Below are 72,089 nucleotides of genomic sequence, written 5' to 3' on the forward strand. Positions count from 1 at the left end.
AGTGAACATAAAAGCAGTATCCTGGTAGCTTTAACATCTTTCAAGAGTGAAATTCCTGCATTCCCCTTTTTAGACCAATACAGATTACGTTTCTGTAAAACTGTGATCATGATTTGGTACACAGTGCAACAGTAAATGCAACACTATGTAAAAAAAGAAAAAAAAAGTGGCCAAATATTTAAATATCCCAATGCCTGAACATTCAACTTAATAAAAGTCAAAATTTCAAGTTAAACTCAAGAAGCTGAAATACAAAAAAGGCTTTTATACACTGTTTTGTGTGGCCCTCTGTTTTATATAGCTTGTTACCACTAGGAAGGATTGATGGTTAATTTTAAGTATGTAACTGTAAGAAGTTAAATTACAAAAGTGTATTTTAAAAGTCAAACAGAAAAACATCTGTAAAATAATTTATTCATCAAAGATGAAAACAGAAAAACCTGAAATAAGAAAACAATCCTACGACCAGACTAGATCCAAAAATGTTATCAGATGAATACTTAATCAAATACTAACTCAATCACATACCATCAGTTCTTATATTAGAAACAGAAGTAGGCTTTTAAGATTAATTGGCCCAGATCAATCATTTCTGCTAAAATATGCAAAAAATGGGAGGGTGGCAATCAGGGTTCTTATAGTACCCAAACATAAAGCATCATTTTATGTCCACTAATTCATAAGAACACAAACTGGCATCCAGACAAAAATGAAGTACAACAGGTAAGTGTCAATCTTTACCAATTTATTTTATACAAAACAGTAGCAATGTAGAATATGGAATATCTTCCGCTGCCACACACATAAGTTGTGAACATTCCAAGCCAATGTATACAGTTGGAGGGGAAGGCTAACGATAGCATCAACCATGCTACTGAACATAGGAATTTTTTTTATTTAAAAAGATTAAAAATTAGATAGCAATGTCTTCTTAATATTGCTCTCATCATTGAAGACCGAAGAAAAATAAAAAGTGACTTTTTAAGATTAAAAAAAGAGGGAAAGGGAGAAACAAAGAGGCTGCTACAACACTGCCATACTGTCAAACCATCATACTTCAATATTTGCATACTTGATAGCAGCATTATTTTTACTGAACCGTGTGCAACTACATTTAGAAACACATCAAAGCAAAATATCATGGCAGTCATCAATCAAGATCCAAAAGAAAACAAACAAAAAATAACTCTAGGATGAACACACTATAAGTAGATGAACATTTATGGAGAATGAATCAATATCTACATTCTTGGACTGTTCCATTCTGCTCCTTTAATAAAAGTGTCAACTCAAATTGTCAACTGTGCATTTTTGGAGGATTTGAGTTTTTCCAGTTCGTATTATACTGCATGCTTGGAACATAAAGGGATATAATAAACCCTTCTACACAATGAACTTTAAGTAGACCGCTGAAAATAAATTTACTACTTGTAAACACACACAAAAAAAAAAAAAAAAAAAAAAAAAAAAAAATACAAGATTTTCTTTATCTTTAAACAATCAGTGCTTCCAAAAGCGCATTATCTTCTATATCGACCTCTCTCCCCTCGGTCTCTGTCCCGGTCACACAATCGCTCTCTTTCTCTCTCTCTATCACGTCCTCTATCTCGTTCTCTGTCTCTTCTGTTATCTCTAGGGCGGTCTCGCTCCCGCTCCCGATCTCTTTCACGGGGTCTACTTCTCCGACCACTGACAACAGCTTGTGTGCGACGAAGGAAATCATCCACTCTCATGTCATAATCATGCTAGAAAATAAGAAATGGATTAGGTATGTCAAAAATCAAATGGAACTTATGAGTCCCCATACTGTAATTACTGTATAGTATGGAGAAACAATCTACAGAAATGTACTAATGCATTAATTCACAGAATGTAATTTTGACACTGCTTAGAAAAAGATTGTGACACCTAACTAGTCACCCACAACAGTTGATTATTCAAACCTCGTTGCAACAACTCACTTCAGGAAGTTTCTTATACAACTCTAATGACTTTTCTAGCCAATTCTTTTTACTAAGATTTAAGCCAAAATAATCACCTAGTGATGACGATCAACTATCATGGATGCAAGCTGATGCCAACTATGCTAAATATCATCCATGTTTTTCTCCAACAGGTGAACCCTACTTTTTTTCCTCCTTTGACTCTACAACCTGAACCAAGTCTGCCCTCTTAAGGTAAAACTAGGAGTTGTTACATTCCAGATTTTCTTTCAAACTAAACCATTGTTAATGACAAGCAAGTTTCGAAATTTGATAGACTTTTAAGAAAAGAGGGACATCTGTGTGGCTCAGTTGGCTAAGCATCCGACTCCTGATTTCAGCTCAGGTCATGATCTCACTGTTGTGGGATCGAGTCCCACATCGGGCTCCATGCTGGGTATGGAGTCCTCTGCCCCTCCCCAGCTCGCTCTCTCTCAAAAAATACAAAAAAAATTTTATTTAAAAAAATTAGAATTTTAAGAAAATATGTACTTTAGTAAGATTGTGAGGTCTACTCCACATAGATCTAAATATACATGAAAGGCTGGGGAGAACAAGAGAGGGTAAGATGAGCAACTGTCTAAGTGAGGTGCAAGGTGTCATTGTGACTACTTCTAAGCTTAATCCCTGCTCTAGCTTTCTACTCTTAGTTCTCAACTCACCTTTCCTTACTGAACTTGGTCTTTTTCCAAAAGTCAGCTTAAATATTCAGATTATTAATTGTGTTCAAAAACACAATTCCACCCTCACATACCTTGAATACATTAATATTATACTAACATAAAATATATACACTAACCAAAAAATTACATACAGATGCTTAAAACTTAAAAGGACAATAATACCTTTTAGTAAAAGAATCTTAGAAAGAACTCCTAGTTTGAAAATTATGTAATCATTTATAAAAAGTACCACAACCCATCTAGCCAACTAAGTTTTCATCATACATAAGCCGTACATTTCTTCCTGTATGACTGAAAAAAAAAAAACTATTAACATCTATTAGTCAGTTAGGATTCTCAGATTGTTTCACTGAATATTAAAGATCCTAATAGGATTTGATTTTGAAAAGTTACTGTCTTTATGAGAATAAGAAAATAAATAACAGACAAAAAGTTATCTCAAAAACGGGCTAGGCCACTACTGCTCTGACTGGCCCTCTCAAATATGCATGCTCTTCATCTAAGTGGGAAGATAATGTTTATTTGGCTCAGCCAAAAGACTCATCACCTCAAATTGGTTGGGGGGGGGGGGGGGGGGGCGCGACAGAGGGTTGAAGAAGGTGTCCAAACTGTACATCCTACTTTAACAACCTAACTACGTAAGACTACCAAACTTATATACAAAGGAATTATGCTAACAAGCGCCAGGAGACAATTTCAGTTTAAAAGATGAAAGTATTATTAGGGAAAGGGAAAAAATAAAAAAGGAATATCAACCATTTAATAAACAAACTCAACCCAACTAGTATAATGGAAAAAAAACACCCATAAATCTCAAACTAGAGACTGTCTTTCATTCACTCTGTTTTGAAGAGATCAAAAAATGCTTTTCATATCAACCATATCAAATTATTAGAACCAGTAATTACTAAAGGAAAATTATCCATCTGCCTTTCTTAACATCTGTTTATTTGTTAACATTCTCTTAAGAGTCAGATAGAGGAGGTGAATTGACAAAATTTGTCACAGAAACAAGTAACTAAATAAGACCAGAGACGATTGGTTAACTAACTTAATACATACCATCCAATCTATGAAAATTGAGTCAGAATATACAGAAAGCTTAAAAATACCTATTTACAATAAAAATTACACAATTATTTATAACTGAAGACCCCAGTACAGAAAGAAAATCTAATTCACCATATCCCTAGGACAGTATTACCTAAGAGTTATATGTAGAAGTTGCCTCCACTTGAGCAGTTTGTTTGATCGGTGAAAGAAATAAGTCTATTTAAATAATCCAAAGGAATTAGCCATTCTTAATAAAAACAAGTTGTGAATTACTCCAAAACAGTATGGAGTAAGAATATCCCCACATTTAAATTATCTACAGAATTCAAGGTAGTTCCTTCACACTTTTGCCTTCTTGTGCACTTACTACTCGTTTATCTCTGTATCTTGCTTCATGTGGTACTGGGTGATGTCCTGAGTAAGGGGGATGAGCTTGAGGAGGTGGAGCATGGTGCTGATAGTAAGGATGGTGTGGAGGTTGTTCCATTCCAGGATAAGGAGCCTAAGAAAAGAAACCACTTCCATAAGCATCTACCAAATATCCGTGTAAATAAACCATTTTTAGAATTCCACTATCCGAACAAATAATTTAATAATCTGTCCTACCCATTTACTTCCACAGAATTAGGGTTTGTCAGAATACTCTCTTGTTGTGCTTGTTGGAAATATGTGCATAACAAACTAATTACACATCCTTGAAGATTTAACACGTTTGGGGCTCCTGGATGGCTCAGTCGGTTAATCATCTGACTCTTCATTTCCACTCAGGTCATGATCTCCCGGTTCGTGAGTGCAAGCCCTGCCTCAGGGTTCCATGCTCACAGTGTGGAGCCTGCTTGGGATTCTCTCTCCCCCTCCCCTGCTGGTGCACACACCATGCACCCACCGTGCACTCTTCTCCCCCTCTCTCTCTCAAAATAAATACACCAACTTAAAAAAACAAGATTTAATATGTTTACACTTTCATGTCGTGTCATTTAAATACTAACAGAACACAGTAAACCCTTAATCAGTGCTTACAATGAGCCAGGCACTGTCCTAAGCACTGAGGGAGGCACCAACAACTGGTTAAGTAACTTAAGATCACACTGCTAGTAAAAAGGTGGAGCTGGACACCATAATCAGGCATCCTGGATCTAAAATCAATCATCTTAATCTTAACATCTACCCTAAAAAAAAACAAAAACAAAAAATCTCCAGAACCTAAGGAACTTTTAAATGCCATTATAAAATGTGTAAGAGCAAATCAAAGGTTACTTTCCTAGTTAGTGCCAAGATAGTATTTTGACATTTAAAAATTTTCACAGAATCTAAGGAAAGCAATCTTATTAATCCATCTATCTTGTACACAGTACCTTAAGTGAAACAAGTCAGATGAAGAGGCCACATTACAGGCAGCATTAAAAAAAAAAAAAGATAAGAACTATTTAAACTTCTAAGTTTTTTATTTCTTGGGAATTAATTCTTCAGCTATCCTCAATACCTTAAAAGATACTCTTAAGAATATTCAGCTTTCTTACAGGAAAAAAAATTTAATAGTTATGAACAGCATTTAATTAACCTTATTTTATAGAAAAAAAATTAATGAGTGTTGGGATCAAGCACTTTACTAAACTTCACATGTATTTTATAAATTATTTTGACAATCCCATAGAGTAAACACTGGTATTCATTAAATTTCAAGCCACAAAAGGACAGGCACAATGTCGATTTCATTCACCAACCAAGCCTAAAGCAGAGTGCCTTGCACAGAATGAGTACATTAATTTGATGAGCCAAAGAATGGACACATACCCTCTGAGTTTTACCGATAAAACTAAGAAAGAAACCTATTATGAAATTTGCCTAAGATCACAGAGTTGAGAAGGGAAGGTATCTGAACCCAGGCAGTTTGCAGTACTAGCTACTACAAAAATAAACTATAACACTTACTAATTAATTAATCTTGTACTATTAACACAAATCAAATTATTCACTAGTTTTTAGTTGTAAAAATAGATTCCAACAATTTATTTAATGGATAACTGTAACAGTCATCTTCCAAATAAGCATTCAAAATATATGAAACTGCAAATGAAGTGAAATAATTTGCAAAAAAAAAAATACAAACCATTCCTTGCCAAGGTGGTGGTGGTCCCATGTTATGAAATTCCCTCACATAATCATTGTAGGACTAAAATGAAAAATAACAATGTCAATAATAATAAAAATCAAACCCAGAACTATCAAATAAATCAGATCCTGGTTTTATGAACATTAAATGTATAAAATGAAATGCTTACCCCATTTAAAAACACATCTCGGCGAACTCCTGAAAATCGTCTGTTGGGAATAAGATTTGTGAAACTAAATTCAGGTAATTCATAAACTAGTTCTAAGAATGTAATTTGAAACTAAGCAAGAGTGAACCCAACTTACCTGTCTACTTCCTGGTATCGTGGATCCTTTAAATACCCTGTTCAAACATCAAGCATTTTAGTAAATCAAATTTATATTTTTTATTATGGCATTATAATTAAACCTTCCTTACCACTCATTTCAATTCTTTCCAAGAAATATAGTGATGCTATTAAGTGATGCTATTATTGTATTATTCCATTTTCAGATTTTCTTCTTAGATTACATGATAATCTAGAAAGTAACTAATAACTTACTGATACCACAGAATTATAAACTGCTAGAGAGGTTTTCATATGAATCTTCTAAATCCATACCCCAATTCTCGCTAGATAGAAAATTTCTTCATTCTGCTCCATAAGAAAAGTAAGGGCAGAGGAATTATCTTGAGGACACTGTAATAGGACTTCCTTAAAAACAAACGTTTACTTTCCACCTTAGGTATTCACAAGCTCTGCTAAGTCAACCACAGACAGTTTTTAAAAATGCAAACTTAAGGGGGAGAAAAACAAGTCCCAAAAATGAAGATGTATACATTTTAAGTGAAAGAACCATGACAAAAAAAGAAATATTCTTTCTCCCCATCTTAAAAGATGGAAGGACTCAGCAAATTGAGTGCTCATGTTTCTGAGGAAAAACTAATTTCACTCTCAGGAATATCCATTTTGGAGAAGAATAAGGTTTATCAAGCCAAAAAATGCTGTAATGTTCACTAATACCAACTTCCAAATTGCCTAATTTTTATAAGTGTATTATAAGCACCGTCTCTTAAACTCTGCCTTTTTAAATTTTGATAAGACTAGCTGAAAGCTGCTTTCTAGATTATAAACCAAATATTTCTCATTCCTCTCTAAAAACATGTGAAAGATTTTTTAAAAAAAAAAAAACACAGCATAACTTCAGTTTCCAAATAAAGCTATATACCACATGAAATACTAAGTATCATAGAAAATGAAAAACATAATAAAGTGTAAGATGGCTGCTTTCCCTAATCATCTTTAATCTTAAAACACATGTGCAGTTTCCATTTGTGAAATAATTGTAAATTAGCAACATCAGGTAATTAACAGATGATGATGAGTCACACTAAAATAGATAACCTTCACGAAGTAGAATTTAAGTGACAACTATTGATAATTTCCTATGATTTAAGCAGTCATGTCCTAAAGTTTTCTCACTTTTAGAACTACAAGATTACAATAAATGTCTTTGTGTCGTTGTTGTTGTTTTTGTTGTTGTTTCATAATTTTAAGTCAAATATCTGCAGGATTATAAAATATTAACCTGGTCTCTGGTGAAACTCAGGGGCATAGTCAATCCTTGGTTTCTTTCTGCTGTTATGAATATCATAATCTTCTGGTCGACGCCTACACAAATTAGACACATTAGAAATTAAACCAAAAACTGCTGGGAGAACAAACAGCAATGCAAGAGTTTCTGACAGAAATAAGTACAAAGAATAGCCCATTATTTCCTTTAAAATAACATCCTAATTTCTGGTGAGCAAATCTTAAAATTTCTAAATTTTAATTCCTCTAATTACTATATAAATCAATCCTTGAATGTATTGCTGGAAGTAGATATGCTCTATAATCTCATGCTATCATGAAAAACTTGGAAAGAGCAGTCTGCTCAAAATATGTAAATCACATTTTAGTATTCTAAACAGAAGTAAATGAGCTGCTCTCAAACTAACGTAAACATCCAGTTTAACAAAACACTTTCCCAAATAAAGTCTCCATTCACGTGAAAAAACAAAGAAAAAAAAAAAAACTATCACCATTACACAATAGGTAACTCTAAAATCTATATATTCAAACTTATTAATACCATCTTAGAAAAAGTCTACACAGAATTAATTATTTCTTGCTTTTGCTTTGCACAAAATTATGCTTTTCACATGATCATACAGAAAATTTGATACTTATTCCAAGTGACTTTACAGGAAAGTTTTGATAATCTTAATACTTGGAAAAACTAATTTTCTATAATTAATAACATTTAAAAACTAAGGGAATTTTTCCCAGAGACAATGTCTTAAAATAAAACTGGAAAGTAATGGAGCAATTTAACAGAGTTCATAAAACGAGTTCAAAGTATATATTCTTTAGAAAGTGAAATTTTACTGTCTGCAGAGGGCTGCTCTTTATGGTCTCCCATAAATCTCAATGGCTAATGTAATACATCATTAAGTACACTTCACTTTATTTAGCATTTAATAAAGAGCTACACAAAATAAAAACAAGAATTCCAAGTTTTTTTGGCAATAAATGTATCTTTTTACCCTTACTTTCAAATTAAAAGTCTATATAATAACCTAGCATCACTAGTTTTCCAGCTGTTTGAGTTATCAACTGCTTTCATTAACTTTTCCAAGACAAGTTCACTCAAACTGCAAAGTGCAATTACCCCAAGCCCCCGCCCTCCCCAACAAAATAAAAACAGTTGCATCTACAATAAATAAGACTAAGAAAATTAAAAGCTGGTTTAAAAAATAAACATACCGCTTTCCTGTAGTTTGGGGAGTGCATTTACGACCGGTATAAAACATGATAGAAACAGTTCATATAGTAGTCCAACTACTGACTTTAAGCTGTAAGCCATACATATATGGAGGCCCTGGCAGGCTTGAGAGAAGGTGTAGTGGTGTAATAAGTATAGTTTGCAGTCCATTGCAAAACTGAGGTAAAAACTTCACTTGTATATATTGTATTGCACTGGAAACCTCTTAGCTTAAACTTCAAAAGACATCTTGGTGTTCAGTCCTTTAAGGCCAAAAGTAAGGGGGCTCTGCCAGGTGTCCTCCTACCTACTTGACAGTGTCCTTTTTAAGCTCAAAGAAATGGGGACTCTTGTTGGATTATCTGTACCTACCACAGGATGTTTCCACCAAAAGGAAACTTAACCAAAGGTTTCATCCCATCAACCATACATCCAACAGTCTTTAGCAGAATATTTTAGATTTAGCTGTATGCAAATCTACACAGGGGAAGGTGTTGGGTGGAAGGGCTTAAATCAGTCCTTTGCAAAGACTTCTCCAATTCTGTAACAAGTTAAACCCCCTTTTCCTGGAAAATGCTGCTTAGTTCATAAAGTAGTGATCAATAACCATGACGATCCTCTAAAAAACATTTTAAGTCCACAGGTACTGCCAGCATCTGGAAAAGTTGTAAATAGACACAGCAACAGCCCTTCTTTTCGGTTTGTTGCCGGGTCTCCCAGGGCCACTTGATCCCCTTTGGAAAGAACCTATTGTTTTCAGAAGCTCAGCAAGATGTGTGAATTCACTGGGTACATGTTAGAGAATATTTGGCAATGGGGTTAACACATCACGGTGATAAAATTTGAAACAGTCCCAATAATGCTCCTCTTGAATATCAAAATAACTTAAAATATTTTATCCTCTAAATGAGGCGTCATCTTCTGAAAAAACATTAGTGATCCTTTATAAAAGTCCCATATCTGATAAGGCTTATCCAGAGACACACCTGAAAGAAAAGGCTTTTTACAAAATATTAACAATTTTTGCAAATAAAGACTTCCTTCTCTCTTCCTCCTTTCTAGCCTGTTCTGAGCAACAAAGGCCTACCTCATTGCAATTGCATACATTGTATTATCAGAAACTATCTAATTTAAACTGGTTATCACTCTTTAGCAAATAATTTTTTTCTGCATAAGGAAAGATCCCCATTTTCCTCTTGAAAAATGACTGAGACCAAGGTGACCATGTGAAATCCTCAATGAAGCCACAAACTAGTCCATGCAGCTTGATTTGAGGATTTTCTCTTTCTTCTTTACCGCAGGACAAACTTTTGACGAATCACATTCCTCCATCATGTTATTCTGATACATGTGCCTATTATCAGTCCAAAGAACGTTTCTAACCTTCCCACATCCCGGACTGGTTCTCGACGGGATGGACGTCCTCTTGATCGGGGCTGAGAATGCATTCTTCTCTTGTGACGCATTTTATGAATGACCTGATACAAGTCAATACTTTCATCGGGGGGAAATAGAAGACAAAGCTGGGTTCCACATTCAAGTTCAATTTCCTAGAACAGGAAAGTAGTAATTTACAAGACGAAAACAGGAGAAATTGTCAACAGACTTGTTGTATTTTCCTGAAGTACAAGAACAAAAACAGACTGACTTGAAGACTTCCTTCTTAAAGCTGATGATCATACAGGATTCCAATAAACTTCCTTGAAAGGTTTTAAAAAACCTTTCAAAAGTGTTTCATGTATTTATATATGGGTAAAAACTAAAAGTTATATAATCTGCAAAGTTAAATACACAAATGCAATTGCTTAAAACTCTATGACAATCATCCTCTGCAAACAAAGGAATGTTTCTTTGTGCAAAATACAAAAACATCAAGACAAAGTTCTCTACCTTAACTCAGCGGAGGAAAAACATTGTTAGTGTGTGCCAAAATACATTACAAAACTACATTACAAAAAATACATTACAAAAACTACAAAGGGAGACTAATGTATGGCTTTTTAAAATGAAGATTTATTTTCAACCACCAGCAATTTCATTTATGAGTAATGAAAGCACACCGCTTCTGGTTCAAAGTTACATGTAGAAGATTCGGGTTTAAATCACTACACTTATAATTTCATTTGCAGACTTGAAAACCTGGGTACATATACTTTTCATATAGCTTCCTTCTAATTAGAAAACTTCAGCAAAGATGTTAAATGGCATTTCTAAAATTATACAAAGTGCAGTAAATAACATAATGAAAAACAATTTAAAATCAGGACCAGAATTTCTCATCAAAAACTTTTCTTTCAACTGTATTAAGTACCATATAAAGCTACCTATCTTTCAACATTTATGGAGGTCTTACTAATTGGTCAAAACCACAGTGACTGTGAATTCCAAATAAGAATATTTTCCCTTAATCTTTCACACGAATTCTTTCAAAAATGGCTTAAAAATGTCCTTCAATAAAATTCTCTAAAAGGAATGATTAAATGTATGTGTTTTAAATAATCAAGTAAGACAACAAACCTGTCCATCACGTCCAATCTTTACTGGCTTATGTTCATTCCAAGGATTGGTGAGATGAGCTGACTTAGTGAAGGGTAATTCACGCCTAAATACAAAGTAATACCAGTTATATTCTTTTGCAGAATCCTTTAGGGACCTTATATTACTTCAGCAGTTAATCCTGATTTAAACGTGACTATAATTTAAAGAATTACTTAGGCTAGAAGCATTCATTCCCCAGAGAGGGAGCACCTTTAAGAGAAGGGTTCTTTCCACATTCTCCAGTGTTCTCAAAAATAAGCTAAATAATACAGTGTGTAAGAACATGAGCTTGGAAACCAAGACAGTTTGGGTTTAAACCCCAGCGCGTGCTGGCTCGCTCTCACGCGCTCTCTCTCTCCCTCCTCTGAGCCTGCGCTGAATTCTTCAGCTTATAAACAATGGTATCACCACCTACACTTTATACCTGTTTTTAATAGTGTGCAAATGGAACGACATATAACATGTTTAGTTAGCTCGTTTCTGTGTAAACAAACCGCATTTTTTATTAACTAATCAACAAAGAGCTGAACCTTCTTAACACCAAATGAAAGTAAGTGTTCCCTATGCTTCGTTCAGAACTGCTCTCCCAGATTCCAATGTCCTCTCCTTTTCAGGAAGACAATATTTCCCTATCACCCATGGAATGACTCTTGACAATACAAATGTTTATACGTACAAATTCATATGTCTGCACATATGAATTATGCCCTCCACTTAGGTGCAGTACTTATATAACTTAAAGAAACTCAGGCTCTAAACTCTGAGCCACAGGGCAAAATGGTCTCACCAACTTAAAAGAGACAGCCTGTATTTTTATATTCTTTATCAACCTAGCATAATGCTAAATGCAATCATTCTTATTAATTATCAAGGAATAATCAAGTTAACAGCACTTAATAAGGCTTTATCTATGTGTGTGCAGAGTAATGCCAAATTAAATAAATGCGTTAAAGAATTATTTATTGTATCTACAATACACATGAAACTGCTCAGCCCAAAGACATACAAAGATGAGTAAGATAAAGAACTGCTTGCATTCGTAAATTTCTTCCACAGCTATCAAAGAAGGATAAACAAGCACATAAAAGTTTTGCTGGTCACATCTATTTTGGAGAGAAAGAAAATAATCAAAAAATGCTTCCTGGAAGAAGTAGCATTTGGAATATGCCTGAAAGAAAAGTGACCCAGGAAAAGCCAAATGTAAAGAGCTAAGGAAGGGTTACGTTTGAAGCAATGAGAGAGCTTGAGCAAAGGTATAATGGAGAAGAAAAAACACAAACAACCTGGTCTAGTGGATAAGCTATATAGTCATTTGTTCTACTCTTACACCAATTTTCTTAAAGATGAATATAGAATGCTGAAATTTTATAACTTCTTTAAACTTTGGGGAAGAGTAAAGTGCATCTAAAGTTAACACAGTGGCATGCTCTGTGGTGGTGATCATGTGAATATATGGGGGAAGTGGGCTATGAATTATGGAAATACCCACTAGGTATTACTAAAAAGTTTGAATTCTTAGTGTAATAATATACATCTTACTTCACACCAAAAGTGGCTCAAGAACGTATACCTATATGTATACAAAATATATACACACACTTTTTTTTTTTTTTTTAACTTTTCAGCTCTCAGAAGTTAAAAGAAACAAGTCTATACCAAAGCCTAAGGTATCCAGAGGGAAATCTCTAGTAACAACTCTTTGTACTTTAATACTTTCTTAGATTTTCCCTCTAAATTGCCAGTTAAAAAACAGTTACAGGAGAGGAATAAATAACCTACAAGCCACCAAAATATAGGAAGTTACAAATTGTTCCTGCAGAAAGTTATCACTGTTATTTAAATATTAGCAATGAAATACTGAAGGACCAACATAAAACCACACATTGAGTTGGGTTGAGTCACTTGGGGTTAAGCTTCTCGATGGCATTGGTTCTAACTAGATTCTACAGATATTTTTTGTGTGTGTTGACAAATTAATACCTACCAGAGTATCACCAAGAACTGTAAGGCCCTAAGCAAAATAGGACTCAGAATGTATTTAGAGAAACTACAGGACCAAAGTCATCGTAGTTATAGAATAAACATCCTAAAGTTACCTTTTAAACTGACATGTGTAATGAAGACAACTACAGATGACCAGCTTTATTGTGAGTAATCCAATGAACATGGAAGTAACTCGCTGATTTAAGGGGTTTGGTTAAGTGGGACAAATTTAACAAAAGAACATACAACTGTACAAAGGCTCTTATGTACTATATAGAGGTTTGGCTACTAAAGTTAAAAGAAATAATGGAGAAATTCTAAAAGAAAAGAGAAAATGGGCTAATTGGAATGAACATGGAAGGGGTGAGTATAAAATAGCATCAGTAGATGCTAATTTAATTCTGGACAAATGACATTTTATAGAGTATAGCCTTATTTAGAGCTAATTCCCAGTGATAACTTAAGTCACTTTTTATGGCTCCTCTCCTATCTGCTAACACGCACCATGTGATCTTAAACTTCAGTGTGCCTACAAAATACATGAGCCATCAGAAATTCAAGAGGTTTGAGGTGTGTCTTAAGATTCTGCATTTTAACGATCAGATACTACTGACACAAGTGGTCGAGAGACCACACTTAAATAAACTTAAGTCTAGTTATTATTAAATCCAAAGGGTGCTTAAATAAGTCTATCAAAACTATCATAAAAAGAAAAAATATCGGTAACAATTACTATTACTGATAGAAAGCCTTCAGCATTTATATTTAAAGTTTGATCCTCTTAACTGAACCAAATGCAATTCTCATTTTATACACAAAACTTAAGAATACAATAGACTTACCCAAGGAAATACCAATGTAATATTACATGCCCCTCAGAATTCTTCATTATAAAACTACTCTTGAACTAAGTGATGAGTATTGTAAAAATTAAAGTTGTAGTTTTTCTTTAAGAATATTCTTGAGGATACAGGAGTACTGATGCATAGGGGCACTTGTACCCCAATGTTTATAGCAGCACTCTCAACAATAGCCAAATTATGGAAAGAGCCTAAATGTCCATCAACTGATGAATGGATAAAGAAATTGTGGTTTATATACACAATGGATTACTATGTGGCAATGAGAAAGAATGAAATATGGCCCTTTGTAGCAACGTGGACGGAACTGGAGAAGGTTATGCTAAGTAAAATAAGCCATACAGAGAAAGACAGATACCATATGTTTTCACTCTTATGTGGATCCTGAGAAACTTAACAGGAACCCATGGGGGAGGGGAAGGGGGGAAAAAAAAAAGAGAGGTTAGAGTGGGAGAGAGCCAAAGCATAAGAGACTCTTAAAAAATGAGAACAAACTGAGGGCTGATGGGCTGGGGGGGGCAGTGAATGATGGGTATTGAAGAGGGCATCTTTTGGGATGAGCACTGGGTGTTGTATGGAAACCAATTTGACAATAAATTTCATATATTTAAATAAATAGAAAAATAAATAAATAAATAAATAAAACCTCAATAAAGAGAAAAAAACAAAGAATATTCTTGAGGTATGTGGGTGGCTTAGTCAGTTAATTGTCTGACTCTTGAATCCAGCTCAGGTCATGCATGATCTCATGGTTTGTGGGAACAAGCCCTGCCATCAGCATCTGCGTTGGCCTGGAGCCTGCTTAAGAGTCTCTCTCTCCCTTTCCCTTTGCCCCTCCCCCCGCTGGTGCACACTCGCTTACTTTCTCCCTCTCTCTCAATAAATAAACATAAAAAAAAAAAAAATTCTTGGGGCGCCTGGGTGGCTCAGGCGGTTAAGTATGCAACTCTTGATTTTGGCTCAGGTCATAATCTCACTGTCATGAGATCAAGCCCCACATGGGACTGTGTGCTGGGCATGGTGTCTGCTTAAGATTCTCTCTCTCACTCTCCCTCTGCCCCTCCTGCACACATGCTCTCAAAAAGAAAAAGAGAAAGAAAGAGAAAAAGAGAAAAGGAAAAAGAAAAAAGAAAAAGAAAAAAACAAAAGAAAAAAAATTCTTTCCAGGTCAACATAAAACTTAAGTACAATAAAGAACCTTTACTACCCAAAGTTCTGTACAAAACATTAGTATTTTGGGTTTGTACCTCTTGTTAGTGAACACATATCAAACAAGTTGGTAAAATAGACAATAAGTCAGTGAGAAAGACAATACATGAATAAATTAAGCTCACCTTCTGAAATTAAAAAACAGATTTCCTTATCACGAATTGGGAAATGAAGGTTAATAGAACAAGTAACATTCAAAACAAAATTAGCTGCAACCAATTTAAAATGGGTAATTATTTTGTCTTCTAATCCTAAGACAACATTATCTCCAAATACTTTCCAATAATACCAATAATGTTTCTAGTCATAAAACCACAGACTAACAAACTTCTTTGGTTTTTATACAGTTATAGACATCCAAATAAATAAGTCTATCTCTGCTAAGAAATAGCAAGCACCTTGTTTTCCCTAAAAACTGCCACCAGATCTTTAAATTTTATAATTTTAATTTGATTACAATAGAAGTATAACTTAATTATAACCTTAATTTCTGAAGAGCCATAAATTTTTATTTAAAAATCCTGGGTATAATGGAGTAGGGGAATTATCACCGACACCCTCACCAACCTAGCACTGCATTCCAACATTATAATTATGCAATTTTTCATTTGTTTTTTCCATGTTGTCACATGGATAATTACTTCTGTGTATTACATTTAAGTGACAAACCATAATTCACTTAACCAGTTTCCTATATGGAAGAATTTAGATTGCTTCCAATTTTTCCCTATAGAAAGTAATGATGGGATGAGAAGTAATGATGATATATTTTTATGGAGTTTTGCTACTCTATCAACAATCAACCTAATATACTATTTTCACTATGTTATTGCTTACGTAAGTTCACAGTTCTTCACTTTCCCATACATAAAAGTTTAACTCCTTTGGCTGGCCCACATTACTGTTCATCTCTATCTTTTATCATCTGTTTCATTAAAAAAAAAAAAAGGACTCCCTATCCCACTCACATACCTTCCCCTCCCCCCCCCCACCGCTTTCCCATCTCCTAAGCCCCATGGCTTCTGCTTGTGTTTCCATGCTCTTCCTAGTCTGCCTTCCAGACCAGATATGAATAGCAGTTTTCATTCTTATCCAATTCTTCCATCCTCATCAAAATCCAACGCCTAAGCTAATTTCAACTTATAAAAAATACATATGGTCTGTTTCAAGTAATATTTTTTTACTGAAATTAATTTTATAGGCAATAGATGTGTACATGCCATATAAAGATCACTCAAATACTTAGTATTTTATGTTAAAATAACTTTCTAGGCTCAAGATGTAGCCGCTCCTGCTGGATGTGTCATGTCAGCAAACAGAAGCTTAGGTCTAACTTTTGTGTCCCTGTATGTGCTCAGCTTGACCAGAAATGCAGTATATCCAATCAGCCAATCCCCAAACACCAAGCCACCTTTAGTCTGGGCTTTCTCACCCCAAATGAGGTTGACAACGTAGCCCTAGGCAATAAGACATTTTCTATTTGTCTCTCTCTTGTTATTTATCCTATAAAAGCTTTCTGGGATGCCTGGGTGGCTCAGTTAAGTGTCCAACTTTGGCTCAAGTCATGCATGATCTCAAGATTCTTCAGTTTGAGCTCTGCATGGGGCTCTCTGCTGACAGCTCAGAGCCTGGAGCCTGCTTCAGATTCTATATCTCTCCCTCTCTCTGCCCCTCCTCTGCTTGCACTCTGCCTCTCTCTCAAAAATAAACATAAAAAAAATTAAAAGCTTTCTGCCTTCTGCCCCATTTTGCAGCTCTCCACAGGAGAGTGTCCATTTCATGAAGTGTTAAAGTTTGTATCACCTAAATTTACTTCTTTTATCATTTTCTTTTTTTTTTTTTAATTTTTTTTAACGTTTATTTTTTTTTTATTTTTTTATTTTTTTTATTTATTTTTGAGACAGAGAGAGACAGAGCATGAACGGGGGAGGGGCAGAGAGAGAGGGAGACACAGAATCAGAAACAGGCTCCAGGCTCCGAGCCATCAGCCCAGAGCCTGACGCGGGGCTCGAACTCACGGACCGCGAGATCGTGACCTGGCTGAAGTCGGACGCTTAACCGACTGCGCCACCCAGGCGCCCCAACGTTTATTTATTTTTGAGACAGAGAGAGACAAAGCATGAACGGGGAGGGTCAGAGAGAGGGAGACACAGAATCTGAAACAGGCTCAGGCTCTGAGCTGTCAGCACAGAGCCCGATGCGGGGCTCGAACTCACGGACCGCGAGATCATGACCTGAGCCGAAGTCGGCCACCTAACTGACTGAGCCACCCAGGCGCCCCTCTTTTATCATTTTCTAACAATGCATATTCAGTAAGAACATAACAATAGTTGTAATAACTCAGTTATTTCTAATAAACATATTTAAATTTTAATTACCATTTTCAAAATATAATACCAACTAAACATGTTTTGCTATTTCCTTAAGAAAAAGTACTTGTTCACAACTAAATTAGTTACCTCCAAAATATGAGCCAAGTTAAACAGTGGCTATTTTCCTATACCAGTTACTAAATGACACGTTAAATCACTAAAATCACATAGATCTATCCAGGTAACATTCCAAGCAATTGTCTAATTCATGACAAACTTACTGCTATATTACTAATATAGAGTACAAAGGAACTACATAAAACTCCTGACTACATAAACCTTTGCCTTTACATCCTATAGGAAATATAAAGACAGTGAACAAGATAAGCAAAACGTATTGATGTTTAACTTTACTTTAACACTGTTAATTTTTTTGGATCCAAATCAGCCTAGGAATGAGTCCGAAAAGAGAGTATAATCATCAGAGAGAATAAATTAAAGCTAAAAAACTGTGGAGTTTTAACATTACTCCCAATTGGCAGCCATTTAGTGCAGATTTAATTATCTACACTAGAATGTATAATTTACCTGCAAATCCAGTCAATTTTAAAAACTCCTCCCAACATTTTAGCATTCATTCCTGCTGGAAGCACCCAATGTATAGGAGATCCTCCATGATGTGACTCTGAAGAAAGTCTTGCAAATCCTAAGGGGATCAAATCACAATCAATAGGTGCCTAATATAAATGATGTTTTTATATATCCAAATTATTTTTATCCTTACCTTGAAATTTTCCACTCTCTCTGACAGAAAATATTAAGATAACACTCCTTGCAGATCTGAATGCAGCATTTAATTTCTTCTCATTTACTGGCAGCGTGGACCAAACACCCTACACAAATAACATAAACATCACAGACTGAAATTAATGCAAATCTTTCACCACTGCAATTATATCTGCAAAAGACCAAGGCTACTGATACTGCTGTATTTTAAATTTAAGTAAGCTATAATTAAGAAAGGTCTTACTTATCAGCTGTCAAAATAATGTGCTAATTTATTAAAAACTCAAGAAAAATATGGAGAAAATTCCCAACCTTAACAAAATCATTAAAGATTTTGGGGGAAGGATGTCAAATCTTATGATATAGAATTCTACATAATAGAAACAATCACCTAGAATTATTTTAATTATCACAATGATTTACTGTGGGTAAAAACATGTCTGAAGGTGAATCACAGCATGTACATTTTTCTCCTTAAACTACTTAATCAAAATAATTAAAAATACTATATTGGTAAATTATAAGTGGAAAATTTCTGTCTGGTTTCTAGCATTTCTCATTTTTCCTATTTAAGTTCAAATTTTTAGGCTTAATAGTTTGACTAAAAAAAGCCTCCGTTGTACACAGAGCAAGAACAAAGCTACTAATTTCTAAAGCATTTTAATCTATTACTTGTTCGTGAAAAGATCAAAAGAAATAGCATGGTAAGGTAAGGCAGAAGCTCTAATTCAGTCAGTCTAGTCTTACAAACTAGATCTCATTCACACTAAGTGCTTAATTACTTCTGCCTAAATTCACTCTAGCAGAGAAACAGAATAAACTTCCACGGGATAGCTATTTGGTGTATTATTCCACCTAGTTTGATGGATAATGACAAATATAAGACAGTAATACTGACAAAATATGGCTTGAAAAATTATTAATTTTCTAAAAATCAGTAGAGTCTATAATGATTCATTTTAAATCAAGAAAAGGAAAATTTTATAACGGTGTAACAAATATAGGTATTTTAAAAGAAAATTCATATCTTACAACATCCTAACAGCAACTAGACATATCCTTTTTGTAAAGCCTTGCTTGGGTGGGCCTTTTAGCTAACTCTTTCTCTTTTCTTCTAAATCCAAGTGATACAAAATAAATAAATAAAATAAGTCCAAGTGATGTCACTTCTAAAAATAAAAGAAACTCCCCATAAAAGAATGATTTCTTTTCAACAACATCAAGGTGTAAAACCAGCATCAATATAAAACAAAAAATGGTTGTAGAAACTTTTAAAACGTTACTTCAGTAAGTTAGCATTTGAATACAGAAACACAAAAATCCAAAAAAATACTTTTACAGTACAAAGTATAAAACATACATAATTCTTCAATATCAAATATTCTGACTTCTAAAATCACCTTCAAGACTGAAAAGAAAACTCAAATTACTATTAGGTCGCTTACATGGCCACAAAGCAGACCTTAAGTGGCAAGTGGGCTGTGGATCTTTAAAGCTCTAATGAAAATCACAGTATACCACTCAAGATACTCAAGTCTACCTTCACACTTAAAATTTTCAAAACTGGGATAGTTTCAACAGAACTGATGCTAATACCTTAGCTTTGGCAAGAGACACATTCTCATGGTTGTTACTCTTTATGAGAAAAAATCTTGCATCCTGTAGTACATATTTGAGTTTACTGGTTTGATCTGAAAAAAAGAAACCCAAACTGATTAACCAGAAGCCATTATCACAGATGTGTAAGCTGTACTAACTGAAATTAGCCCTCTACAACCCAGCTAAACTTTTAAAATTCATAATCACCCATTCAACCTGGAAAGCTAAGCCACAACACATAATAGAGCAAAGCTAAGAAAAGACACCAGCATTCTGCAAGAAGTTAAACCTAATCTAGTGATGTTCCGATATATCAGATTCATATTTAAGTATGAAAATGGTTACAAATTTTATAGATTTCTTTTCCAAAATCACTCATTTAAACAGACGATTATGCTATTAAAAAAATATATACTATCCACGGTGTCCAAAACTATAAAATATCCTGAGATTTTTGTTACTGTTCTAAAAGGTATGCAGTAAGAAGTAAATGTGGAGCTGTCTCTATGTAAAACTACATCATTAATTTTTTCTTTAATGCAATATATCAGAACATTACTACATTAAAACCAACTATTAATGGAGAACTAATAAGGCAAAATAATGACTTTATGCAGCATGCAATGAAAACAATTTCAAATTTAAATGATACCTTTTCGGACAGCACGAACGGAAGATGATAATTTCTCATGCTTCTTTTCTGAACCTGTATTTAGCCAAAGTACATTTGTTCAGATTGAGCTTTAATAGAGATAAGACAAAATTTCTACAGTCTTGTCACATAAAGTTCTCATTCAAGACAAATTATTCTTCCTGGCGCACCCACACACACAAAAAAATACTTCTCAATGTGTACGAGTGTTTTGTTTTTTGGGTTGTTTGGATTTTTTAAAAATATATTTGAACAGTTTCCCACTCAGAAAACTAGTCACTGAATCATCATCTTCCAAGAAAAAAAAAAAAGTGAAATTCCACTTAAGCAGTAACAGAACAGGATTAAAATAATAAGAAAAAGCTTAGTTTTCTCTAGAATTATTACACTGAACATGCCAAAAATCAATACTAATGAACATCAACAAGTTCACACTAAACTACAGCCTCCACACTTTCTACAGCAAATTACATCAGAATCAGTCAGATATGACCACAAATGAAAGTAAAATGAGGATACCTGCATAGGACTCTGATGCAGAGCTTCCACTTCTATCAAAAACAATTGGAGAGATGCCTCTAGCTCTCTTCCTTTCCTTCTTTTTCTCATCTAAAAAGAATTCAAATGAGATTTTTAAAAACATTACAAGACAGGTACTCAAACAAGAACGTATCACGTGCCTGGTTTCTGCACAATCTCTAATAGTCATTGCTAATCTCTCCCCTGATCCCTCAATTTCCTCAGAAGGTGTTCCATTTCAAAGGTTTGTTCAAACACAGAAACATGTTTCTCCCACCAACTTAAATTAAAAACACATGGCCATAACTGAGAATGACTTATCCTATATATAAAGGTAGTCCTTTGGATAAAGTTTTCCAAGGGGGGGGAAATCTGCAAATACAACTTTTGTTTCAGTAAAATATACTGTTTCTTTCTACATATGAGGTATCACTGTTCCAAGTCTCTCTCTAAAAAGTATACTATCATTCTTCATTACAATTCCAACTCTGATTCTTAGGTGTCTGATGAGCCCTAGAACCCAAAGCTTTTCAATGTAAAAAAAATTAATAATAATACACTAGAGTAAGTTGGTGATTGCTTTTCTGGTTGCCACTGCTTGCTCATGTGTCTTCGAGTTCATTCTTCTTGTCCACTTCCTTCTTGGATTACTGGTCTTTTCTTCAAATTCAATTTAAAGTTTATTCCAAAAATCTTACTGATAGCCTATGTATTTCTACTAAAAAGCTAGGAATCTTCAGTGGATCCAAAAAGTTTACATTACCGGTCAGTTAAGAACCATTTTAAGTTTAATTTGGAACTTCATTAAGCTTAAAAACAAAGACCTAAAATGGATTAGGCTCTCCTGTCTCTGTTTATTGGTATTTTAATTATACCATTATAAACTCTTTTAATTTCCAGCTAGGAAATAAGAAGGAATAAATATGGAGAGAAAATGCACAAATTTATTTGTATAAAAACAGCAGAAAAATGATCAATGATCCCGCATAAAATTTTATATTATAGAATGACTATAAAGAGTTACCTACTTAAAAAGATTTAGCTAAATTATCTCCTTAATCCTCATAACAAACTCATGCAATACTTAAAGCCATTATTCTCATTTATTGAAAAGGAAACAGAAAAGAGGAGTGGTTAAGCAACATGGCCAGGGTCCCAGTTTCTGGGTACAGAACCTAGTTCAAATGCAAGTCCTCTTTAAGCCCTGAGCTCTCTTCTTAGGAGCAAACAGAAAAAGTATTTTACTACTGAATGGGGCTTCCAGATCTAACTAGTCTGGAGATGGAAAATCCCAAAGACATTCTAAATTCCTTTTCTTTTAGTTTAAGCATCTTTCCCTTTTTTGATGTTCTGCGGCCTCTCCAAATAGACATAACAATAAGCTTGTGAGTGAGGCTGGTTTTCCTACTGGAGGGCTGAAAGAGAAGAGCAAAGCAGCACATATAAGCACAATTACAAAGCCAAGCCCATTTAAAGCTAGCATCCCTCAGGGGCATAATGGTATCTCAAATAACCAGCTATAGATAAAAGCATTTGTTTCCAGGCTTGCCTGCTTTAAATGATACCCAACTGTCAAAAGTTTTAAGAATCCTTTCCCTCAGGGAAAACCAGAAGACTGCAACTGAACAGACTGAAGCTTTTTAGTATAAAATGGCTGAAAATCTCACCCAAATAGATGAGAGTCAGGAGGTTCCTAAATCTCTCTCATACATGTCTGTTTTGTTCACTGACTACACATTCCTACATAGTGCCTGGCACTCAGCAGAAACCCAATTCAGTGACTCAATGAATAGGAAATTCACAGAGATTAAAAGTAAAACCTTGTTAAATTTTTATTTAAAAATTCTAGCATGTTTTATCATTTTTTTCTCTTTGAGTATGTAGGAGTCTAATAAGCATTATGAACTGATCACTAATGATAATACACCTCTTGCTGCTGCTTAAAAACAATACTTTATGGTTCAATCTCACTAACATGATACAGGAAAAAAGAAAAAAGAGAAGCAGAGTTAAGACCCTGCCCAACTGTTACTTTTTTTTAAGAGAAAGCTTCTAAACTTTTAAAATAAATACCATTAGAAATAACTCCCACTGCTCTTAAGAGTTTATGATCGCCTCTTCCAACTATTATTTTCAGATCAAAAGAACAATGAAAGTCATGTAACAAATAAACCTTTAATGACCACCAAATGTCACTTTTATAAAGAAGTTACCAAAGATTCTGAGAAAAAAAATAAGGTAAAATAAACTAGAATCTAGAAAATTCATGACACAGAAACTAAACTGTGATCCCCCATGTTTAAAAATAGACATCTCCTAATTACGGAGTTCCAAATCCACCCCCATTTTTCTTTCACACATTATGATGAGAAAGTACTCCATGATAAAGAATAACTTCCTGCCCACAATACAGTCTCTGAAACATGTCCCACATAAGGGATCTTCCAAAGACAATAGTTTCCTTTAATAAGGAAAGTAAGAATTCCAGGTATCTCTTTTATAATAATAAATCTCTTCTATAAATAGTTTTGATATCAAGGTTCATGAAACTATTGGTTACCACTGAATTTGAAATGTCTTATCCACAAAAATATGAAGTATTATTAAGCACCTTGATACAGTATCAGCAGCATCTAAGAGCTTATTAAAACTGCAGACTATTTCAAGTCCTACCCAATTTAAATAAGTCACCTTTGTTTGACTTAAATAAGACATACAAGAAATATTGTTCATAACATGGATACCAAAGATGGCTATAATAAAATATCCTCTACCCCCCAGATGTTTCTAACAGTCGTCACAATAAATGAACAAACATTCATTCGTATTGTCAATGCACTTTTTGTTTTCCATCCATTATTATAAATTACAAAAAAATACATCATCTCATCAGTTTGCAAAAAGTATAACAGAATAGAATTAAAGATTCTACAAATTATGGGGCCCCTGGGTGGCTCAGTGGGTTAAGTGTTTGACTTCAGCTCAGGTCATGACCTCACAGTTCGTGAGTTTGAGCCCAGAGTTGGGCTCTGTGCTAACAGCTTAGAGCCTGGAGAGCCTGCTTCAGATTCTGTACCTCCCTCTCTCTGCTCCTCCCCCACTCACACTCTAAGTCTCCAAAAAATAAATAAACCTTAAAAAAAAAGATTCTGCAAATTTTTATGTCAAACTTTACCCATCAATTCAGTTTAACTCTTTAAATCTCTTAAAATCCTGTCTAAACTCTGAAACCTAGAACTCCAGTGAGCAAAAGGTTGAAAGCACTTCAGTTGCCAATCACTAGAAAATAGCTGGCCATTTGCTCTATCACCTATACAATTTTAAGAATGTGACTTACTAACAATGTACTATCAAAATGATAAAACTCTATTAATAATGAAATTGTAACTATTGTGTAATAACAAAAGAATAGAATTGTTCTTATATTCCAAAGTTTAGTTCATTTAGTATATATAGCAGATCTGGCTGCATTTTGACATAAGACAGTCATGACAGTATGTGTAACCATCATATAATGGCAAGGGTTCTTTGAAGTACCCTGACCTCTCCTTGTTGTACTCTGAATTTTCCCCCAAAAGATGGTCCCCTCTTAGCCTCATGACTGCAACTACCTACCATTCCTATATTTACATCTCATTGATCAGACAGGGATAAAGTGGTAGGACATGTAGTATTGAAGGAATAACCCAAGACAACTCTTAACCAATCTCCCCACAAGAATCTTACACTCTTATTTTCCACCTCTTGTACTTTTACACCAGCCTTTGGGAGACCCTTGCAAGTCTGTCAATCCACAGGTACAGAATTGGAAAAACAGTGTGTGTTCCCAAGAGAAAAAGAAAGTTGTTTTGATTTCTATTGCCAAATGATAGAAATCTACAGGCATCAGACATAGAAATACTGTAATGCCAACCAGACAGGTTCCATGTCAGTATCAAGTAGATCAGGTATCAGTGTTTAAACAAACTGCTGACCGGTATGAAAACCTAAGAATTTATAACCTTAAAACCTGAAATACATTTCCATTGAGAAACAATCAGACTTGCATTCATTTAGAATACAATATGAAGTTGGGAAACACATTTACTAAGATATGTAAACCTTACTCAAATGTATTTCTAATACTCAAAGGCATATAATTGTAAAAAAATCATGAGACAGTCTTATTAACATCCCACATCTCAAAATATTTTATAATTCAATTTAAGTATGTTCAAAAATAAAATCAGGTCAATTTTTTTTCCTAAGAGAAACTTATACATACAAAGAGTAGTACCTGATCCATCTGTGCCTGAACCAGATCTGACAGATCCATCTGTGAAGGAAACGGATTCAGAATCAGAGTCGCTAGCTTCACTTCGAGTGTCATAATCATTTCCCTCTTCCTTCTGGTCTCTCTCATCCTGTTCATATTCTTCTTCTTCCTCCTCCTCCTCCTCTTCTTCCTCTTCCTCTTCCTCCTCCTCCTCCTCCTCCTCTTCTCCATCTTCGTCCACTTCTTCATCTTCCTCCGCATCTTCTTCTACCTCTTCATCTTCTTCCACATCTTCCACCCCTTCCTCCTCATTCTCAGTGTTGTTGCCTTGCTCATCAGAAGAACCACTGCTGCCAGTCTCATGGTCAGAGCCATATTCTTCAGAGTTAACTTCTTCCTTAGAAGACTGGCTGGATCTGCTTGCACGTCTATCCACTTCAAGCCCAATTCTCTGATGTTTAAAGAAAAAGGGAATCAGCAGTCATATAACAGATAAAGTCAGACTGAATAAATAGTTCTAATGCCTCAAAAAGAATTGTTTTCTGTTTTATATCTGCAATAACATTTACTACCTCAGAACCATCTGGTGTAGGGGATTTGGTCCTCCTTTCGGGATCCCTTTTCCGGAGACAAGTTTTTTCAGGCTGACTCTTATAAGGTTCTCTAGAAGCACTGCTCGACAAACGAATCTTCCGATCAGCTTCTAGACGCTTGCTTCTTTCAGATCTTTGATATTCCTCATTTTTATACTCTGCAACTGACTTTCCCTTGGTACTAACTATTCTTTTGTTATTGCTGACAGATGAGCTCAGTGGCTTAGAAATCAACTGTCTTGAATGAAGAGAAGGCTTTTGCCGCTTGATGTCAGTAGATTCCATTCGGTCACTTTTTCTTTTTGATCCTTAAAAATACAATTTAAAGAACACATGTAAGTGTTTTATGTCTTCTACTTATTTCACCAAAGATTAACAGAGAATATGTATCAGAGAGAAAAAAGAGCTCTTATCTTTAAAATGTCTTCTGAAATATTTTTACTGCAAAGTTAATCATAAAGAAACCATAGTTTGCAAATACTGGAATAAATTCATGTATTTGAGAAATTTCACACGTTTGAAAAGAAATAGATTACTTTTATTCATATTGAATTGGGTACCACAGTTTGTTATGATTGGACACTTTTGGTGTTAACTGACCCCAGGAACAAGAGCAAAAGCAAAGTCACTTTCTTAATAAATTAAATCTCTATTTAAACTTTTTAGGGACACCGGGGCAGCTCAGTTGGGTAAGCATCTGACTCTTGATTCTGGCTCAGGGCACAATCTCACAATTCATGAGTCTGAGACCATGTCGGGCTCTGAGCAGACAACACTGAGCCTGCTTGGATCCTTCTCTCTTCCTCTCTTTCTCTCTCTCTGCACCTCCCCACTCACTCCCTCCCTCTCTCTCAAAATAAATAAAACATTTTTTAAAAATTTTAGTAAAAAAATAACCTTATTTTAACAAAAAAATTTAAAATATTACATACCCTTTTTCTCGTTTTTATCTTGTTCACTCTCTGGATTATACAGTTCATCATCCTGTTCTGGTACTTCAGTCAAAATGTCATCTAGAACATTAAGTTCTCCATCTGAAAGCAGGAAATTAAAAATAGGGAAAAATCATTACCATTAAGCATTTATCTTTGACTATGTTGGGTCTACGTAAATATGGAAACATAACCGTCAAAGATCTTTTATTTCAGGATCAAGACACGACAGTAATTCTATAAAACCGTACAAGATAAAGGACATGATACAGAACTCTGGACTACAAAGCCAGGAGTAGTGTACACCCACTCCATAGGGTATGAAAGGACATAGTGGAGTACAAGAGAAAACGTTAAAAACTTCTATATCTGTACTTCAACCTCTAATTTCTCATTTTTGTAACTGCTTTAAAATGTGCATAAAAAATTAGAACAGAAATACTTGTGTGTAACATAAACACACACCTACCAAGGATGGTGAGTACTCCTCACAACCTTATTGATTACCAAGAAAAAAATAATTTTACAGTGGAGAAACCTGGCAGATTCTAACTTAACCAAGTAATCAAAATTAACATCACCAGCAGTATGTCAAATCAGTATTACAGACTTGGCATGATGCACTAAGAATAAAACAATTCTGTGATATTCCCATCCAAAATGCAAACTCTGGGGGTGTCTGGGTGGCTCAGTCGGTTAAGTATCCGACTTCGACTCAGGTCACAATCTTGAGGTCCATGGGTTTTGAGCCGCGCATCGGGCTCTGTGCAGACAGCTCAGAGCCTAGATCCTGCGTCTCCCTCTCTTTCGGCCCCTCCCCCCTCACACTCTTTCTCTCTCAAAAAAAAAAAAAAAAAAAAATTAAATTAAAAAAATGCAAACTCTGAACCTATACTTAAGGAAACATCAAACTGAAACAAAGGGTCATGAAATAATACCAATCCGCTAATACCAATCCACTAAGAAACTACTCCAGATTAAAAGACTTAGGAGACCCAATAACTGAACAAGGCACACGACTGGGAAACTAGTGAAATTTAAATAAGGTCTGTAGAGTATGGTACCACTCTCTTAATTTCCTGATTTTGATACTACTATAGTTAAATTAAAGAAAATCCTATTTCTTAGGAAATACACACTCAAGTATTAGGGACGAAGAAGCACCATGTCTAAAACTGGCAAACAGTTCAGGAAAAAAGTGTGTCTGCATATGCATATATCCACATATATACACAGAAAGAGAGAAGAGAGAATGAATTCAAGAAAAACGATGTGGTAAAAAGTTAACATTTGTGGAATATAATTGAAAGATAAAGAAAATTTTTGTACTATTCATTTATCTATTCTGTCCAAAATATGTCAAAATAACATTAAAAGTAAAAAAAAGTATTCATGTGCTACACAATCAAACTGCTGGTATCAACTCTGAAAAGTGTAACTTGTTCAGTCAAGACAACTACTGACTACAATTAACATACTGAATGATCATGAAAACCTATAACTCAGTTTTGTCACTGCATCCCCACATATACAACAGGACAAAGTAAGTTCTAAGAAATACATGCAAATATTTACTACCTTAAATTGATTTTTTTAAATAATACACTAAAATTAATGGTAAATGCTTTGAACACTTAAGTATTCTGGTGTCAGAAATATCTTTCCAAATTCAAGGTGTGGTAAAGAGAAATGTGAACTCATAAACGTTGATGGGTTAGGACAATTACATTTATGGTTCAAGCCAAAAAGCAAAGCCCATTCAAAAGTATAGCAAGCATGGAGCCACCTGGATGGCTCAATTGGTTAAGCGTCCAACTTCCTCTCAGGTCATAATCTCACAGCTCGAACCCCACATCGGGCTCTCTGTCAGCACAGATCCCCCCCTTTGGATCCTCTGTCCCCTTCTCTCTCTGCCCCTCCCCCGCACACGTGTGTGCGCACACACTCTCTCTAAAATAAACATTTTTTTTAATTAAAAAAAAAAGTATAGCTAGGGTTACTTTTTTATATATATAGCAAGGGTTATTAACCTGACCTGAGGTCTATAAACAATTAAATCAGACTAAAATATCTCCAAAGGGAGACAGAAATCAGTGACTGAAGAGTACTAAAACACAATGTAGGCATGATAGGAAAGTAAGCAAGGTTACTTACATAGGATACAGGAAAAAGTAACATCTCAGTATTTGGAGTCAAACACAGTTTCTGTGTAAGAACATCAAAAGTGACACTGCCTGGAATGGCATAGCAATTCCTTTCTTTGGGTGGTTAAGAGTATTCTTTACTGTTTTTCTAAAATATATACATCATATGAATTTTTATTTACTTCTAGCTCTCTGATCAGTAAAACACCGGATCCAACAGATGTTCACAGAATTAACTATATTTCTGAACAACAATTATCACAACGAAATAAGCAATTAAGTAAACATAGTGCTACACATCTTTTCATGAAATCACTAATTCCATTAGTAGAAAGAACAACCCAAAAGCCTGAACATTCACCTTAAATTATATACTTTACATGTGCTAAACCTAACACAGAATGAACTGTACAGGTTAATTTAAATCAATATAAATTTCAGGCATGAAATTAGATCATGGTTTCCCTATTAAAAAAAAGGTCATTATTGTTTTAAAAAGCCTTAACAAATAAGTGTATTAATCAAATGTAGAGACTGGTTGCAGTTTTAAAAAGCAGCTACAGGGGCACCTGTGTGGCTCAGTCAGTTGAGCATCCCACCTTGGCTCAGATCACGAACTCAGACTGTGAGTTCAAGCCCCGCATCAGACTCTGTGCTGACAGCTCAGAGCCTGGAGCCTGCCTCTGATTCTGTGTCTCCCTCTCTCTCTGCCCCTCCCCTGCTCATGCTGTCTCTGTCTCAAAAAATAAATAAAAACATTAAAAAAAATTTTTTTTAAAAAGTAGCTACAAATTTTTAACACAACAAATATTAACCAATGCTTCCTTTTTTTTCCTTTTAACATTTTACCACTTTCACATATATCCTATATACATGAATGAATCACCTAAGGTATGTTTTATCATCCATTACTTCACAGATAAAGAAAAGGAAGCTCAAAAGTGCCAGGTGACCAAATTCACTTGTCTAGAAACAGTTGGGGGTACAAGCCTACAGTTCAGGTTTTCTAAAATCTATAGTTAAATTAGAAGGGAAGTAGTAGTAAAATCTTTAAACAAAGTATAAGGGCACAAAAAAATGCAAAATATTATTAAAAAGTAATGTGCACTAGATTAATTTCAATTAATGCACCAGAAAGCCCTGTATGAGTGACACTGTAACATCTTGAAATTTACTTTAGGATCAAACACTACATTCTCACTTGATGGTCTACAAATTTTTATGTATTATACTCCGTGACATCAATAATCTGTGGTTTTATCACAGTATTGGCAAACTAAGGCCTGCAGAACAAATTCAGCCTATGGCTTGCTTTTTTTAACCAGTAAGGTAAAAATAAGAATGGTTTCTGCATCTTAAAGGTTGTGTTTTAAAAGGGGGGGGGGGGGGACAGACACACACACAAAAAAATGTGACAAACCCTTCTGTGGCCCACAAAGCCTAAAATGTCATTTACTATATGACCCTTTACAAAATGTTTGCCAACCCCTAATATAAATGGCATTTTTTTAATGTTTTTTTGAGAGAGAGAGAGAGCGCGCACGCATGAGCGCACACGCACACGAAGAAGGGCAGAGGAAAAGGGAGAGAGAGAATCCCAAGCAGACCCCATGCTGTCAGCACAGAGCCCAACACAGGGTTTGAGCTCTCAAACCATGAGTTCATGACCTAAGCCAAAACCAAGAGTCGGACGCTTAACTGACTGAGCCATACAGGTGTCCCTAAAATGAACTAATTATAAAGAAAATGAAGATTATTTAAATATTCTCAAACTACTGCTGAATACTAATCATCACTGGCATATCCTTTTTGGAAAAAAAAATAGTTCTAACATAAAATAACACCCACTAGTTCTCTAGCATGACCTTTAAACTACCTTAACAAATTTAATTTTTATTTTAATTTTTTAAATAAACCTTTAATAGTTTTAAATCACTCTTTGCCCTAAAATTATACACTAATATACTGTATAAATATTCATATACATTCAATTCCTTCATAGTAGCTTGACAGCACCCAACCTAAGAATATTAATACTAAAATGAACAAAGGTTAGTAAATGTCATTAAGAGTTCCATGAACATACAATTCATATACTACAAAAATAACCCTACTATATACTTCTATGAGATAAAGCACTTCACATTGTTTTTGGAAAAATCTACATAAAGAATACGGTATTTTTTTTAAAGCTATTTTAAAAACTCAAAAACTGTTCAAGGTTTCACAACAGAATGAATTTTGTCACAATGAATTAGCTCAAATGAAACAAAATTACTCATTAAACAGTATTTCTATTTACAGCTAAAACTCAAATCCATCCAAAGTTATACCCTAACAACTTGCATGAATCTAGCTCTTGGACACTGTTTTGAAAACTTTAAGGATTTAATACAAAAATCCAGACCTTGCATTTTTTGAACGGACTATTTGGTCATTAGGGATCCAGATTCTCACCTGAAAGCAACCAGCTGGAGCAGTCCTGATAGTCTTCTGTTAAGACAGAGAGGTAGTAACATGTCAAGGCTTTGCAAGAGACAATCTGGGTTTATGCCGGATGAATACGTGCATTTACAAATACTGCTTGCACACAGACTGTGCTTGCTCTTTTCCTTTTGTTTAACCTAATACCTACCATTAACTATTAAAGAAGTACTTTATCTGCTGGACCCTAGTATGCATAAAAGCCTGCAACTCATGAATAACAATGTCAAATAACTGCAAATAAACTTAATATGCATGATACTTTGTGAAAGAGTAGAAACAGTAAGGAGGACAATCCTACTCAACTCTAGTTGATTAACTGCTTTGACAAAATTCAAGCACTATGTTGTCAGATCTTCCAAATTTTCAAGGATTCCCAAACTCAGATTTTCATGTGGACTTAAATGATGGACTTAAACATTGTCTCAAAAACAACACAAAGCGGCTTGCTGCTAGCTTGACTCCTCTGTGGAAGTGCAATCATCTGTGAATGTTTTGCATTCACAATATATGATGTATATGAACCTCATTATCATCACTGGTGCAAGCTAGCACAATCTTAGTTACCGTCACAAACTATTACCAAACTGAGTTTTCCAGGGATATAGGAGGCAAAAGAAAATAAAAACAATCATTGTTTTAAAGCCTGTTCAAAAATTTTCAAGATGTTAGGACTAACAAAACTTCTTTTTTATTGTTTTATTGGGGGATTTTTTTTTAAGTTTATTTATTTTGAGAGTGCATGAGTGAGGATGCGCATGAGTGAGTCCACGCAGGCGTGCATGGGTTAGGGATAGAGAGAGGGAGACGGAGAATCCCAAGCAAGCTCCACGTTGTCACACAGAGCCCACTGAAAGAGATCGGGACCCAAGCCGAAATCAAGAACCAGAAACCCAACCGACAAAGCCACCCAGGCACCCCAGTTTGTTTTACATAATCATGGGAAAATGGAAATCTAACTGGCTTTCAAAGTACTTTAACCACCAGAAGGTTAGGTATATAACAAGAATTCCAGAATGCAGCCCACAGAATTGAAGTGACATAACAAAAATCTCACAACTATGCATACAAATGTAGTGCTCTTCCCATTATACCAGAATTACACTTTAATCTTGCAATTTCTGGCCCAGGAAGGCCACAAGCCTTAACTCCAGGGATATCAGTGTAGAAAATTAACCTTTATCTGAGAAAGCAGCCCATTGTTTTGGACCTGGAAACTTCTGGGTCAGGAGATACAAAGTGCTATTTATTTGAGGGTCGGGAACAAAGACCTAGAGTATTTAAAGAAAACTGGCCAGTGCACTTTTTGTTTTACGTCACAGAACACCGAAGTACATTATATCTTTTAATTCATTTAATATAGTTTTAGTCGGCTTTGACAATGAAGCAAAATTTCCTGGAACCTACCTTTCTGTTACATTTTACATTAGACCAGTCTCAGTTACTTTGTCATTCAAAACTGTCATTCCTCTAAATGAAGTGTAGAGACTTGCATTTCCCATCACATCCAAATTTTCTGCCCTAAGCATAATAAGCATACAATCTGAAGTTTAAGGAGAGTATTTAAAAATTTTTTATCCTATTTCTATTTGGGTAAAACAAATACACTGGGTTATCAAATACATACTCTATGCTTTCTAAAGCCCTACCTAAAGTGAACCAAGAAAGTCAATCTTTTTCTAAGGACTCACTATAGAGAGGGCTGAAGTATGTTCATAAAATATGTGTATGTATATATAACTGCGTGTACATATTTATGTGCTCTTGCCTGTGTGAATGTGTGTATACATACACAATTTAAACTGACAAAATCCTTAGCTTTGGATAGCAGAGGCAAATGTCTCATGGTCAGTTATGAACCAAGTCCAACATTGCAAGTCATTTCTTCAAGGCACTGAGTCATGATTACTGTACGTCAGGAACCTGGTGAGTAAGACAGACATACTCTTAGCCCTCATGGAGCTTTCCGTTCAGTAATGTAGAAAAACATGTTACTTATGAAAAGTGGTAAATCACTTTCCACATTTTGGATAAACTTTTACACTGTTTTTCGGAGAGAACTTCGTAAGACCTTAAGAAATAAAACGCATACAAGGTATTTAAAATAGAAAAGATCTGTATTCCTCATAAAGTATTAGTATCATTCAAATCTATTTTTCGGACAAATAATCACCACAGGAATCAGCGGGAGTTGGCAATTTGTCCAGTTATATAGGCTTCAGGTTCTAAATATGGGTATTATAGAAGTATAATAGAAGTTAATGTCTATTTGTTACATAGCCAATGTAGAAAGCCCAATAATCCCAACGACTCTATAACCAAGTCTTTTAACTGTTCTGTGACCAACAGCAAACGTGTGCAATTTAAATTCATTTCTCATCAAGATTTTACATCATTCATGAAATCATTTAAGGCCTGTGAGAAGTCTAAGATTCTTAGAGGGCTTAAGTTTATAATTTCATAATGTTTTGCATAAGGTAACTACTGACAAATACTTCATTTCCCACTTTTTCTTGCAGAAGTATAAGGAAGAGTGAATTAGGTATTCTAATTCTGGCTATTTTTCTGGCTGTGTAACAATGATAAATAAAGTTAAGTGAGACACCCTGGAACTCAGTTTCTTTATTTGCAAAATGAATTATTCTGGAAATCTTCCCATTACAAAATTAAATAAGCAATTCCAATAGGTTTTATATTTGCTAGCTTTCCCACTAGAGACCATCTTTGAGCTAATCTATAAAGACAAGCACTAATATCAAAGATTTAAGAGATATAAACTCCACTATGGTAATTAACTTTTTTAAAAAACTACAAAAATGTGAGTTCTTTCAAAAGTTGGATGACTACCCTAAGTATTGCTAATAGGTGGCATTACATGTTCTTAAGAACTTTCATCACTAAATCCATCTCTAAAACAATTTTTAAAACATCACCTACTTTCAGGGCGCCTGGGTGGCTCAGTTGGTTAAGTGTCCAACTCTTGATTTTGGCTCAGGTCATGATCTCACAGTTCGTGAGATACATGGGCACTTTGGGCTCTGCGTTGAATGACAGCGCAAAGCCTGTTTGGGATTCTCTCTCTCTCTCTCTCTCTCTCTCTCTCAAAATAAATAAACTTGAAAATTACTCTTCTTCCAAAATGCACTTTACTGTATCTACTCTATTACTAATTTAACTGTGTTCATTTTACCAATGAATTCTTGAGAAGTACGGACTTTTACTCATTTTGTATTTGGTTTACCTTACCCATCACAACCAGCACTCACTCCAACACAGAGCTCACAGATTACATTCTGATGCAATCAAATGTCGACTGAATGAATTCTTATTGATTGAAATGATCTATTGTAATAACTAAATTTACTACTAATTAAAAGCAGTCCCTTTTTTGTCACTAACACCTTGCAACCCGACCTTCACATTCTTTTCGTGCTTCTCAAAGGGGTGCATTTTTTAAGACTTAAGTCAAACTACAACAACCTAATCACTGAATTGGTTTAAGATAGCTCCAATTCCTTAAACATACTTCCACACACTCCAGGCTCCAAGCTTGTCCCTATCCTAGAGCAGTTTAATGAAGCATAAGACTCATCTTTCTCTTAAGGAGAAAAACTAAAGAGATCGTGGGCCTAATGCAACTTGACTCTAGAATCCATTCAACAAATCCCCACCCCAAGTTGGTTAGCCACACTGAAGAGGAGATCTGTGAGGTATATACAGGGCAGCAGCAGCACCATATTTTTGTTAACTATAACCTTCCCAAAACTATCATGATAATCTTACGGTTAGAAAAGACCCTAAAAGCAGCATCTAAACTAGACCACTCTCCAGACAGGTATTGATCCAGGATATACATAAACATCTGTAGCACTTGGGAGGTCGGTTTTTCAAAAGACATGACATCCCTTTCTACCAACATCAGTTTTTCCTATATTTACTATAACTGTATTACTCCTTCAGCTCTCTATAAATTACACCCATTTGTTCCTGGTTGTACCTTCTGGGAGCTAACACAACGTGTTTCTATCAAAATAGTGGCTAGGGGTTTTTTTTGTTTTTTTTTTTTTGCCATGTCTAAGTCATATAATTATTGCTTCAAACATCATGTTTTCCAAAGTAAGTGTTCGAGGAACCAGAGGGGCAATTCTTGCCACTTTGCCTATTTAACAGGAAGAGCCACAAATTACTTGTAGATATTTCTCGAGATAACTAATCCACCTGTACCACTTCTTAAAAATGCTCACTTACTAGACTACCAGCTTTGGCCGTGGCATTAAGGATTTTCGAAATTTTGACTAAAAGAAAGGGTCGTTCTGAAAATACGCATTACACCCGCATAATCCTACCAGGAAATAAACCCAAGGGCCTGCCACTAAGAACAGGCCCTCTCAGCCGCGCCCAGGACTGCAGAACGGAAAAAGAAGAGAATTAGGATCAAAACACAAAACAAAACAAAACAAAAAAACCCAGGAGAGATGAAGTGCTAGGTGGTTCGGAGATCGAGGACGCAAGAGCAGGCCTAGTCTCTTCCAGCGGGTCCAAGTGTCTCGGTTGGGACGGATCGGCTCCGCGCGGGGCAGGCTAACCTCCCCAACCCCCACCCCGCAACGACAACCACGGCTCCATCGACCGACTCCCGAGTGTCGCCTCCGCCCATCACCTTTCTCCGCACTAACCTTTCTCCTCCCGGCTGTCGGCCGCCATTGCTCTCCTCCTGTTTCCGCTGCTGCTGCTGCTGCCGCCGCCGCCGCCGCCGCCGCCGCCGCTTCGACGCGACCCGCGCGGGCGCCGCAGCCGCGGCAGCCGTAGCACGGGCACGTCCGTCAGTCCGTCCGCTGGGCTGCGCGCTTCGCACCTTGGCCTCTACCGCTCACCTTTCTCAACTCACCCTTTTTCTCCTCGCTTCTTCCCTTTCTCCCTTTTCTCCTTTCACTCCAGCCTCTGGCGCCCTAGGCCCGGCCTTCCCGTTGGGGCTTGGGTACGGGAGGGGGTAGGGGGAGGGAAGGGAAACAGATGGCGACGGCGGGCGGCGCTAAAATGGAGCCTGCTTCCTGCTTGAAACAATCCCACTCCCGAAATGCCCTGCGCTGTTTACGCTTCGTTCCTCCCTGGGACCGTCACAGTGCGGAGAGGGGCGGGAGAAACGCGGGGTGGGCAAGGGAAACGTGATAACGTCAGCACGTCGCTTCGTCTCCCACAGCCCGGATGTCCACGGATTGAGTCTTTTCAGCGATTAGCTCGCCGAAATTACGGTTTATTGAGCACCCCGTAGCGATGCGTACACCCTGGTGGCGCTGTTTTCTCACCTGAAAAGCCTACTGACGGACCTTCCCGAGGACAAAAGATGCTTCTGGTTGTTACGTGGATCTCCTAATTCTGGAAATCGGAGACTTAGGATAAATCTGGGCGGGTCCCTTTGCCGCCTCCACTTTGTACTCTTAGTGCCAAATAGGCTTTCATAGTTGGTGCCCTAGGGTTAGCCAAAGGCAGCGCAGGATGCAACCCGCTCACTTGTCACAAAAGCCTACTAGTTTTGCTGTTAATTGGGGAAATTAATTCTATTGTACTTTAGTATAGCTTTGTAATTCATGTAATAACATTTGACTTAGGTATTTATTGAGGCGCTGGGGTACACAGTTGATTTAAACAGAGTATTGAGAAATTGAAACTACTGAAGTGACCAAAAATTACTCAACTACATAATGTGGTAAAATCCGCAAGGAAACGCATAAAGTTCATGGTCCAAAGGACTGAAAATGTCATTTTGCTTTACTGCTCGGTAACTGAGTTTACGCGGGAAGGAAATTTGGAGGGAAAAGAAAGTGACATTGTTATATAAAAACAAATAGAATGTTCAAAGACAAATAATCTAGAGTCTTGGCTCTTGATGGCCATTGTAACAAATTGAGAAAAATCAATGGGAAGAATTTAAAGAGGGCTTGTAGAAAAAAACGAAAGAAAAACAGTAAATATAAAACTCAGCTCTGTATCATCAGATGCATAGGAATCAAGGGTAAACAGGAGTATTTCTGCCTTTAAGGAATTTTCAGTATAATATATGGAAGAAATAAGTTAGCAAGAAATTACACTCTAACGATAATTGCTGAAAATTGTGTTTTCCTACTGTGCGCCAGGTATTGTTCTGAGAATTTGACCTACACAATCTGATTTCATCTTCCAAAACCCCAATTAGATTATATTACCTTATTTTACATACAGGGAAAGTGAAGTAAGAAATTGAAGTGTCCAAGGTCACCAGTAGTAGTAATTAATATGGCTCAAGTTCAGGAGATTTACCTCCAGCCCTCCAATTGATAATACTCCCTCGAGTAAACTCAGAATGTTACTGTAACCTTCAGGGGTATGTTACTCAGACTGGTGGGGGTGCAGAACAGAGTCAAGGAAAGCTTCCTGGAGAAGGAATTAAGCCTACCTGAAAACTAAAAGACTATTAATAGTCTAGGTGAGGAGAGAAAGGGCAAAGGTGATAAAAGGATGTTTTTCAGGAAAAAAGGTCCTGCGTAACAGAGCTACCAATGGTTTGGTTCAGGTTGATATTAAATAAGTAAGAAAAGGCTGAATCAAGAAAAGTGTTATAGGGGTGCCTGTGTGATTCCATCAGTTAAGCATCCGACTCTTGATTTCAGCTCAGGTCATGATCTTGTGGTTTGTGAATTCAAGCCCTGCATCAGGCTCTGCACTGACAGTGCGGAGCCTGCTTGGGATTCTCTCTTCTCTCCAATCTCTCTCTCTCTCTCTCTCTCTCTCTCTCTCCCTCGCCCATTCTCATGTGCTCTCTCTAAATAAATAAATAAATAAATAAATAAATAAATAAATTATATAATGTCCTACTCAATTATTAATTCAGTCAACTAGTATTCATTAAAATGCTACTCAGTCCCAAATATTGTTACAGGCTCTGGGATTAAGAAATATATTTAGTATAAAATCTTGTTTCTCTCTTCAAGAAGTTGAACTCTACATTCTAGTTAGGGAGACAAAGCGTAAGTAAACAAATTAAAAACGTGATGAATTCTATGCAAGAAACAAGTAAGAGGCTATTATGGTGAGGCCAGCTTGGGGAAGAGAGCTTTCTATGAGAAAAACTAGAAAGGCCGTTGTGAAGAGTTGAAGTTGAAACTGATACCTAGTAAGAGGTGGAGGTAAGAGGTCTTCCAGGCAGAGAACAGCACATACAAAGGCTCTGAGGGAGAAAGAAGCCATGTTATGGTCAAGGATCCAAAGAAAACACCAATGAGCTGGAGTCCAGATAATGGATAATGAGAAGACAAGTGACTGAGATATTGTTTGAGGGACAGGCCACATCTTAGGAGTAAAAGCCTAATCGGGACCTAGCCTAAAACAAGCAGTACAAGATTTGAGAAGAGAGAATTTTGAGGTTGAGCCCACGAGAGGGTGGGAATGAAAACACCTCATGCTTTCTAAAAGTTCACACCTGCAAAATGTAAAACCACGCATACACAATTTCAAAGTGATCAACACTTTCAGAGGAAGACCATAAAATCTAGGGTCTCTGAGACATATTTTTCACAATATTCAACATTAAATCAGGCCAAGTCTAGGTCCTATAGCGCAGGTTACAAATTGGTGCTTGCTGATCTAAGACTTTCCTTGAACCAACACAGTGTTTGTATGGTTTTGTTGAAGTGTAATGCTTTCAATCAGACACTTTTCAATTAGACATGACCTCCACCACCACTCTCAGTTGCCTTACCCCTGTCCAATATTACTGATTGAAGTGTCTATGTATCAAGTGTGTGGACTCAGGGGCGGGGTGGGGGGGGGGGATGGAGGCAGTTTGATTCTTTTGCTCTGGGTAGGTTATATAGAGTGAGGAGTAATGGAGACTCAGTCCCAAGTCTTAAAGAATATGGATCTAGAGATGGCAAATGTACAATATGAACCTGCGACATCTTGCTATACCAGAAAGCAGTAATCAAAGAATTCTAGGATCCTGTCAAAATGACTCAGAAGAGTTGCTAACTAAAGTGGCTCCCACTGGCCAATAGGCCAATGGCCAAGTATGAGCCATTTTGAGCATAGGTAAAGATAAAACTGCATTGAAATATGTTTCAATCCATAAATTCCCTAATAGTTCCAAAAAACCCCTCAGTCCTCTTCAGATAATGCTAGGGAACAAGTTCATTATTTTGAAAACTGGTTAACAAAGAGAAATCTTCATAGATCTTGTTTCCAATTAGAACTGTATCTTGGGGTTACCAATCAAATAATTGATGAAGGAAAGTTTCTCTGTGGAAGAATTACAGCTAATACATTGCCAGAGTGAAAAATCACAGAACTAGGACGTTAGAATTTTACAACCATTAATGAAGTACAGATCAAGGCAATGATTATTAAAGGCTACTAATTTACATAACAAAGACAATCGGATCTTATGTGCCTCTTGATGGAAACACATTATCTATGAAATAATCTTGCCAAAAAACGAAACCCAGGAGAATGTCTGTCAGCATTTTTCAACCAGGGATGATTCTGCCCCCATGGGATATTTGGCAATTTTTGAAAAAATTATGGTTGTCACAACAGAGGTGTGACACGCTATTAGTGTGTAATGGGTAGAGGCCGAGGATGCTGTTAAACATCCTATAAGGCTCACAAACCTATGAAACTCCCACACACACCCCTACCCACTAACAAAAAACTATCTTACCCAAATGCCAATAGTGCTCATGCTGAAAAATCATGCTCCAGAGAATAGGCAAAGCACAGGTGAATATTTTAAGCCATCCCATGCAAATACCATTAGCAATAAGAAACTCTACAGGAGTGGAGCGCCTGGGTGGCTCAGTTGGTTGAGCGACCGACTTCGGCTCAGGTCATGATCTCAGGATCCATTTGAGCCCCGCGTCCGGCTCTGTGCTGACAGCTCAGAGCCTGAAGCCTGTTTCAGATTCTGTATCTCCCTCTCTCTGACCCTCCCCCGTTCATTCTCTGTATCAAAAATAAATAAGCGTTAAAAAAAAAAATTAAAAAAAAAAAAAAAACTCTACAGGAGTATTATAAGAAATGTTAAAAGGGGCGCCTGGGTGGCGCAGTCGGTTAAGCGTCCGACTTCAGCCAGGTCACGATCTCGCGGTCCGTGAGTTCGAGCCCCGCGTCGGGCTCTGGGCTGATGGCTCAGAGCCTGGAGCCTGTTTCCGATTCTGTGTCTCCCTCTCTCTCTGCCCCTCCCCCGTTCATGCTCTGTCTCTCTCTGTCCCAAAAATAAATAAAAAACGTTGAAAAAAAAATTTAAAAAAAAAAAAAAAGAAATGTTAAAAATATAAAACAATTATAATTCATGAATGTTATAGGTTGAATTGTGTCCCCCAAAATAATATTTTGAAGATCTAACCTGAAGTACCTCAGAATGCAAACTTATTTTGATATAGGGTTGTTTCATATGTAATTCATTAAAATAAGGTAATAGTAAAGTGGAATGTGCCCTTAACCTAATATGACTGGTATTCATATAAAAGGAAAAGAGACACTGTAATAGAGACACACAAGGAAACATGTGACAACAGAGACAGAGATTGGGTGATGCAGCCAAGGAACTTCAAGGGTAACAGGCAAAAACCAGAAGCTATGAGCCAAAGAATGATTCTCCCCTACAGGTTTCAGAAGGAGCATAAATAACCCTGTCCACTCCTGGATTCAGACTTCTAGCCTCCAGATCTGTGAGAATAAATTTCTTTTGTCTTAAGCCACCCAGTTTCTCATACTTTATTACAGCAGCTCTATGAAACTAATACCTTGGACCTTATTTAGGGACTAATTTGAATACATGAGTACACACACATACATATACTCATACTCACATGTACCTATCAACAAGCTTTGAAAACTTTGAATTATAATTTTAAAAACTTGCTGTTAATTTTTTTAGCTATTATAAGTTATGTTGAAAAAACACTTCTTTCAATTTCATGACACATACTAAAATATTTGCAGATGAAATGATATGGTATCTAGAATTTGCTGCAAAATACACTATATAAGAGCAGGGGTTATAGATGGGGGTCATATATAAAACAAGTCTGCTCATGGGCTGAAGATGGGTGATGGACAGACATACTCTCCTCTCTACTTTTTAAAAAATATATTTGAGATTTTCTGTAATAATTTTAAAGAAAGAGCAAGAGAAACAGCCAAAAAAATTGAGGTTATATCAAAATGCCATTTTCCCTAATCCATAATTATCCTATCAGAGCTAAATAGTAATTGAAAATAATCTTCACTTACGCCTTGTAAGTTTGTCTTTTTATAAAATAACACAGTCAAGAAGTTTAGCATAACAGAACACAATATTAGCAGGAGAGCTAAAAACATTCAGTAACAAGATGAATAAGTTCAGGGAATCTAATATACAGGATGGTGATTATAGTTAATAGTACTTTATTGCAGGGGCACCTGGATGGCTCAGTCGGTTAAGCAACTCTCTTGATTTCAGCTTAGGCCATGATCTCATGGTTTGTGAGTTTGAGCCCCGAGTCAGGCTCTGTGCCTGCTTGGGATTCTCTCTCTCTCTCTCTCTCTCTCATAAGCATGCACTCTCCCCCCACTCATAAGCATGCACTCTCTTACTCTCTTTCAAAATCAACAAATATTTTAAAAAACAGTACTTTATTGTACACTTGAAATTTGCTAAGAGACTTGATCTTAAGTTTTCTTACCACACCCAAACAAACAAACAGAGCATAACTGTGTGAGGTGATGGATGTGTCTATATTAACTTGATTATGATAACCATTTATAATATATATGTATATCCCATTGTACACCTTAAGTATATACAAGTTTTATTTGTCAATTATACTTCAACAAAGCTGGGGGAAAACAAAGTTAAAAAAAAAAAAAAAAAAAAAAAGCCTTTCAAGGGAAAATGGGTCTCTCTGGCCTGACCAGAAAAAGGAAAGGCCAAAGGACTTGAAAATCCTCAGGAGGAGAGCAGAAAGCTAGAAAAGAGAATCAGAAGCAAAACTTTAGAGAGGGAATGTCCTGAACCCATCCAAAGTAGTATTATAAAAAATCAAAGATAACTTGATGGGAATCATTAAATATATTTAAATATGTGTTCTGCACCCCCGTCTAGAATTTGACTGAATTCATATCTGGTTCCTAGTAAGACTAGGTCTTTTCTAAAAAAAAAAAAAAAAAAAAAATTAAAAAAAAAAAAAAAGAAAGAAAAGAGGGGCGCCTGGGTGGCGCAGTCGGTTAAGCGTCCGACTTCAGCCAGGTCACGATCTCGCGGTCCGTGAGTTCGAGCCCCGCGTCAGGCTCTGGGCCGATGGCTCGGAGCCTGGAGCCTGTTTCCGATTCTGTGTCTCCCTCTCTCTCTGCCCCTCCCCCGTTCATGCTCTGTCTCTCTCTGTCCCAAAAAAATAAATAAAAAACGTTGAAAAAAAAAATTAAAAAAAAAAAAAAAAAAGACTAGGTCTTTTCTGGTAAAGAATTGCCTGAAGGCTCTTCTGGAACAGCCAAAGAATGAAAAAGGATCACCTTAACTATACCACAATAAATGCTGCTGAGCTATTGAATGTATGCAGCAGAGTTCTTGGTGTAGCACTAAGTTCTCGCCAGCACAATCCAGCATATTATAGAGTCTTAAAATAACGCTTGACTAGCATTTACTTAGAACTCACCTTTCACATGTATTACATCATTTAAACTTCACAACCAGCTTGTGAATCAGATTCAATAAACATTTTTAATAAGAGCAAAATTATATTTTTAAATAGAAAAAACTCAATAAAAATAAGAATACTATTTAAATATTGAGGGCATTTTACATTTTGAAATGTATGAATCTTCTGATCTGAAACCAGGTACCTGAACCATTTTTCCTGCATCCATATGTCAACATCAAGTTTCTTTTAGTTTTTATGCATCCCACAGAAGGCAGCCTTGCCTCCTTTAACAGAAATTATATTGATTTAATTCTCACAATAGGAAACAGATTTTCAAAATATAAGTATTAAAAAAAAACACAGAGTTTTGCACAGCTTTAAAAAAAATAATTATCTACTCCTTGGATGTTTAAAGAAATCTGGGCTTCCAAAACTGTTCTGCTTACTTCTCAATAATATTGGTAGCTCACATTATTGAGTACTGACTCTGTGCTGGTCAGTTCTGAATGCTGGCTATATTTTACCTCAATTCATCTAACCCCAGAGGCATTACTGTTTTCTTTATTTTACTGAGAAGGTAAGTTTCTTTTAAGTAATGTTTTGTCTTTAGGGTTTTTGCTTTTTTCCCTTTTTTCCTTCTCTTTTCTTCATAGCATCTTGGTACAGGGATGTGCTGTATATCTCTGGCTGTCCTAACCCATTTTTCACACTCTCCACCCTACTTTGTACCTTAGAAAGCTGATCCATATGGACTGCCCAGTTGGTTCCCTTCCTTGGTTTTGGTTGATTTCAAACAATGGAAGGCACAAGCATGAGCTCTGAAAATAGGAGGAAAGTAAGAAATGAACTGTTGATTTTCATGACTCCCTTCATGTAGGGTTACCAGAGGTCAGCTCTGTCCCTGTATCCACGGCCCCGATTCCTAGCAGTCAATACTATCCTATCTGGGTTCTGGTAACCCCATCCTCAATTTGCTCATTCTAGTGTAGGGTCGTGCTATGGATGGAATTGTGTTCCCCAAAACTCCTATGTTGAAGCTCAAATGCTCCAACGTGTGTACGTGGACATAGGGCCCATAGAACCCAGGGACAGCCCCTGAATACCAGTGTCTCTGTTTCAGTGTCATTCATTCTCAGTATTTTGCTTGTTTTGGGGGGCTAAAATAGGAATCCAGGCTGACAGAGCTGGAGCAAGTTGGGGAGCTGGAACTCCGGAGTTCTACAAAACCAGTAGCAAGTGCTGTGAAAGGCACAAGACTAAAAGTAAAAGGGACTGAAGGTACTAAGAGCCTCTCATGACACACTTGGACTAGCCCAGAGAAAAAGAAAAACCTAGAAACCCATGGTTCCACAGAATTAAATCTGTGAAGCAGAAAAGACCCAGGGTTTGAGCCCAGCTCAGTTCTCCAGCTCTGAGGTTGCCCAGGTCTGGGAAATTCAAGGACTGTACCTGATGGTGTTCTACTTTTCAGTTCTTTTTTAAAAATGCTGCTTTTTTCCCCCTTCTTTCCCTTTGAATGGGTACAAATTTAGGTCTCTTTAGCTGGAAGACATTCCTCCTACACTTTCTCCCTCTTAGCCAGAGACAGCACCCACAGGTGGTGCTTGGTCACTCAGGTACTGGGGACAGCTGGATCACTGCTTGGACTCTGTTTCAAGGAGGGATGGTAAATATGTAGCCTCCCCTGCCCCATCCTATTCCCTTGCCAGCTTCTTTCGTCGTTACAGAGTTTCATTGAGCCCAGGTGCAGCTGCCTGGCCGTGTGGACATTGTCCTCTGGATAGCCATAAGATACACCTGGGGCTGGAGCCTGTTTTTTTTCTCCTCTGCCCAACAGGATGTCATCATGGGAAATAGGGAAAAGAATGTGGGGAGCCAATCCTTATGTCCCTCTCCACCTACCACTCTCCTATATTCCCCATCTGTGTCTCTTTTGCTCAAAAGGAGAGGTAGAAGCAATAAGGAAGGAGACTTTGTATTACTTATCCATTTCTAAATAAACATTTGTTACTTTTAAAAAACAGATAAACGGGGCACCTGGGTGGCTCAGTCGGTTAAGCGGCTGACTTCGGCTCAAGTCATGATCTCGCGGTTGGTGAGTTCGAGCCCCGCGTCAGGCTCTGTGCTGACAGCTCAGAGCCTGGAGCCTGTTTCCGATTCTGTGTCTCCCTCTCTCTCTCTGACCCTCCCCCGTTCATGCTCTGTCTCTCTCTGTCTCAAAAATAAATAAACGTTAAAAAAAAAAAATTAAAAAAAAATAAAAAACAGATAAACAAAAAAGCAGGGAATGGGTAGTCTCTTTAACATATGCTGCTAGGAAAACTAGATGTCCACTTGCCAAAGAATGAAATTGGGCACCTATCTTATACCATACACAAACATCAACTCAGAATGGATTAAAGGCTTGAATGTAAGACCTGAACCATAAAACTCCTAGAAGAAAACATAGGGGTAAGCTCCTTGACATTGGTCTTGGCAGTAACTTTTTGGATTTAGCAACAAAAACAAAAATAAGTGAGTGGGACTACACCAAACTAAAAAAGCTTCTGTACAGTAAAGGAAATCATCAACAAAATGAAAAGGTAACCTATGAAATGGGAAAATCATATCTCATAAGGAGTTAACATTAAAAATATATTTTAAAAAATGCATACAATTCAATAGAAGGAGAAGCAGAAGCAGAAGCAGAAAAAGAAGAAGAAGAAGAAGAAGAAGAAGAAGAAGAAGAAGAAGAAGAAAGGGAGAAAAAAGAAAAAAATAACCAGTCCAACTGAAAATGGACAGTGGAACTGAAAAAAACATTTCTCCAAAAGAAATAGACAACAGGTACATGGAAAAGTGCTTGACATCACTGATCATTAGGGAAATGCAAATCAAAATCACTATGAGGTTTCCCCTCACACCTGTTAGAATAGTTATTATCAAAAAGACAAGAAATAACAAATGTTGGGTAGATATGGAGAAAAGGGAACATTTATGCATTGTTGGTGGGAATGTAAATTGGTGCAGCTACCATGGAAAACAGTATGGAGGTTCCTCAAAAAATTAAAAATAATACTACCATATGATCCAGCAATTCTGCCTCTAGGTATTTAACTGAAGGAAATGAAAACATTATCTTGAAAAGATATCTGCACCTCCATGTTCACTGCAGCATTATTTACAAAAGCCAAGATGGAGAAGCAATCAAAGGGTCCACGGATTAATGAATGGATAAATAAAATATGGGGTATAAGTGTGTGTGTGTACACAATAGAATATTATCCAGCTATATAAAAAAAGAAGAAAATCCTACTATTTACAACAACATGGATGGACCTTTGAGACACTATGTTATTAAAATAAATAAAATATGGGCCACTGGGTGGCTCAGTCAGTTAAGTGTCCAACTTCGGCTCAGGTTATGATCTCACAGTTTGTGAGTTTGAGCACCATGTCAGGCTCTGTGCTGACAGCTCAGAGCCTGAAACCTACTTCAGATTCTGTGTCTCCCTCTTTCTCTGCCCCTCCCCAACTCGTACTCTGTCTCTGTCTCTCAATAATAAATATACATTGAAAAAAATAAAAAATAAATAAAATAAAATAAGTCAGGCAAAGAAAGACAAATACTGTATGATATCATTTATATGTGGAATCTAAAAAAAAAGCTGAACTTATAAATACAGAGCACAGATTAATGGTTACCAGATGCAAGGAATGAGAGGGTAGGAAAAATAAGGACAGGTGGTCAAAAGGTACAAACTTCCAGTCCAGTTGGAAGACAAAAAAGTCTTAAGGATGTAATGTACATCATGGTGACTATATGTAATAATACTGTATTGCATATTTAAAAATTGCCAAGAGAGTAAAGCTTAAAAGTTCTCATCACAATAAAAAAAAGTGTGTAACTATGTGTGGTGATAGACATTAACTAAATTTATTTTGGTTATAATTTCACAGTATATACATATATCAAATCATTAGATTGTACACCTAAAATGAATATAGTGTTATATGTCAATTATCTCTCAAAAAAAAAAAAAAAAACAGTAAAGTATGCAGAAGCGCAGAAAAAGTTATAGATAAGCCAAAGACCATGAATAAAAAAATCTCCAGGGGGGCGCCTGGGTGGCTCAGTCGGTTGAGCGTCCGACTTCGGCTCAGGTCACGATCTCACGGTCTGTGGGTTCGAGCCCCGCATCGGGCTCTGTGCTGACAGCTCGGAGCCTGGAGCCCGCTTCGCATCCTGTGTCTCCCTCTCTCTCTGCCCCTCTCCCACTCTCACTTTGTCTCACTCTGTCTCTCAAAAATAAATAAATATTAAAAAAACAAAAAAAATCTCCAGGGTCAAGAATGGAAGACAAAGGTGCTGTTAGTGGCATAAAGAGTAGTCAAAGTTAAAAAAAAAAAAAAATGAATCAACACTAACTCACCATAATGATGATTGATTCTAGGAGAAGGAAACGAGAAATTTCCACCTCTGAGAGATATTTGCTAGAGATTAAGTCAGTAACTGATTTGCTACTGATTAAGTCAGTGACACTTATGAAGCAATCAGAGCTATTTCTTATATCCAAATTATGTTCCAGTTGTTTATTTTTTGTGTTTGTGGCATTTGCCTAAAAGGCTGTGTGTTGGGCACCTCATTGCTCCTTCTAAGGATTCCAACATGCCTCCTAACCATGACATCTTCTTTCTACCTTTCTTTTATTGACTTCAGTTTTACTCAGTGTTCTATAAGTATGTATATTTGTAGAAAGGAAAACTATTTATGGTTTTTTTTTTGAGATATCACCCAGTTTGTCTCATGTGACCACTGCCTGTTCTGTTGTCCCATGACACTTGGGTTTTCCTTGTGTCCAAACTCATAGCCATCTCTTGGTAAACAGTAACTCACCTTTAAAACCGCCATCCAATTTTTTGAACCCAACTGGAATGCATACAATTTGAGTGACAAAAATGGTACAATTGTTTATAAAGTGTTTATGAAAACAAATGATAAACAATTTTTAAAATCTTTTGAAAAATTAGAAATGTCTGGTCCTTATCCTATCTATAGCTTTATCCTCCCACTGTATTAAACAAGGAGCTATTCAACCAATATTTATTGAATATAAACATGAAAATGAAATCAAAAATACTTATTTTTTTCAGTATATATTTGAGATTCTAACTTGAAAATCTAAATTGAGGACAGGCCCGTTATATCAAGGCTATAGTCTGTACATGGGTGAGAGTTTTATACATATATATGTGTGTTGGGACAGTTAGGGAAACTACAGATGAAGGCAACTGATACTTGGACAATAATGTCCCAAGGTAGCTATTCAATATTTACTGAGTAATGATAAAAGCACTATAAAAAATGCTTTATGTGCATTTGCATTTAACTCTCATTTGACAGATTACTAGATACAAGTTCATAGCTAATAAATTGCAGAACTAGAGTCTGAACCTGCCTCTTTTGATTCTAGATTCTGGGCACTTCACCTCTATCCTTATTGCCACGGATAATAAGATTAGAAAAATGGTGGAAGTCAATCATTTGAAGAACGAATTCTACCATAAGTAATATATTTGTATGTGGGTGTCTTTGAAGCTTCATCAACAATAAAATTCTAATCATGCTATGAATATCACAATTCATAGAAGAAACTATTGTATTGGAATCAATTCTGTCATACCAGTTTGAAGGAATTTATCTTCTAGTATAGTAAAAGTAGTAGACAGTAAGGTAAGGGGGGATCTTGACTCCTTTAACCAGGGGTGAGCTGGCCAATATTTAACAACTGGCTCTCCAGAACAGAAACCTTCTTTCTAGTGTTTACCAACTTCTGTGGCATAAATACTTCCACTATCACCTATTTCAAGCTACCAATGAGACATCACATCATTGAATACATAGTTGAGAAGTATGCAGTAATACCATTATATATTATTTCCACTCTGCAGAAGCAATGGTTGTAAGCATAAATAACCTCAAGAACATAGGTAATACTAAATTTTAATTGAAAAATTAGGAAATGGTGAGTTTTGGGATTTGTTACTTTTGTTTTTAATATAATATACTTAACTATCCCTTTATATAATCTAACTTTTAATAATCCCTGTGTTAAACAACCAGCTTGCAGAATTTCTGAGAATTCTAAAAATCTAACAATTACAAGACAGCTCCAGCACCCTACTGCCCTTAACTGCCCCTCAGATAAACAGCTCTCAGTACCCATTTTTGTATGTTATAGTTACCTCTTGGCCACAGCTAAGGAAAATGAAGTAGGAATAGGAACAAGTCCAAAGTCACTTCTCTCAGGATTTGGAATTCAGGAATCAGAGTGGGAATCATTTTCTCTGCGTGACTGAAGCTATAACATGAATGTTTAAAGCTAAACATTTCTTGACCATAATGTGGACTGAATAGCAGATAAGACCAAAACATTATGTCCCAAAACCTTTGTGATACAGCAAAAGCAATCATAAGAGGGAAGTATATAGCAATATAGGTTGACCTCAAGAAGGAAGAAAAATCTCAAACATGCAACCTAACCTTACACCTAAACGTGCTAGAAAAAGAGCAACAAATGAAGCTTAATGTCAGCAGAAGAGAAATAATAAAGATTAGAGCAGAAATAAATGAAATAAATGATATAGAAGCAAACAAACAAAAATCCAGTAGAACATATCAATGAAACCAGGATCTGGTTCTTTGAAAAAATTAATAAAACTGATATACCCCTAGCTAGACTTATCCAAAAGAAAAGAGAAAGGACACAAATAAGTGAAATCACAAATGAAAGAGGAGGGATCACAACTAACACCACAGAAATACAAACAATTATTAGAGAATACTATGAAAAATTATATGCCAACAAACTGGGCAATCTGGAAGAAATGGATTAATTCCTAGAGACATATCAACTAACAAAATTGAAACAGGAAGAAATGGAAAACTTGAATAGACTAATAACCAGCAAAAAAAAATTGAATCAATAATCAAAAATCTCCCAACAAACAAAAGTCCAAGGCCAGATGGCTTCCCAAGGGAATTCTACCAAACATTTAAATAAGAATTAATACCTATTCCTCCTCAAACTGTTCCAAAAAATAGAAACGGAAGGAAAACTTCCAGACTTATTCTACAAGGGCAGCATTACGTTCAATCCAAAACCAGACAAGGACCATACTAAAAAAGAGAATTACAGGCCAATATCCCTGATGAACATGGATGCAAAAATTCTTGACAAAATACTAGCAAGTCAAATCCAACAGTACATTAAAAGAATTAGTCACCACAATCATGTGGGATTTATTCCTGACTTACAAGGGTGGTTCTATATTCACAAGTCAATCAACATGATACACTACATCAATAAAAGAAAGGATAAGAGTCTTATGATCCTCTCAATAGATGCAGAAAAAGCAAAGACAAAGAAGAGCATCCATTCTTGATTAAAACCCTCAACAAAGTAGGGATAGAAGGAACATACCTGAACATCATAAAGGCCATTTACGAAAGACCCACAGCTAATATCATCCTCAATGGAGGAAAACTGAGCTTCTTCTCTATGGTCAGGAACAAGACAGAGTTGTTCACTTTCACTGCTGTTATTTAACATAGTACTTGAAGTCCTAGCCTCAACAATCAGACATCAAAAAGAAATAAAAGGTATCTAAATCAGCAAGGAAGAGATCAAACTTTTACTATGTGCAGATTACATGATACTCTATGTAGAAAACCCAAAAGACTCCACCAAAAAAATTGCTAGAACTGATACACAAATTCAGTAAAGTTGCAGGATATAAAATCAATGTACAGAAATCAGGTGCATTTCTATACACCAATAATGAAGCAGCAGAAAAAGAAATCAAGGAATTGATCCCATTTACAATTGCACCGAAACCGTAAGATACCTAGGAATAAACCTAACCAAAGAGGTAAAAGGTCTGTACTCTGAAAACTATAGAAAACTTATGAAAGACATAGAAACTTATAGAAACCTATGAAAGATGACACAAAGAAATAGAAAAACTTCCCATGCTCATGGATTGGAAAACCAAATATTCTTAAAATGTCTATACTACCTAAAGCAATCTACACATTTAATGCAATCCCAGCATTTTTCACAGAACTAGAACAAACGATATTAAAATTTATATGGAACCGGAAAAGACACTGAATAGCCAAAGCAATTTTGAAAAAGCAAAGCAAAGCTGGACACATCACAATTCTGAACTTTGAGTTATACTACAAAGTTGTAGTTATCAAGACAGTATAGTACTGGCACAAAAGCAGATACATCGATCGATAGAACAGAAGAGAAAACCCAGAAATGGACCCACAGCTATATGGTCAACTAATCTTCAACAAAGCAGAGAAGAATATCCAATGGAAAAAAGAAAATCTCTTCGGCAACTTGTGCTGGGAAAACTGGACAGCAACATGCAACAGAATGAAACTGGACCACTTTCTTACACCATACACAAAAATAAAATGGGTGAAAGACCTAAATCTAAGACAGGAAACCATCAAAATCCTACAGGAGAACACAGGCAGTAACCTCTTTGACATGGGTTATAGCAACTTCTTACTAGATACATCTCTGGAGGCAAAGGAAACAAAAGCAAAAATGAACTATTGGGACTTCGTCAAGATAAAAATCTTCTGCACAGTGAAGGAAACAATGAGCAAAACTAAAAGGCAATCTTTCAGATGGGAGAAGATATTTACAAATGACATATCTAATAAAGGGTTAGTATCCAAAATATATCTTAAAAACTTAGGAAACTCAACATCCAAAAAACAAATAATCCAGTTAAAAAATGGGCAAAGACATGAATGGAAATTTTCCAAAGAAGAAATCCAAATGACCAAGACACGTGAAAAGATGCTCAACATGACTCAACATCAGGGAAATCAAAACCACAATGAAATATCACCTCACACCTGTCAGAATGGCTAACATTAACAACACAGGAAACAACAGATGTTGGTGAGGATGCTGAGAAAGGGGAACCCTCTTACCCTATTCGTGGGAATGCAAACTGGTGCAGCCACTCTGGCAAGCAGTATGGAGGTTCCTCAAAAAGTTAAAAGTGGAACTATCCTACAACCCAGCAACTGTTCTATTAGGTATTTACCCTCATTTACCCACAGGATACAAAAATACTGATCTGAAGGGATACATGCACCCTGAATTTTATAGCAGCGTTATCAACAATAGCCAAACTAGAGAAAGAGCCCAAATGTCCACTGATCGATCAATGGATAAAGAGGTGGTATATCAGATATAGGTAGATATAGATATAGATGATATAGATATAGATATATAATGAGATATTACTCTCCATCTCTATATATACACATTTATATTATACAATTATAGAATATTACTCAGCATCCCTCTCTGTCTCTCAAAATAAATAAACAACAACAACAAAAAAAGAACAAATGCAAAGAGAAAAGCAGAAATGGGAAAACACACATCTCGTTAGACCTATAGTAATCTAGTTTTCAATTGGAGTTCTTCCTGAGGCCTGGCTGCATTTTACCCTTGGACGTGGATAGAGAACCTCGTCTTCTGTTAAATTAATCAAACAGGGAGGCTATTAAACTGAGGCACTGCAATCACCATGGTGGCTTTCATAAGCAAATCAAAACCTAAGCCTGTAAACGCTTCAAGCCTTTCAAATCAAAACCTTAGGACAACCAATCACAAACAACCAACTAGTCTTTAAGCTATAGCCAATCAAACAACTTCCTTTCTTTGCTTCCACACTTTCTCTACGTGTCTTTCCCCTAGCTTCTATCAGCGGAGGTCTCTTAGTCACTTTCTGATTTGGCACTGCCCTCTTTGAATTCATTTTTGCTCAAAAAACTCTTACATTTTTTAATATGCCTCAGTTTATCTTTTTAACACTGGTAACAATGCAAGGTTGTATAGCCACTTTGAAAGGTAATTTGGTGATTTCCTACAAAACTAAAAACATACTTTTACAGTATGACCCAGCAATCATGCTCCTTGGTATTTACCCAAAGGAGCTGAGAACTTATGTCCAGACAAAAACCTGCACATAGAGGTTTATAGCAGCTTTATTCACAATTGCCAAAATTTGGAAGCAACCAAGATGTCATTCAGTAGTTGAATGGATAAATAAACTGTGGTACATCCAAACAATGGAATATCAGTTGACACTACAAAGACATAAGCTATTAAACCATGAAAAAACATGGAGGAAACTTGAATGCATATTGCTGACTGAAAGAATCCAATCTGAAGAGGCTACAAACTATGTGATTCTAAATATATGACACCTGTAAAAAGCAAAACTATTAAGACGGTAAAAAAATCAGTGGTTGCCGGGGGGGGGGGGGGGGGGGGGGGGTAGAGGTGGGAGAAGGATGAATAGGTGAAGCACAGAGGATTTCTAAGGCAGTGAAACTACTCCACATGATACTATAATGATAAATACATTTGTCCAAACCTGTAGAATGTAGTGAAAAGTGAACCCTGATGTAAACAATGGACTCTGAGTGATAACAATGTGTCAATGTAGATTCATCACTTGTAACAAATGTGCCACTCTGGTGGGGGATGTTGATGAGGGAGGCTACCCATGTGTGGAGGCAGGGGGTACATGGGAAATCTCTGTACCTTTCTCTCTATTTTACTGTGAGTCTAAAACTGCTCTTAAAAATATCATTAGGAGACTTTTTACTTGGGTAAGTTTGGATTTCAATTGTGCCAGGCTTCTGAAGTAGCATTCAGGCCACATTTTCAGGAACATTTAAAAAATTTGCGGGCTAACTGGAATGCGCAGCCACTACTTTTGTGCATGTGTGGCTGTGTATGCCTATGAAGGACCTCAACACAAGCTGTAAATTAATGCTTCCATCTAAAGGGATTTGATCAGAACAAGCATTCTTATGCCAATGTAAGCAGAGAAAGGTATAATAAAGAGAAGGAAAGAAAAAAAAGCATTAAAAACCTAAGTAGTTAGGGGTGCCTGGGTGGCTAGTTGGCTGAGTGCCAGGTTTCGGCTCAGGTCTTGATCTCATGGTGCCTGAGTTCAAGCCCCACATTGGGCTCACTGCTGTCAGCCTTCCAGTTTAGGATCCTCGGTCCCCCTCTCTCTGCCCCTCCCCCACTTGCATTCTCCCAAAAGAAATAAAATAAGTAAAATAAAATAAAAGCTAAATAGTCAAATTGATACTTAGTTAATCATTGCATTTGTTTTTCCAGGGCTATGTTATCTTTTGGAGAAAGAAAAACAAGGTGGAAGGCAAAATGAAGGTTAGAATTAATATGGGCAGGCAGAATTTCTATAGGGTATCTAGTCTATTCTCCTTATTTCTGTCTTAGCCTTAATTTTATCTAAAGTTTAAGCAGCCAGTCCTACCTTGTCCACTTCCTCCTCTCTCTGCCTCCTTGTTTTGTTTTTATTTTTTTCACAAGTATTTATTGAACGTTCATTTTGTGGCTGGCACTGCTCAAGACATTGGCTTTTGTGCCAAAATACAAAGTTTGAACTTGATCCTCTTGATGTGGAGTTTCCAAAGTCAAATCTTGTACTGTGCATAAGATCCATAAGGAAAATTTATTGAAAATGCAGCTTCCTAGTCTTAATCTTAGAGATCATGTTCAGGGGCTTGACATAGGCCTGATAATCTGCCATTTTAGCTAGCATCTCAAGTGATTCAAAAGAACAGCATTGTTCGGATTTACATTTTAAAATAAGTCTATTGGCTTCTGTGTATCTGGTAATTTGGTTTGTGGGCAACCCAACTCTGCAAATTTTGACCTCTTTAAGACTCTGGAATCAGGCTCTCTATTGTAATCTAGACTCTGCCATTTAGGAGCTATTGACCAAATGAACCTGTTTCCACTCTGTGTCTTAATCTCTGAGGGTATGTGGGAATCAGAACACCCAGCTCAGAGAGTTACTGTGCAAGTGTCACAAGTAGAGCACGTGTGGTATCCGGCACACTGTAGCAAGTGCTCAAAAACCAGACATTATTGTTCTTATTATCGGTGTTGTTGTTCTTGCAGTTATTATTGGTGGTAGTTTTACCCTGGCTTTGTTTCTTTAGAGGGAAGAGGAGTAGGACATAAAGTTTGCCCACAATAAGTGGTCAGGCTTCTTGGGCCTGACTAGATATTTCCTTGGGTGGAAAGAGAAACGAGTTCACACTGCTTCTATTATCTAGAAATAAAGTGGAGATTTATTTTATTACTAGTGATTTTATTTTAAACTTTCCTTGTATTTACTTATTAAATCCCTGTGTAACATGTCCTACCATTATTGCTGCTCTGAAATTTTCTTCTTGTTGCTTATTTTAGTTTATTTAAAAAATTTTTTAGTGTTTATTTATTTTTGAGACAGAGACAGACCATGAGCAGTGGAGGGGCAGAGAGGGAGACATAGTACCTGAAGTGGGTTTCAGGCACAGAGCCCGACATGGGGCTGGAATTCATGAACTGTGAGATCATGATCTGAGCCGAAGTTAGAGGCTTTAAGGACTGAGCCACCCAGGCATCCCTCTTGTTGCTTATTTTAAAAGAACCAAAATTATATGTAGCTCAGAGAAGGAAATAATATCTGTTCTTGACAAGCAAATAAAAGATGTCATTAACAGAGATAATGATTATAAAAGAAGAATCAGGATTGTAAGCAATGTAAATTCAATTTGGGCCAAATTCTTCACCACTTACATACACCTAGGACCTTATTCCCTTTTTTTTTTTCTTTTTTTAAGAGAGGGAGAGAGAGCATGAATAGGGGAGAGGGACAGAGGGAGAGAGAGAATCTTAAGTAGCCTCTATGCTCAGTGTGGACCCTGACACGGAGCGCAATGTCACAACCCTGGAATCATGACCTGATCCGAAACCAAGAGTTGGATGCTCAACAGACTGAGCCATCCAGGTGCCCTGGACCTTATACTCTTAAAAGCTAAAATGTAATTGCATGCATTTTTTCACCGAATCCTTGTAATAACCATGTGAGGAAGATATTCATATAATTTCATTTTTAAAGATGAAGAAACTGAAACAGGTTAACTTATTTGGCCAAACAAAAGTATGTAGAACTCAAACTTGAATCCAGAACTAACCAGTCTTAATCTCATGTTAGCCTGCATACCAAACTGCCTCCTAGTCATGGCAGCCTGGAAAGACCTGGTAGGGCCACAAAGTGGCTTACAGGATTAGCTCTTACCTCTAGTCATTTCTAGAGATTGAAGAAAAAAAATAAGTGACATTTTTTAGAAACTGCCTTGCAGTCCTTGCAGTCCATCCTCTGAATGACTGACCTTAGCTTTGATCTACATTGCATAGTCTTTTTTTTTTTTTTAAGGTTGATTTATTTTTGAGAGAGAGAGAGAGAGAGAGAGAGAGAGAGTGGGGGAGGGGCAGAGAGAGAGGGAGACCCAGAATCCGATGCAGGTTCTAGAATATGAGTTGTCAGCACAGAGCAGGATGCTTGGCTCGAACCCAGGAAGCACGGGATCATGACCTGGGCAGAAGTCAGACGCTCAACTGACTGAGCCACACAGGTGCCCCTACATTGTATAGTCTTTATCCCAAAGGTGTCTACAAATATATTCAGAACATACTGGTGTGGTCCCAGGTTTACAAAGTTTTCAAACGAAAATATGATGACTGAATTATCTTCTAGAACGGATACATTTGAGTAAACATTTTGAGTTTATTTGAGCAAAAATCAATTCAATTTGGGTAGTGCCAAGCCAAAAGTAGGTAGGTGCTCCATCCATAGGAGCTGGGGAGAGATTTTATAGGGAAAAAGCGGAAGCAATGTAAGGAAATTATCGATTGTCTGTAGCTTAAAGCCTAATGAGCTGTTTGTGATTGGTTGTCCTTAGCTTTTGACCTAGTAACCTTGAGGCATTTACCAGTTTAGGGTTAGGTTTGCTTACCTGGGCCCACAGGGCATTTAGAACCACCTCAGTCTAATGGCCTTCTTGTTTAATTCATTTGACACAGGCAAGTGTAATTTATATTAGAGGGAAAGGCATTTCTGTACTGTTCCCTTATCTTCCTATAAGGAATGGAAATAACAAGCAGAAGACCACTTGATTCACTGTTCAGGATTAACAAAAATGAAAAAAAAAAAACCAAAGCCACTCTCCCACCTTCCATTTCTTCCCAAGAATTCGCTGAACAATTGGAAGCAGGAGATATGCGGGTCTTCCACCGTTTATGTGGGTTTGAGCAAATCTGTCTTAAGATTGAAGGACAGGCTCCCTCAGATGATTACCCGCATTACTCCTAAAAACAAATGCTTTGGAGGGAAATTGGTTAGAATAGCAATAGTGGCTTAAGGTGAACAGCAGAAGGGAAATCTTTTTAGTGCCCTGAGTTAGAAAATCATTTGTAATTTTCCCTAAAACCAGGTTGAACTGAATACACAAATTTAAATGTTTGCTCTTAAAGACATAGAGGCCCTTTAAGAAAACAGTTTTTGGCGAAAGTGATGATAGATAAATCAGTGGAAAATAAATTGAGCCCGTTAAAAAAAAGCTAGGCATTTACTCCTACCTCATTAAATCTTAACTTTGACAATGTTGATGAGGGATAGAAACTCTCTGGGCTTAAAGGGTCTCATGACTGTTTACGTAATCTCATTGATAGTTAATATGGAACTGAATGATAAGCACCAGAGAGATCTTCCGAAAGTAGTTTTACGAGTAGAAATTTGAAGAAGACATTTAAGATCTAATACTCCCTGCATATCCCCTCCCCCTTGAACACTAAGCATATAAGCACTAGCTACATACAGCAAAAGTGCAGTTCTTTCTACCTGATGAGGGAGTGTGAGGCAAGCAGAGGGCAAAGTCCAGGCTAAAGGCACCCCCGCCCAGGTGGGACATGTATGATATTCCTTGGACACTCCCAGCTACCCCAAAACAGGAAAGGACAAATAAACAAAGGTTAAACTATAGGAATGTCCACCAGTTTACAAGAAAAAGGCAGTCCCATCTGTGGTCTGAAGTCCAGGAACTCCCTACTGTCTTAATGTTAATGCTTTGCTAGAGGGAAAAACAACCTTAGCTTGAAAGTAGGTAGGCCTCTGATAAGTCTTTAGCATGTGAAAGTCTCTTTGGAAACTCCCTCTAGACTTTATCTCCCCCGACTCCCTAAAACGGTTACCCCCCCAACACTTGCAGTGCAGCTTTTTCTGCCCATGGATCCTGTCCCTGTGCTTTAATAAAATCGCCTTTTTGCACCAAAGATGTCTTCAAGAATTCTTTCTTGGCCTTTGGCTCCGGACCCCCCACCAACCCAAAACTTCATCACTACCCACAAGTCCTGCCCCGTGCTAAATAAATTTACTAAGTTGCACTGCAAAATGTCCAAAGATTTCTTTCTTGACCATCGTGCTCAACAATCTCACAACAATGAGATTTTTAAATTGATGTGTCATAATTGCATCGTATAATGAGTTGTTGGATATGGTTCACTTGCAGACTGTTCTACCTAAGTTAAGCAGAAATTTATTACTGGGTGTGCGATGGCTTAAACTCTTTGGAATGGCAGGAACTAAGTGAACTTCTTATAAGAACTTCCACTTGCCTGCTAATTCCTGATTCCTGAGGCAGCACTGACACCGGGAAGTCATCAAACTAAGAGGCAGAAACAGTCAGAATAATGCAGGCTCCTGTTGTGTTTGCAGCACCAAAAACAGCCCCTGCTGTGAGTCCTGTGTCTGTGGATCCAGTGTCCCTGACTAGTGGAACACAAACCCATCCACAGCCATAACAGTGAAGGCATCTGGGAAGTGTAGTTTTTACCTTCCAACCTCAAAGACACAGAAAGATTAGAAGTAGGTTCATATGAAGTAGAGCACTGAATCATAAATTATTCAACCATTCTTTGAATTTTGATTTTAGATTGATACATATTTTCAATTTTGTATACAATTTAAATATTGATACATATTTATCATTTTATGATAATTAAAATAAATTCCTAGAAGTGAAATTTCTAAGTCAAACAGTATGAATTCTGTTGAAGTTTTTCATAATTATTGCAAAATTTCCCTCTTGGAAACTTATATCAGTTTATATTCTTTACAGCCAACTTTGTCAATCATGATTAATGAGTTTGTACTTTTAAAAAGAAAAATGACACATCAATTAAAAACTAAGAATTTCAGAAGTGCCTGGCTGGTTCATTCAATGGAGCATGTGACTCTTAATCTCAGGGTCGAATGTGCAAGTCCCACATTGGGGATAGAGTTAAACAAAAAACAAAGCTTAACTAAGAATTTCTTTTGCTAGTGAGTTTGAACATTTTAATTCTCACCATGAGTGAATTACAGTCACTCGTTGCTCTAGTATTTCTCAACAATGCATTTATTCATTATCTGAAGTAATGAGAAATGTAACATTTGTTTTGCTCATCCAAACAAATTTTGGATGTTTATTGTAACTTTAAGATCTAGTGACCTCTTACTTTAGCCCTGTTATTGGTAGGTAGACAATCCTTTGTCTGTCTTTCAAATAAGCATTAAGGAAAGTTTCTTCTTTTACTGTCTCTAAAATTAAACTTCGGGGGCGCCTGGGTGGCGCAGTCGGTTAAGCGTCCGACTTCAGCCAGGTCACGATCTCGCGGTCCGTGAGTTCGAGCCCCGCGTCAGGCTCTGGGCTGATGGCTCGGAGCCTGGAGCCTGTTTCCGATTCTGTGTCTCCCTCTCTCTCTGCCCCTTCCCCGTTCATGCTCTGTCTCTCTCTGTCCCAAAAATAAATAAAAAAAAAAAAAAAAAAAAAAAAAAAAAAAAAATAAATAAAATTAAACTTCGTTGAGCCTATAGGCTTTAACTTAAAAGTAAGAGTATGCAACTTGATTATGATGCAGTCACCTCAATTTGGGTGGAAATGCTAGACTTGAAGGTAAGTGTCTGAATATCTATCAGTATAATTTGATGAGGTCTGTGGTTTACTTGTGCATGAGTCCAGGCTTTGAATGTCTTGCCACTAACAGTAAGAGTTCTGAAAGGAGAGAAGTTCTGTAAGGAAGAGCTCTTTGATTCAGAAAGGTCTGAAAGGTCCAGACAGCTGTCGTTCCATCTGCTAGAATCGGCTGATGGAGTCACTATCCTTTCCTGATTAATGTGGCTGGATCAATTCTGGGGACCCCTTGGCCTGTCAGGACAACCATTCACACATCTTTTTCTCCTAGCAGGCAGCATGTACAGCATCCAGACTGAAATATTAAGAGATTGATTGATTGATCCATCAATTGATTGATTACTTACTATTCCTGGGGCTAACAATTCTCCCTTTTCTTCCCACATAAATATAGGGTGATTTAGAGGAGGAATTAAAACGAAGCCTTGTTTTATTCATATGTAGTGATTTAGAGGGGAAAGAACTTGTTTTAAATCCACCCTTGAAACTAGAATATTAATTTTTTGCTAGATTGAAACAAGACCTCATACATATGCATTACCCCTAAATAGCTATCTTTAAGACCGGCTATTTACACAAGACTGTACACAGGTCATCACTCTCCATCTAGTGGCAAGATAGGCTAATTGAAAGCAAGTTCCTAAGAAGCAATAGTCTGACACTTGAGTGTTAGAGCCAAATATTTTAAAAGAGAACAGTAAGTGTTGTAAGTGTCAAATAAAGCTCACCACTGTTTTGTTAAATTTTGACATAAATAAAAACTCTAGGGGCTCCTGGGTGGCTCAGTCCATTGAGCTCCTGACTCGATTTCGGCTCAGGTTATAACCCCAGGGTCATGGGATTGAGCTCTGCATGGGGTTTAAGATTCTCTCTCTCCCTCTGCCCTTCTCCCCCTCTCCCCCTCTCCCCCCCCTTTCTCTCTCTCCCAACAAAACAAACAAACAAACAAACACACTATGTGAAATAATCCATGATTACAATTTTGACATTGGGTCAGGTCATCTAATTTGGAAATAAAAAGAATACCCTTGCCGGATAATAAACAGAATATTCATAACTGCAGGCTTTTCTTGACAGTGTTTTAACATCTTAAATGTTTTATGATCCTAAAAAATCTTGTTCATAATAAAATGTGAATAGAATTTTAATTATTGCAGGGAGAAGATTTCAAAAATATGCTACCAACCAACTTAGGACAAATCAACATCAGAATTAGGTCATTGGGCAGAGAGTTTTGGTACTTATCTAAGTACCAAGAACTTTGCAATCTGGAGATATTAATCAGTATATGCAAGAACTTGGCAATCTGGAGATATTAATCAGCATACGATGGTACGTATAACTAGCAAAGGTAGCTGATAGTCCCACATTGGGCTAACATTCAGCATTGAGACTATATCAAGTAGTTACAGTGGGCATCTATCTCTTCCAATAAGTTCAATATTCTATTAGGATTAGTGTCCATGATATCTGGTTATTAAATCATTTAAATATTACTCCAGATCCTAAGGGACACAGGAAAAAAATAACAAAGTAGAAGGAATGAAAGTACTATGAAAAGAAAGTAAGCAAATGGATAAATCTTTAAAAGAGGAAACCAAGTGAATGGATCAGACCAAATAAGAATTTTTAAAAAGCATAATAAATAATAGAGAACTAAAGGAAAAAATTAGAAACATGAATCAGGAAAATCAATTATGAAGGACCAATTGAAGATATTGAATATGAAAAATCTGCTAGATGAAATAACACAGTAAAGGCACTATCAGATATACCTTGCTACTGTTTTGTGGATACTGTTTATCAGACTGAATGTTCGTGAAACAAATTAGTAAGCAGTGAGATCAGGTCAATGAAAATTTCCAGAAGGAAATTACAAAGGATGTTACAAAGTTGTACTGAAAAACTAAGAGAAGTTAAGACAGTGACAGGGGTGTCTGTTTGGCTCAGTCAGTTAAGTGTCCTCCTTGGTTTCAACTCAGGTCATGATCTCACAGTTTGTGAGTCTGAGCCTTGCATGGGGCTCTGTGCTGGCAGCATGAAGCCTGCTTGGGATTGCCTCTCTCACCCTCTCTCTGTTCCTCCCCCCATTTACACTGTCTCTGTCTGTCTCAAAATAAATAAATAAACTAAATAATAATAATTAAAAAGGACATAGTGACAGAATTTTGGGAGATTAAAAAATAATAGGGGCACTTGGGCTGAGTAGGTTAAGCGTTCGACTCCGACTCTGGCCATGATCTCATGGTTCCTGAGTTGGAGCCCTCATCCGGCTTTGTGCTGAGAGATCAGAGCCTGGAGCCTGCTTTGGATTCTGTGTCTCCCTCTCTCTCTCTCTCTCTCTGCCCCTCCCTCACTTGTGCTCTGTCTCTCAGTCTCTCAAAAAAAAAAAAAAAAAAAAAAAGAATAAACATTAAGAAAAAAGAATAATATCAGTTTGTAGATAGAAAGAGCACAGAGAAAGTGTTGAAATAAGAGAACTTGGAAGCTAGAACTTTTTATCCAATTAATTATATGTAAGGCTGAATAAGTTATTGTAAGATACACAAGACCTCAGAAGGCTGACACACAAAGATACTATTTGAAAACACGGTAGGAGGAAGTGTTTGATCAAGAAAAGGAATGAATTCAGATGGTAACTAGGAGTGGAAAGGAAGAAAGAAGCAAAGCTTTGCATTGTGTTTGGAAGAGAAACTGCCAGAGGCATCTTTAATACAAACAACTTTAGGGAAAAGCAAGACTGGACTGTTTTCTTTACCCCAGAGATTCCAGAGAGTAAGCATACGTGTCATACTTGTCATATGTATATGTGTGTATTTATCAGAGGAACAAAGGCCAAAAACACCTACCATGAATTTATTTACAATTCAAGTTGTACATGTGAATATGCACTATATCCTACCAATCGGAGGTGATATTTAAAATATATAATAAGTAGGGGCACCTGGGTGGCTCAGTTGGTGAAGAGCTAGACTTTTTTTGTTTTTAATGTTTATTTTTGAGGGGGGGGGGGCAGAGAGAGGAGATAGAGGATCCAAAGCAGGCTCTGTGCTGACAGCAGATGTGGGGCTCCAACTCACAAACTGTGAGATCGTGACCTGAGCTGAAGTTGGATGCTTTACTGACTGAGCCACCCAGGTACCCTGAGCATTGGACTCTTGATTTTGGCTCAGGTCATGATCCCAGGGTTTTGAGATCAAGCCCAATGTTGGGCTCTATGCTGCTTAGTCTTCTCCAGCTCTCCCTCTCTATTTGCCCCTCCCCCCACCCTCTCTCTTTCTTTCTCTCAAAATAAATAAATAAACATTTGAAAAATAAAATAATATTTAGACAGTATAGCACAGTGCACTGACCAATCAGTGCAGACACCAGCCGAAGTGCTGCAGCACGTCCTGGGAGGGGGCTGTGCTTTTTCACCTTGGGGATTATGAGTATATTTGGGTCAGCCTGGGGCAGTGGAGAGGCAGTGGGGATGGACTCAGTGTGGAGCCAATTTACCAATGGAGTTGTGTCAAAATGTTAACAACTGGTATGGTCGTGCATACTGGCAGAATAGCGATATGCCTTCACATTTGATGACTTGCATACAAATGCCTGAAACATGCTTTACTTGTTTTCTCTTTTTATAACAAACCTTGGGTGGATGTTATATTCCTAGAGATTAAGACAGTCTGTAGTAAAACAATTTTGCATATTTGAGAATCTTCTATACTTAAAAAAAATTTTTAATGTTTATTTATTTTTGAGAGAGAGAGAGAGAGAGAGAGAGAAAGAGAAAGAGAGAGAGAGAGTGGGGGAGGGGCAGCAAGGGAGGAGACACAGAATCTGAAGCAAGCTCCAGGCTCTGAGCTGTCAGCACTGAGGCTAGAACTCACGCACCGTGAGATCACAACCTGAGCCGAAGTTGGATGCTTAACTGGCTGAACCACCCAGGCACCCCTGGAGAGTCTTCTTTACATTGGAAGTCAGAATATGTAAGTAGGGAATATTCAGTTTTAATAAAAAAAATCAATTATGATCTTATTCAAGATATTTTCTTGACAAGGAAGCCTGCAAGGTTTTTTGTTAGGCTTCCTGGGTTTTAAATGTTCGGTACTATTTCTTATACTTTAAAGAAAGGCAATTTAAAACATGGAACCTATTAAGCAACCTATTTTTTTTTAATTTTTTTTTAACGTTTATTTATTTTTGAGAGAGAGAGAGAGAGAGACAGAGCATGAACAGGGGAGGGGCAGAGAGAGAGGGAGACGCAGAATCTGAAACAGGCTCCAGGCTCTGAGCTGTCAGCACAGAGCCCGAGCGGGGCTCGAACTCACGGACCATGAGATCATGACTTGAGCTGAAGTCGGACGCTTAACCAACCAAGACACCCAGGTGCCCCCATATTTTTAAAATCTAAAGGAGAGTTTCTCCTCATCACCGGCCTCAACCAAACTGCAGGCTGGAGCCAAGCCCAGTAGATCTCAGCAGAGCCACAATGTACAGCAGACCAGTCTGCACACCCATGAGAGGAATAAACATTTGTTCTTGGGCCATTGAGTTCTGCAGCTGTTTATTATGCAGCAAAAGACATTCATTTGTCATGTGTTCACTTATTCATCATTCATTCAATATGTATTGAACACCCATGTGCCAGGCATTGCTGTAAAAATCCAGAGCTAGTTTTTCTTTAAAAAGATTAATTAGATAAGTTTCTAATAAAACCAAACAGGAAAGAAGATGAAGTCAATAACAGCACCGATAAAGTTTGCATTCTGCTGTCAAAAGAGAAAACACATAAATAAATAGAGAAACCCAGAGGGCTAATAAGCACCTGAAGAGTTATTTGCCCATACTACTAATCAAAAAATGCAAATTAGAATAGTAATTAGAAAGTCTAATAATATTAAGTCATGGTGAGGATGTTGGGAAATAAGAAACCTCCCACACAGCTTAAGGGAGAGTTATCTGGTGCAATCATTCCAGAGAGCAACCTGGAAGTACTTGGTAAATTAACCATACTTACATACTCTCTATGATGTAGTAGTTATATGCTAGGTCTTTTGCAACTGTCACTAATACTTTTTATAGCAGTGTTTGTGGTAATAAGAATGGAGGGAGCCTAATGTCTATCAGGAAGTAAATGGGAAGTAAAGTGAGAGATAGACATATAATTAAGTTACATGCAGCACTAAGAATTAGTATTCTATATTAATATGTAGCTAGGCGGATATTTAAATATCATGACAAGTGGGAAAAAGGAAACTATGAGATTTATAAGAGAATATCTGTCAAGGAGATCAAATGCACACACCTAGAAAACAATACTACATTTATTTTTAAGGATATGCTTGTATCTAAATAAGCAGAAATGACAGACTAGTAAGCACATATTAAATATACAAGAGTGGGAGAGAGATGAAGATGATAGATGAATGGAAAAAATAATAAAATAAAAGTAGCCAAGTAAGAAGAGAAAGGCATTGCACAGATACTGATAATGTGCAGTGAAATGGAGAGGGTGATTAATTCCATTTTGTGAACTTGATAGTCTAAAATAACTTGATAGTAGAACCTGAGGTATGAGGACTAGGGTCATTTGAGAGAGAATATGGAAATCAGTGTTGAAAATGAGCGTATTTAATCCTTAAGCTTCTGATGATCCCCTGCTCTTAAATCCTTTCTAGGGTTAGAGGAAGGTAATAAATATCACAGTAGCTACATTTTAATTCTGGTTTTCGTTTGGCAAGTGATAATAATGTGACGAGCTATAAAACCCTAACTGATGCATCTATATTAGTAAACATAAATGTAGAAAAAAGAAAATGATGTTCTATATTCATCAAAGTCCTTACCTTTTACCATGACAAATATGGTGATTTTTTTTCCATAGGAAAAAATAGGAATTTCCTTTGCAATTATCTTGTTAATTGGTATAAGTGAGGCTTAAACTGCATTAACAGACTTTAATGTGTTGTCATTAAGAATTATTTAAGTTGAAGCTATCATTTTATTTTTCTTTAATCATCATTAATGACCTTGGATGAGGATTGTCTTTGGAGCTCAGTGCCTCTCAAAATTATTTGTCTTGCACTTACCCTGTGCTCTGTATTCTTACTGTCTTGTTTCCTTTGAACAATCATAAAAGAAAGAAGGCAATTGAATATACAGCACAGCCTATTAGAGGAAATAGCTGAAATAACATTTTCTTAACTGTTGGATGTAAAAATCAAGAGGATATTGTGCTTCCATGTAGAATGTATAACTACATTCAATGTGTTTTAATATCACTGATTGCTCCTTAATTGATGGGATAGTGAATGTTTGTCATGGAGAAAAATGCCAAATTGCATCTGAGGGAATCTGAAGAATGTCTTCGGCTGCAGATTAAAGTGCTTCAAAAGTTTAAAGAAAAGAATGTGCTTGTTTTGGGGGGGTGAGGAAATATAGACATTACCATTTGAGAAAGAAAAAGCTTATTATATCACTTCATGATCATTACAATTTAGCTGTCAACTGTTTATTTCACCTTCTAACTAGTGAACAAGGTTAGGTTAGTTATTTCTTTGACTAGGTGGATCGAGAAGGAATAGATTCAGAAAGATTACCTAATGACACTGATTAGTATTGTGAATTGATTTGCAGTCACTCTGTAAATGCTGCTGCTACTGCTGCTTTCCTAGTTTCGTGGTAATTATGTGTATTTTTTTCTGGTTATTTCATGTGAATTTTTATACATATTGCATTTCAAAATGATTTTGCGATTGCAAAAATGATTATTTTGACCCAAAGACAGATGAACAAGCTAACCCTTTCAGATCTGATCATGCTGGAACTAGAAGCTCCTGCTTATTTTTCTCAGCATTTGCCTTCTGGTTGCTGATTGCTGTTAGCTGTTCCTTATGATTTGTTTCCCAAAGAAGTAGGATTTGTGAGACTTGGTTCTACCTCCCATTTTGATCCATCTTTCTGGGGCAGGCTAAGTCACAAACTCCCTAGTTCGTTGCCATAATAGGCAAGGTAACTGAGAATAACCGGTAGTACTTTCAGAAGCTCCTTCTTCTACTCACTGAATGTTAATTACTAATTTTGCTCTGGGAGAGGAACATTTCCTTTGCTCTCTGTAGGAAGAAATACTCTTCAGAGATCCACAGTTCTTTTATATCATAATGTAGGAAAAGTACTATGTTCTTTAATGAAACATCTGGAATTCCAAAGTTTCTATTTACAATAGAAAACAAGCAACATTATTTTCTATTTCGTTCACCTTTTCTCCCTTAAGTTGTTCGACTTATAACTTATATGACTCATGTAAGTCATATGACTTATATGACTCCATATAAATGTAGGCAATTCTCTTGCTACATTAGTGAAAGAGCGGACCTATGCTGGCCGACTCCATCTTGTTCTGTGTCCTCCACCTTGAGTGACTATGTCCCCGACATGGTCCCTTTCCGGGAAAATCGCAGAAACCTCAGATCACACCTCCTCCCCTTGAGTAACCTCCCGCTCACCCGTTCAAACTTCCTGATCAAAACACGCCCAGCGACCTGACCTGCGTAATGGGACTCCGACCCTTCCCCAGCCAAATGCCTGAGGCCACGACCCTTGCCCAGCCAATCGGCTGAGGCCACAGCCATTACCTCACCAACTGTCCCTAGACTCCTATAAAACCTTTGTGCTTTTGAAACTCACTGGCTCTCTCCGGCATCTCACCACTGCCTCAGTGCAGGTAGGGGATTGAGCTTGAGCTAGCTGGAATAAAGGCTCTTTGCTTTTGCATCAGACTCGGCTCCCTGGTGGTCTTTGGGGATCACGAATTCTGGGCATAACATTAGGAATTGCAGTTTCACTGGTTAAAGAGAAATAAGTCATAGAACTCATGCACATAGTGTATTTTTGTAACTTTGGAGTTGCTATTGGCTAACCTTCATCAAAATCTATTAGTGTTTGCTTCAGCAGCACATACACTATAATTGAAATGATACAGAGAAGATTAGCATGGCCCCTGTGCAAGGATGACATTCAAATTCGTGAAGGGTTCCATATTTAAGAAAAAAAAATCTGTTAGTTAAAAATAGTATTGTACATATGAAGTCAAATTTTGGAGGCTCTTATATGTTTGAATAAAGTAATGTTGAAATTAGATGGATACGTCAACATAAATCTTTAAAAATATCTTCAGAATCTATTAGTATAATATTGATATTAAAATTATTACAATAACATCAGGATCTTCAATTTCTGAGAGCTTTCAAATTCATAAAATACTTCCATATACAGCTTTTTAGAGGCAGAAACTATTTCATTGGCTTTTATCCCTTGAACACAGAAATTGTCAGATATAGCTCAGTAAGTGTCTTAAGTAAATATTTATCTTTTGTTGTTCTCTTTGCCCCAAGTGCAAATCCCCTTTTTATACTTGGGGAATTACTCACCACATGCATCGTTGACAGAAGCCCTAAAGTCACGTGCTCTATATCCCACCTTCCTTTTCAGCTATGGCACAGGAGCATGTTGTGGCCTCAGCTAATTAGCTGTATCCTCTCAACTTTGCATCAGGAACTAGTGACACAAAAGGGCAGGAGTGGTGAAGAATCTACTGTGACATTGGCCGCAGCATCCTGTTCTATGGCATTGGTAGAAGTAGAGCCAGTGTGGCATATGGCATCCAGTGCCAAGAGGTGGGTGGCTGTGTGGGTGGTGGCTCACCACTGGTGGGAATAGGATCCTCATGGCCCATAGGTCCCTGGTCTTACTTGTGGTCTGTTGCCTAGGATCCTTTGTACTCTCCCCCTTTCAGATTGTGGTGCTCTAGTTTTCCTGGCAATTCTCTTAGCTATATAAAACCCTTTCAATAAATTATTTTTTGCCTAAATTAGAGTCAGTTTCTGTTACTTGTATTAATAACCCTGACCAATAAAATATAGAATCAAATTACATATCCTTATGACCTTATTAAGATAGGTTTTCTTTTTTTAATTTTTTTAACATTTATTTATTTTTGAGAGACTGACAGAGACAGTGTGAATGGGGGAGGGGCAGAGAGAGAGAGACAGAGAGAGGGAAAATCCCAAGCAGGCTCCAGGCTCCAAGCTGTCGGCACAGAGCCCAATGCAGGGCTCAAAACCACAAACTTCAAGATCATGACCTGAGCTGAAGTCAGACATTTAACTGACTGAACCACCCAAGCACCCCTAAAGATATGTTTCCTGCATAGTGTTTACATATTGGGAAACAAAGATTAAGAGACATTAATTAACTTGGCTAAGATGAAACATTTAGAAAGAACTAAGAGCCAGGATTCAAATATAACTGCTCTAAATCCAGGGCTTTTTCTTTTTATCATAGTGTGGCTACATGCTAAGCAATACTTTTTCATTTTACTAAGCACACAGGAAGCTTACATTTCACAGCCTCTTTTGTCATTAATTGGGGCCAAGTGACCAATTTATGGACAATGAGTGAAGATGATGTTTGCCCCTTCCAGTGTTGGTCACGAAACTGTCTCCTCAATCTTGTATGTACTCTCTAAAGGGAAAACCTTAGGTTTTTTTCCCCCTATGTAATGAAAAACCCATTTCTTCCCTATATATGCTTCTCTTTTATGAGTCTCCTTTATTATTCATACAGAACAATTTACTTCTGACACTTCTGGTCATTAAATATGTGAAGGTTTTCCCAATATCAGGCAAATTCTCTGTGACACCAGATAAGTGTCTTACAATTTAAGTCAGTTCTGACTCTATCTATGTGGAGATAGCATCAGATCTCACAGGCAAAGTCCTCAGTCCAAGACTGCTCCCCCCCTCTACCTTCAGATACAGGTTGCAAGCCCAGGGTTATCACCTGTGCTTCTGACCACCCAGTCATAGATCAGAGGTCCCAATACCTCTCTCCTTGGGTTTGATTAATTTGCTAGTACCATTCACAGAACTCAGAGAAACCTTTCCTTATGTTTACTAGCTTATTAAAGGATGTGATAAAGTGTATAAATAGTCATATGAAGAGATGCACAGAGTGAGGTGTGAGAATGTCTGAGCACAGGAGCTTCTAACCCCATGGAGTTGGGGTGTATCACTAACCCCACGTGGTTTTTGCCAGCCTGCAAACTTTCTGAACCCCACACTATAAAGATTTTATGGAGGCTTTCTCACATAAGCATGATCAACTATTAACTCCATTTCCAGCCCCTGTCCTCTCTCTAAAGAAGGCAGAGGGTGTGTGTGTGTGGGGGGGGGGGTGGTTTGTGCAGTGAAAATTCTAAGCTTCTAATCATGGCTTGGTCATGACCACCATCCAGAAGCCATCTGCGAGCCCACCCAAGATTGCCTCACTGGAACAAAAAATGCTCCCAGTGTTCTTATCACTTTACGAGAGTTTTAGGAGTCTTGTGTCAGGGATAGGGTCAAAGATAAATATTAGAACAAGAGATGTACCTAGTGTTCTTATCACTTAGGAAATTACAAGGGTTTTAGCAGCTCTTTGCCAGGAATTGGGGGTGGAGTCCAATATACGTATTTTCTATTTCCTCACATTCTCTTTCTGTTCAAGTGGTTTAAAGTATGATTGAAGACCCTAACCAAGAAAGGAATCCAAAACTGAGTCATTATTTGGAGTAGAGTTACCTGAAAGAGCTACCTGGGGCACATTATGAACTGGAGACAAATTTTTGTTGTGTTATGCTCCTCTTATTTGAAGGTTTATTGTCAAAGAGGCAAGTTAACTCTTTTTTAAAAATTTTTTTTCTTAATGATTTATTTATTTATTTTTTTTTTCAACGTTTTTTTTTTTTTTTTTTTTTTTTTTTATTTTATTTTTGGGACAGAGAGAGACAGAGCATGAACGGGGGAGGGGCAGAGAGAGAGGGAGGCACAGAAGCGGAAACAGGCTCCAGACTCTGAGCCATCAGCCCAGAGCCTGACGCGGGGCTCGAACTCACGGACCGTGAGATCGTGACCTGGCTGAAGTCGGACGCCCAACTGACTGCGCCACCCAGGCGCCCCAATGATTTATTTATTTTTGAGCGACTGAGAGAGAGAGAGAGAGAGAGAGAGAGGAGAGAGAGAGAGCATGAGCAGGGGAAGGAGAGAGAGAGCACGCGCACGGGCGTGCACACACGTGCGAGTAGAGGAGGGGCAGAGAGAGAGGGAGACACAGAATCTGAAGCAGGCTCCAGGCTTTGAACTGTCAGCACAGAGCCTGATGTGGGGCTTGAACTTGTGAACTGTGAGATCATGACCTGAGCTGAAGTAGACGCTTAGCCAACTGAGCCACCGAAGCACCCCTAGTTAACTCCTTTTAACACAGTAATTGTTAACAGAAGTGAAGTACTGCCATAACAGAATCCTAAAATATGTGACACTGATTCAGCTATTGGCTCTGGATAGTGAAGAAATAGTTACTGGGTAGCTACGTTATATGGTGGCAAAATTTTCAGTATATTTGTTACCTGCTTTTCCTTACAAGACAGACCATGTGCCAATTGGGCTTGTAAACTCTACAGGAAGAGTTTGGAAAACCAAAAGTTGGCAGTGTCTTGGGAGACTATTGGCTCATTTGGCAAAGTATAGTTAAAAAAAGAGATGATCCCAGGAGAAAATTGGCTAACTGATAAATAGAAATGATAAGAAAGAAAGAGAAAGAATAGAAATTCAGGGCCTTAAAAGCTTGAAAGTCCTAATGTCTAAACCCTAAACAATCAGAGCTAGCCTTACTAAAAGTTGTGAATGAAAAAAGTTAAGTACAACTTGATGGTTAGATAAAGGGACTCATGGAAAAGATCAGATTATGAGTATGTCCTTAATTTGCTCAAGATAGATTCAAGGTGGCTGCCATTAAGTAAAAAGGAAATCATAGGGTGAAGCAACAACACAAGTCAGACTGCAAAATCATGTCTAGAAAAAACTATTGGTGTGGCTACCGGCACATGGAATTGATTGGAAAGAGATTGAAAAGTATTAACATTTTTTTCAAGATTTATTTATTTTTGAGACAGGTAGACAGAGCTCAAGCCAGGGAGGGGCAGAGAGAGAGGGGGACACAGAATGTGCTGTCAGCACAGAGCCTGATGTGG

At 37.0% G+C, this 72,089-nt stretch overlaps 1 protein-coding gene and 1 non-coding gene across 8 annotated transcripts; one reads left to right on the plus strand and one right to left on the minus strand.

Moving 5' to 3' along the window:
- Positions 1 to 724: 724 nt before the first annotated feature.
- Positions 725 to 36,559, minus strand: YTHDC1 (YTH N6-methyladenosine RNA binding protein C1). 7 transcript variants are annotated; one of them, XM_058722375.1, is made up of 18 exons: positions 36,160 to 36,559; positions 31,457 to 31,492; positions 26,856 to 26,957; positions 25,903 to 26,231; positions 25,352 to 25,781; positions 21,076 to 21,165; positions 20,557 to 20,610; positions 19,902 to 19,996; positions 18,304 to 18,412; positions 18,108 to 18,225; positions 11,135 to 11,219; positions 10,001 to 10,167; positions 7,400 to 7,482; positions 6,137 to 6,173; positions 6,001 to 6,040; positions 5,829 to 5,891; positions 4,086 to 4,220; positions 725 to 1,745 (listed from the first exon to the last, which is right to left on the minus strand). In XM_058722375.1, the coding sequence occupies exons 1-18, from the start codon at positions 36,185 to 36,187 to the stop codon at positions 1,521 to 1,523; spliced, it is 2,226 nt and encodes a 741-aa protein (XP_058578358.1). In that variant the 5' UTR covers positions 36,188 to 36,559; the 3' UTR covers positions 725 to 1,520. The 7 variants fall into 7 exon arrangements, with proteins under 7 accessions (XP_058578358.1, XP_058578357.1, XP_058578360.1 ...); XM_058722374.1 differs by having other exon boundaries at positions 6,001 to 6,064; XM_058722377.1 differs by lacking the exon at positions 20,557 to 20,610 and having other exon boundaries at positions 6,001 to 6,064.
- A 31,400-nt stretch (positions 36,560 to 67,959) lies between these two features.
- On the plus strand, positions 67,960 to 68,066 carry LOC131508159 (U6 spliceosomal RNA). Its single transcript, XR_009259870.1, has one exon. It is a non-coding gene; the product is annotated as a U6 spliceosomal RNA (small nuclear RNA).
- Positions 68,067 to 72,089: the final 4,023 nt, after the last annotated feature.

Source organism: Neofelis nebulosa, chromosome 3, assembly GCF_028018385.1.
Source record: "Neofelis nebulosa isolate mNeoNeb1 chromosome 3, mNeoNeb1.pri, whole genome shotgun sequence".
Classification (NCBI taxonomy): Eukaryota; Metazoa; Chordata; class Mammalia; order Carnivora; family Felidae; genus Neofelis; species Neofelis nebulosa.

Coding starts and splice junctions, on each gene's coding strand:
- YTHDC1 (XM_058722374.1), bottom strand. CDS start 36,187: ATGGCGGCCGACAGCCGGGAGGAGAAAG. Junction 4,221..5,828: donor CACCACCTTGGCAAGGAATG/GTTTGTATTTTT, acceptor TTCTTTTCTTAG/GCTCCTTATCCTGGAATGGA. Junction 1,746..4,085: donor GATACAGAGATAAACGAGTA/GTAAGTGCACAA, acceptor CTTATTTTCTAG/CATGATTATGACATGAGAGT.